The sequence below is a fragment of the Dasypus novemcinctus genome, chromosome 21, assembly GCF_030445035.2.
Source record: "Dasypus novemcinctus isolate mDasNov1 chromosome 21, mDasNov1.1.hap2, whole genome shotgun sequence".
NCBI lineage: Eukaryota > Metazoa > Chordata > Mammalia > Cingulata > Dasypodidae > Dasypus > Dasypus novemcinctus.
In genome coordinates, this window is record NC_080693.1 from 75572480 (window position 1) to 75644568 (window position 72089).

The 72089-nt window shown below is 36.8% G+C and overlaps 1 pseudogene; it reads right to left on the reverse strand.

Annotated features, from left to right (window-relative positions):
- Positions 1–11961: 11961 nt before the first annotated feature.
- LOC131274874 (IQ domain-containing protein F2 pseudogene) lies at positions 11962–38203 on the reverse strand (annotated as a pseudogene).
- Positions 38204–72089: the final 33886 nt, after the last annotated feature.

Consider the following 72089-nt stretch of genomic DNA (forward strand, 5'->3'; position numbering starts at 1 on the left):
GTTTTCATTTGATTCCTCTTTTGACTGAATTGTATACCTTTCCTTATGTTTGTGAGCTATATTTATAATTTCTTTGGTGAAGTGCCTATTCAAACGTTTTCCAAGTTCTCCATTAAGTTGTCTTTGTCCCTTTTTCATATCAAATTAAATGAGTTTTTATATTTTCTATTTACAAATTAATAGTTGCTGTATTATAAGTATCTTCTTGCATTATGTGTATTGCCAGTTCACTGTTTTAGTGGCATCTTTTGATGAGCAAAAATTCTTTACTTTAAAGCAGTCCTTTCAACTTCAAGAAGGTGTCTTTTAGTCAATGCTTATAGTTGTCCCTTGAGTGCTTAAAAATAACATGTATTCTACAGTTGCTCACTGTAATATTTTGTATATTTTTGTTGAATCAGATTTGTTTATCATGTTAAGATCTACCTTATTCTTACTGATATTGTTGTCTTCATCACCTATAAATTACTAAAAGATTTGTGCAATAACTTCTCACTTTCTCTTTTAGCTATGTTTATTTTGGCTTAAGGTATTTTGAAGCCATATCATTTGGTCCATATAAATTGAGAACTGTCATATATTTCTGATGAATTGAAACTTTTATTATTACAAAGTAACTCGTTAACACACAAATGCATTACTAGCTATAAAAATTATTTAGTCTATATTTGCTTTCTTTTGGTATTTATTTGCATATACCCCCTGTCCTTTAATTTTCAAACTTTATGTGTTCTTATAATCGAGGTATATATCTTAAAAACAACATATAATTTGGCTATTTTAATAATCTGGTCTTATTATCTTTGTGGAACATTTAGTCTGTTTACATAGACATAATTAATGATATATCTGAGTTTCAATATAGTGTGTTATTTTTTGCTTTATGTGTTGCCTTTATACATTATATTTGGGCATTCTTGAATCCTGGCGTGAAAATGTCTCTTTAGGGATGTAGTACACAGTTGTCCGTTTTGGGTACTGAATGCAGGCACCACGTCTGCAGGGATACCAGCCACATGACAGACATTTTAGAGTTCTATATTTCGTGTATCGGTTTTCTGGTAGATGAAAGTAAAATTTCTTGTGGAAGAAGGGCCTTTGTCTATTTGATCTAAGATGCAAAAAGGACCAGTGTTTGCTAGCTGAGTAAGGATTTACTTTTACTTCTGCTTTATAGCTAGGGGCATACCAGCCCCAAAGTGCCTTAAGCTAAATTCACATCCTTAATCACCTAGGTATCTAGAAGCTGGATTGCAAAACTCTGTGCGGGCCAACCCTTGGCAGCAATTTCTCAGGGATTTTTTTTTTTTTTTTTTGGCATACCCCTCTGCTCCTCAATAAAGCAGTCTTCTATTCAGGTCTCTGGGGTTTGGGGAAAGGGTGTTAATTGGGACAGACGTCAAAGCTCAGGGCCTCCACAGGGTTCAAAGTCAAATAGCAGAACTTCAATAGGCAACCCCAGAGGCTATACACTCCCATACAGTTTTAAGGAGACATCAACTTGCCCTTTCCCCAACTCCCACACTGCCTTAACTAATGTAGTTTTAAAATAAGTTTTTGTGTCTTATTAGTTGAAGACTTTTAAAAATTATTTTTCATATTGTGTTGTTATTTTTGGTTCTTTGCTTTTTGAATACCTTATTGAATCAGTTTGTCCAGTTCTATGAAGAATCTTGAGATTTTGATTAAAAAATGCAATTGAATCATTCTAGGGAAATTTTCATCTTTACAAAGTTAAGTTTTACTAATTCTCAATTTATTTACCTCTTCTTTATATATTTTTTTCAGTAAAGTTTTATAATTTACTACATAAAGGTCTTACTCATCTTTTGATAAATTGACTATATATTATATATAAATGTTGCTAAGATAAATAATATAACTATTTGTGATTGTTCTCTCATTCTTTGTTTCTATTGTAGGAAATACAATTGAATTGTTCATGTAGACCTTAAGTGCAGCGAATTTGCCAAACTCACTTATTTCTTCTTATAAATATTCTACTCTATCTTTTGCCCCATGTATCTGTGGAAGACAGTTCTAGCATCCTTTCCAAATTTTACATATTGCATTTCTTTTACTTGTCTTACTTGTACTTAAAATGTTGAACAGAAGTAGCTTTGGTGGATTTCCTTTTTTTTTTTTTTTTGTACCAGATTTTAATAGAGAATAACTTGCATTTCACCATTAAATATGATGTTTGATATTACTTTGATGCGTTTCTGTAAATCTGTATGTTTGCTTATCTCTACCCTTGATGATTTAGATCATCAGCTGCTATAGGAGTAATTTTAGAATATCTGATCCAGGCATAATGATTATGTCTCTGATTGTCATTTTCAAGAATCTAACATATTAGAATGTATTTGTCATTTTAAAGAATCTAACATATTAGAATGTATTAGATAGTACTTATTTAAATTAAATATATGATTACAAGACCATTATCAAAGTAAAGTCAAAATAGACTTTTTTCTATTTATTAAAAAGTATTATACACTTAATATTTAAAAGTATGATCCATATAATTTTTAACTATCCAATAATATACTGTCCTTGCCCCAAGCAATTACCCATACATATCTTATTTGCTCTTCTTTCCATTCTGTGGTTGTGTTTAAGGACTATATAGTTGAGGGGAAAGAGTGCATTTTTAACATCTCTAATTTTGAATATTTTACATTTTAGAATTTTCGTCCTGGGATAATAGAGTTGAATGAACATTAACTCTTTCATCCTCTTGTTACCACTACTCCAACAGAATTGCCAATTAAGGAAGTCTTGTATTTTAGTCAATTCAAATTACTATTGTGAGCTCTAAAAAAGCTATAGCTGCATGCCAATTATAAACATATATTATTTTAATTGTAGCTAAGGGAAAAGAGTTAGTGACAGAAATTTGGAGATACAATTTCTCTGTACATTGAAAACAAATAAGTTAAACGGAATATGATTATTTCAGCCATAAAAGCAAACATGTTGCCCTTAGATGTTTGAGCCATGGAATTAGACACAGTTTCTTGCAAGGAGTTTAAATCATAATATTTATTATTTAATAATATTATTTTGACAAACTATTCTTGCATGCATGCAATCAGATTCTTTACCCAGAAGAAAGTACAGGAGTCTTTTTTTTTAGCACTAAAACTACTTTTCCTACTGGGATTCTATAGAAGACAGCATCACATTCATAGCTATTTTTAAGTTGCATATGTAATTAAAGTTGCTATTTTTTTTTCAAAATCAGTAAACTTTGTTTCAGCTTCAAAAAATAAAATAACAGACAAAAGGCAGCATAACAAATTATAGAAGTATTACTTTAAACAATTCTGTCCAGGCATCTTTATCTTAATCCTAAAAACAAACTCAATTGTTTTTCCAGTGTTCACAAAGATGAACAAATGAGCACAGATTAGTTGAATCATATGACCAAAGTCTCCTTGTCAATGAAGAAAATGAAAAAAATATGCTTGATCATATTTACATCTCATAAAATGAAATCACACATTCTTTTTGATCTTTAGCAGTAATATAGTACTTTCTTTGCCTTTGCTACAAAAATATTTGCTGTTAACTATAGTTTATAAGTTACTTATAGTCTATAAATCTGGTTGTATTTTACCCATGTATCACCATATTCTTAACACCTTGTAGTAGAAAAAGCATTCTTGCATTTGTATTTCTAACCACAATCCTCATCTACTACCAAAATCATTGTTATATAGTCCCTATTTATCCTCTAGCTTTCTTTCAATTAACATTAATCTTCCTAGACTACCCCTTTCAGCCACTATCACATTTATAAATCATCAGCATTAGTTATACTCATTATAATGTTACCATCAATGCTATCCATTTCCACATATTTACTTTCAAACTTATTGAACATTCTACACACATTCAGAGTCAGCTCCCCCTTCTCAATCCACGGTCAGTCTCCTAGTAACCTGTACTCTATTTTACTCATCGTATTTAGTTCCTATCAATGACACCATGTAATATTCATCTTTTTGTGTCTGGCTTATTTCACTCAGCATACTAGTCTCAAGGTTCATTGTCATATGCATCCCAAGTTCATTTCTTCTTGCAGCTGAATAGTATTTCATTGTATATATATACTACATTTTGTTCATTCATTCATCAGTTGATGCACACTTAGGTTGTTTCCATCTTTTAGCAACTGCTATTGTTTTTCCAACTACCTTTCACTGAAACTGTGTTCTAGAGCTCAGATTTCAAGGGAAAAATATAAAACTTAGTGATCAAATCAAGTCTTTGATCAAACTACCTTCCCACTGAACTGACATTGTTTTCCCCATATAAGTGCAAGAGTTCTTTTGTCTAGTGGGATTTATATTCTTGATGATTGTTAATCTTTTTTTTCTTTGTTGCTTTTCAGTCAAAATATAAACTAATTTTTTGGACATTTTCCACTATTCTTTCTTTTTTTAGAATATTCAACTAATGGTGGAAGAGTGAAAATTATGTTTAGAAGGTCTAATTGCTAGACAATCTTTGAAATCATACTTTCAAACACCCTGAAATTCTACATTCCTCAGCTCATTCCCTTATTCTTGAACAGTATTTACCCTTTTTAAAGATTCTTTTTGTGACAGCATCTTTATGTATGTTTCTGTTTGCAGAAACTCATATATTTAATGTATAAATTCTACATTGCATATATAAGTAAATATTTTTGTTTAAACATTTCCAAATAAAGATTTTCATGGAGATAAAACAAAAAGGAAATAAATTTGGCTTTCTACCTAATTTATTTTATTACTACTTTATTTTATACCCAGAAACAAGCTTGTTTTCATGGCTAGGATAAAGAAACTGGACACGCAGTTCCTTTCCAGTGGGAATTTGTTCTCATTTATGTGACACCACCCAGATTCCCTCCACCTCTTCCTTGCCACCACCACTATATTCAACTAAAGTGAGCTAAAATATTTGCTGGGTTATGGGAGTAAGGACTTTATTTTTTCAATTTCATATAAAATAAGGGTACACTATTGGTCTTGACCAACAGATTCTAAGGCTCCTTTGTAACCACTAAATGTAGGGAGAAAACCACAAATTCACAAATTACCATTGAAGAGGGGTTGGCCTTGGGTTCTGGCTGCAATGATCCCCTCCCCCTTAATTCAAATAACCTGCATCTGTGTAAATAAACATGTCTAGGTATATGGTAAGGTAATATTTAGCACGAATATGTTTCGTTCAAAATTAGCAGCAAAGAAAAACTTTGTACTTGTAATTACATGAAAAATATCAAGCCATTAGTGTAATTAAGATGTTTCTTCCTTTTCCCTTAAAGGGGTAGAATATGAGCCATCGTTCTTTTACATGGATACCCTCATTCACTGAGTTTCCCGAGCACTAATTTTTGTCTTCCTTCCATGAAGATTTATAATGACACTTTTATTCTAACAAGAAAATAAATTCTAGCATTAGATGTTTATTGGTGATAAAAGCTAACTTTAGAGTAGTGTTTCTCTCAATGGATCTTGGGAGCCAATAGAAAGTTTCTTGCTTAGGAGCTATTACCCAGAAACCTAATAATTAATCTATAAATAGAAAGGAAGCAAATCAGGAAAAATAAAGGCTATGTTATTTGGGTTTAATGAGTGTTTCTCTAGCTTTCCCCTTCATTTTTTCTTGGTTGGTTGTTTTTCTTTCAACTTTCTGCTGTCAAAATTACTTTCTGAAAGCAACACTGAACATTCTAGCTTGAAGGTTCTGTAAGGGAGACAGTAATTCATAGAAGTGTGTTTTGGGGAAGGTGCTTGTGAATTTGGTCTATTCCGTCATCTTCCTTTTGAGTTCACGGAAATAATTCTAACCTTCACATCCACAATATTTCAAAAATGATGGAAATATTTGCTTCAGTTCAACTGTATTTGGGTCATTTCCCCCAAAGAACTCAGAATTCTACTGTCTAGTATGTTTCCCTCCTCATAACAGGCGAAACGGGGAGCACACATTATCAAATTTTTAGTTCAGTTGCTGGAGAAATGTATGAAAAGTCTTCGAAGATAAGAGAGAAAACAATGTGAAACTAGTTTTTGTAGCCTGCATATATTCACCTTCTTCCAGACTCATCTTCTTGGACAACCATTGTGCTCAAAAGCTTTCAATGATTGCTTGCTTCCAACTGTATCTCTTTTTAGAATCATAGTAGATTAGAGTCATGCAAGTCTGTCAAAATCATTTGTTCCACCCCAATAATTTATTGGAAAGAAACTGAGCCCTTGAAAAGTAAAACTTATAGGAAAACCAGGGTTTGTGGCAGAATCAAAACTAAGACTAAATTCTCTTAACTCATAAACTAGCATTCTTTCACACTTGTTAATTTTGTTTGACAATCCATCTCTAGTGTTGTTTTATACACGCCCCTGCTTGTCTTTATAGACCCATCAAAACCTTTAATTCTAATTCTATTTTCTATAAGTCTCACAGTATGAAAATTTTATGATAAAACTGAGCTTCTTAACCACATGCCTGCTGGACATCTTATTCACTTTTACCTGTAGCAGGGTGAACAGCTGTCCCAGTTTTCCCAGGACTGCCCTAGTTTTAGCACCAAAACATTTGCATCCTCAAAAACGCTTCAATTCCAGGCAAACCAGGAAAATTGGCATCCAACCACACACACTACTTCAGTAACTTTGCCATAATATTTTACTTGTCTAGAATTTTCTACCTTACATATCCAAATCTTAATGATTATGAAAGCAAGTGCAAACCTCATTTCCTTCTGGTAACCTTCAATCCTCATTCCCTATGGTTCTCAAATTATGCTTCACACAATTAAACCTTAATTAAAATCTGTCTTGCCTTGCTTGAGAATTATTTGAGACACAGTATCCTTATTTCACAACATAGGCTATAACCTGCTATTGAATATGGTCGGGGAGATAAAAGGAATATGTTCTTGTGAAGCAACTTCTTCACAAGATTGGCATTACGTTAGGTATTTGTCCTAGTTAATCAGCACCATACCTTGGAGGTGGGTGGGTTCTCCAGAGTAACAGTAGCACACAGGATGTGTATGTGTGTGCATGTATGAGAGAGAGAGAGAAAGAAAGAAACATTTATAAATAATTGGCTCACATGATTGTGGGCAAATCTGAATTCACAAGGCAGGCTGGAGGCTGGAAAATCAAGCAAGGGTGATGTTGAGTTCTTGAGTTTCCAATTCCTTAGACTAGTAAATAAAGAAGGAGTAGAGGGTGTAGTCTTGAGGCAGAATTATTACTGATCTATGAAACCCTTAGTTCTTGCTGTTAAGTCTTCCAACTTATCGGATTTGTCTAATGCACAATATGGAGGGAATCTTTAAGGACAGTTTATTGTAGATGCTAATATTATTTACCATACATGTCCACAGCAATAATTAGATCAGTCTTTGACCAAAAAACTGAACATTATAATCTAGCCAAGTTGACCCCTAAAATTAACCATCACAGAGGGTTGTAATTCAGATCCAGGCCTGATTTTCTTCTTCTGCTACACCACACTCATGCTTTGAATTTCTCAGGGATCTTCCAATTAAGTCTACAAACCTATATTAATGATGGCAGGAAAGACTATTTAAAATGAAAGGGTAATAAATTATAAAAAATGTATCTTTTATCTAATTTATGTATAGTTATAGTTCATAAACGTATTCTCATATCCATAAATTAGTGCATTCTCTGTGCCTTCGTGTTCTTTTAGACTTAATAGTATGGCCACAAATATTCCATATTCATGCACATGTTTTTTTAAGAAAATTGTTGCCACCATTATTATTTTTTTTGTCATGGCTTATTCATTATGTCTTTTCCTCTGGCTTTCTTATTTTCTCTTATTTCATTATTAGTATTTCCACTATCCACACAGTAGCTGCTAACCAAGTGTGGCTTTTGAACACTTGAAATGTAATAGATGGGCCAAAGTGAAATATGTTATAAATGTAAACTATACACAAGATTTTGAAGGTGTAATATAAATATGAAATATCTAATTAATTTTTATACTGATTATATTTTGAAATGAAAGTATTTTGTATATAATGGATTGAATAAAATATATTAATAAAGTATTAATAATTCACCTTTTTCTTTTTGCTTTCTTAAAATGTGGTTACCAGGACATTTAAAATTACATATGTGGCTTACATTATATATCTATTGTATAGGACTGATTTAGATGATTTCTAGAGACATCAAAAGAAGGAATTTTTAATCCACTTTCCTTTGAGATTAATATTTTATTAAATACTATAGAATTTCCCCAACAAAATCATGTTTTGACTATTCTATATCAGGTGATGAAATTTATGAATGTCAACACATGTCTCCATACATGATCAGTGAATGGTTTTTCTTCCTTGATAAAATGATTTATGGTGAAAGGCAATTTATGTAGGCCACAGGTTGCAATGTTATGATGTTACAATGTTATAATGTTCCAATATTACAGCATGTTATAATGAGCCCCCAAATTCCAACTTTTTCCCAGGCAAAAGCTTCTAATTTATGTACTAAAGTCATCATTTTTATACCTTGAATACAATATCTACCTTTGCTTATTAAGAGATGTATTTGAAACCAACTCTTTAGGAATATTGTTTTCAGACTGTCATGTCAGAGACAAAAGGATAAATTAATAATGAAAAGAAGTAGTGTTAGTGCTCTAGAAACTTGTTATTCACAGTGTGCTCCAAGGACCAGCAATCAGCATTACTTAGGAACTTGTTAGACTCTCGGCTCCCTCCTAAGAGTATCTAAATCAGATTCTATATCCTAACAAGATCCCTGCAGGTCTAGTACATACATTAAGGTTTGAGTGGCAATGGTCCACAACATTTTGGGATGTATGAAAAGCATTTGTTCTTTTACATGGATCAGACTTGAACCAAGGTGAGTTTAGGTGTCCAGAGAAGCAGAGAACAAGCTGGGATTCCATATGCAAGAACTTTTTTGGGGGAAGGAAGCAGAAGGTACAGAAATTCTCCAGATTTCTGTGTAGATCTTATACCTCTGGAAGGAGATGGGGCAGAATGCAGGATTGAACAGGAAGCATTTCCACTGCAGAGCAGTTTCAAAAAAGTTTCAGACAGGCCCCTGGGGAGTCCTAAAATCAAAGTTTTCTTTTAGAAGAGTCTGGTTACTGGATGGAATGAGTCTGCGTTAGGCACCCCAATCTGTGTTCAGTTATTGGCTGGAATCAGCCCATGTGTAATATGGCTTTGGTACCAAATGCAGTGTTGGATCTAGAGGGACTGTCGATCAACAAATTTCCCTATTGCATGAGGTCAGAAAGATGCATTTTCATGGCTGCCACCCAATGTAAAGCAGAATTTAGCAAACCTAGCAGTGGAGAAAGAGGTCAAGAGAGTTTTAAGCATTAAAAATGAATAGAGGGAAGCAGACTTGGCCCAATGGATAGGGCGACCACCTACCACATGGGAGGTCCAGCGATTCAAACCCCAGGCCTCCTTGACCCGTGTGGAGCTGGCCCATGCACAGTGCAGATGTGTGCAAGGAGTGCTGTGCCACGCAGGATGTCCCCTGTGTAGGGGAGCCCCACCACGTGCAAGGAGTGCGCCCATAAGGAGAGCCGCCAAGCACGGAGAGCTGACGCAGCAAGATGATGCAGCAAAAAGAAACACAGATTCCCTGTGCCGCTGATAAGAATAGAAGCAGTCACAGAAGAACACACAGTGAATTGACACAGAGAGCAGACAACTGGGCGAGGGGCAGAGGGTGGGGGGGGAGAGGGGAGAGAAATAAATAAAAAAATAAAATAAAATAAAATCTAAAAAAATGAATAGAGATGGATAGAGTTGATGGCAACACATTATAGTAAGTAGCAGCTGGTTTATAAATGGGATTGAGGCTGAGAAGGGTAGTCTGGGGAAGTAAATGTCACTTGAAAGAAAGCTATAGAATAATCTAGGGACTGAATTACACAGTGAACCTAGAGGTGGATGAGCATTGTGGTTGAGGATACAAATGCAAGAGTGTCCTGTGAGCTTGAGCATATGTACATCACTATTGCAGTATAGTGGGAATGTGGAGAAGCCTGGGAAAACTACAACTGGTGTGACTGATAGACTGATTAACAGTACTTCTATAATATTCTTGCATCAATGCCAAAGATGTACTGTGTTGATAATGGAGGTGTATGGAAAAATGTGCCAAGTGTACGTTATGGTTGGTGGTAATAGTCTGATGATATTATTCCATAATCTGTAAGAAATGTTCGTCCATGGTGCGGTGTGTTGGTGAAGGAGTATTGTATGGGAATTCTACACATGTGCATGATTGTTCTGTAAGTTCACAACCTCTGTAATAACAATATATTTTTAAAAAATAGAGTCGGTAGGGGGGAAAATACACCAAATGTAAGATAGGGACTAGAGTTAGTAGTAATATTTTGATGATGCTCTTGCATAGTTTGTAACAAATGTTTCACAATGGAGCAATGTGTTGGTGGAGGGGTGATGTATGAGACCCCTGTAAGTTATGCATGTTTATTTTGTAAGTTCACTATTTTTACTATATACTTATTGTTTATGCATATTCATTTATGAATGATATACTTTAATAAAAACATTTTTTAAAAGGAAAAGTAAAAAGTTTTGGAGAGGATGTGGAGAAATTGGAACTCTAGTGCTTTGGGGGATGCAGAATCATGTAGCCACTCTGGAAGGAAATATGGCAGTTCCTCAAGAAGGTAAATATAGAATTACCATATGACCTGGCAATGCCACTTCTAGATATATACCCAAAGAAAGTGAAACAGGGTCTCAAACAGATACCTGCATACCAATGTTCACAGCAACATTATTCACAATAGCCAAAAGGTGGAAAAAACCCAAGTGCCTACTAACAGATGAATGGATAAGCACAAAGTAGTACATATACCACATTTGGCCGTAAGAAGACATGCTGCAACATGAGTGAACCTTGAGAACATTATGCTCAGTGAAAGAAGCAAGGCACATAGGGACAAATATTGTGTGATGTCACTTATTTTAAATGTTAAGAACTAGCAAACTCTCAGAGACTGAAAAGTGGATTAGAGTTACCAGAGGATACAGTGAAGAAGGAAAGGTGAGTTTTTGCTTGTGCGTATAAAGTGTTTGTAAATAAAAACTAATAATAAACAAAACAAAACAAAACAAAACAGAATAGAGAAGCCATTCGACTGATTTTATTTCAGTTTTGTGTGAGAGAAATGACATCAGTAGGGTATCCATCATTTGGAAATAAATGTGCCCACAGGCCACAGGGTGAGGTTTTCATGGCTCATAGGCTGAAGCCACCTCTCCAGGTATCTACAAAAATTATCGAATCCCCTTTTATCATGGAATAAGTGCCACATCCAGCTTGGGCATTCCTACTCCAAGGAACCCAACAGCGTATCTGCTTAGTAGCTGAGGGGGCTTAGAGTTCACTAGTGTACGTAGCTGCCTTTTTTTAAGGAAAATTCACTATTTTCATTATCCCTTTCTTTTAAATTCCTCAGAGGAAATGAGATTTCCTGATTAAAAACAACAAAAAGCATAAACAAACAACAAGAAAAATAACATTGTGCTACAAGGATGGACTTGACTCATTCAAGAACACTAACTCTATTTAGAGTTATAAAATAATTCTTAGGCACGTCAAGATGTTCCTTGACAACAGAGAGCCAGAGGAGGCATTTCCAGAGAATCCCAGATGTAAGGCCCACTCAGCAGCCTCATTAGTGCGTGGCATTTAACATCATTGCTTGGGATTTGGACACATCATATAGGCTCTTTGATTACAGGGCCTCCATCTCTGAAGCAGGAAAACATTCATATTCCCTTTTATCTTACTCTGCACTCTCAAAATCCTCATGAAATCATTGTTAATATTTAGAGTCATAAAATAGGATACTCCAAGGACATTTCAACAAATAAAAGGCAGATTAACAATAGTGTCATATTCACCCATTTAAGAAGCAAGCTGATACATCAATAGAGGGTTACAATGAGAATCAGTAGCATGGAATTTCTGGTTAAAGCTCCATGAGGGGCACTTGGCACCTGCAACTATCTATTATGGATTTTACCTCCCTTGCAGGGGTAATAATGAGCAAAAGCCTTCATTAAGAACTTATTGTGTAACAGGCTGATCAACACTTTACATGCACTATTTTATTCAGTCCTCACAACAGATCTATGACAAGGTACTATAATTTTGTCCATTGTGGATGAATGGATTGGTTGCAGGGTTTAAGAAACTAGCCTAAGGCCAACATTTAGTAACTGGTGGAAGGCATATTAGCCAGAAAGAAGTACTAGATGGTTTTGCCACCTTGAGCACTAGTAAGAATCCTTGGAGCAATTTATTAAATCACAGCTTGGTGGCCAGCATCAGAGGTTTCCTTTTAGTGTTTGGGATTTGGTCTTGTCATCTGATAGGTTCAGAAGGTCCTCAAAAGAATCTGATATAAATGAGAATGTCAGCGCAACTGATCTAATACCTGCAGTTTTTGGAGGCTGTTTTCTCCACCACTGTCATTTTGCAAGAGCTTGACTGCTCTGGGATTGGATTTACTTTTTGAAAGCTTTAGCAATTGATATGGAACGCCTCCCTTTTTGGCAGTGTACTCAGGAGTGTCTGGCTTATATTCTTCTTCCTCTTGGCAGAACTCAGTATTCACATTGTTTCTTACCCTCCCTGTGTGGAGAGATTAATTATTTATTTCTATAGCCTTGGCTTTAGTGATCCTGCTGATAGGACTCATGCCAGAGAATGAGCATGGACCTTCATTCTTGAGTTAGAGGCCTGTGCTGCTCTATAACCTTGCTACTCTAGCTCAGACTTCCATCCAGAGAAAGCCCTTTCCAACAATTTGTATACACTCAATTCAAGCCCCCACTTCCTTTTCCAGTTTGAAGAAAGGATAAAATTCTAATAGCACCTGGTAGGGTAGGGAAGATTAGACATTAAGGGTAAAATACAGAATGAGGGAATGAAATTGGTCACTTCTGGCCTCTCTCCAGCTTCCTTGGCTCTCTTTGAGATTTAGCAGTGCAGCGTGTTTAGATTAATGTATTCTTGGCCTTGTTTCCTGTTCCAAAGAAAATGAAAGGATGTTAGTGGTGTCTGATATCAAATAATTTAACCAGAAAGGTAGGTGAATGAAAGCAAAGAGAAGTCCAGGATCACTTTTCAATCTGAAGTGGAAAAAAAAAAAAAGCGGAAATCACTAGATATCATTCATTTTGATCCAAGGTATGTTGACTAAACACCTAGTAAGGACTTAGAAATGTTCTTGCTATATTGCAAGCTGAGAATAGATGGGTATTAAATGAATTTATTACTGGAGGCATTGTGTAATAGACAAATATGAATGAATGTTGGTGTCTGCCTTTAAGAGTTTAAAGCACTTGTGCGGGGGAGGAGAACTTTTGTGCAATGAGCTACAATTTAAGGTAGAATGTGCCATGGTATAACAGAGGTAGTGGGTGCTGTGAAGTTAAGGCGGGATGATTTGTTTTGATGAGAGGATTTAGATAATAAAAGAGGTGGCTTTTGATACCCAAATTGACTCTCAACAGAAACTTCAGATACATGTTCTGGAGTAATTTAAGGGTCATGATGACAGAGGAGAGGAGAAAAGTACTGCGGCATGTAGATGGGGGTCTCAAGATAGAATGTAGCCTCTCAGGAAACTTTTAAAAACCTGGCACAAAAAGGTCATGGCCTCAACTTTCTGGGATTTTGTCAGGAATTTTTTATAAAGTAACCCTTAGGAGTGAATGTGGTTCAAGCAATTGAGTGCCCACCTCCCAAATGGGAGGTCCTGGGTTCAGTATCTCGTGCCTCTTGAAGAAGACAAACAAACAACAAGCTGACAACAAGCAGACATTGAGCTAAAACAATAAGAAAAAAAAAAAGAGAGAGAAAAATGAGCAATGAACAAAAGATACAATAAAACAATGAGCAGACAATAAGCAAAAAAAATAACTTGAGCAAACAATGATCAGACAATGAGAAAAAAAAAAAAGAGTTATACAACCCCCAGATATTGGTTCCTTTGAGGGCTAAAGAGACCCATGGGAGTTATGGTCATGGCCGATGGGGTTAACTACCAGGGCAGATGGCCCCTCTTTGGAAATGGTGTTTATGTGTGATGAATCTGGACTCAGATGGGATCTCCCTTCATAAGACTTTCATGCTAATGTGCTGGAGGTGCAGTTAATGTTGGGGTTTAAGATATATTTAGGGGATTTGAATCTCTGGACTGACAATGTGATAGCCAGGTCCTGAGCCTCAACAGACTCCAGCACCTACAATCTGATCTATTGGACTTACCACACTCAGCTAAGATGGAGTTGAAGAAGGACAACCACCACACCATGGAGCCTAGAGTGATTACAACTGAAAATGGGAGGATTGCATCCAGCATCCATGTGGAATCTGAGCCTCCTCTTGACATAGAGGTGCAATGGACACAACCAATCCAATGTCCACATAGAAGAGGTGGCATTGGATTGGGAAAAGTGGACATGGTGGACGATGGGTATGGGGAAAGGCAGGAAGAGATGAGAGGTGGAGGCGTCTTTGGGACATGGAGCTGCCCTGGATGGTGCTTCAGAGGTAATCACCGGACATTGTAAATCCTCACAGGGCCCACTGGATGGAATGGAGGAGAGTATGGGCCATGATGTGAACCATTGTCTATGAGGTGCAGAGGTGCCCAAAGATGTACTTACCAAATCCAATGGATGTGTCATGATGATGGGAACGAGTGTTGTTAGGGGGGGGAGAGGGGGGGTGGGGGGGTGGGGTTGAATGGGACCTCACATATATATTTTTAATGTAATATTATTACAAAGTCAATAAAAATTAAAAAAAAAACTACATCAGAATGTAAAAACAAAAAAAAAACAAAAAAACAAAGACAAATATTTTTAGAGTCTCTGAAATATAGATTTTTCTTACAAATATCTCTTGCTTTAATGAAAACATTTTAAGAGAAAAAAAAAAAAAAAGAGTTGAGAGCAGATGTGGTTCAGTAGTTGAGTGCCCACCTCCAGAAGCTGAGTGCCCACTTCCCATGTGGGAGGGCCTGGGTTCAGTTCCCAGTGCCTCCTAGAGAAAAATGAAAACAGACCACAAGCTAACAATGAGAAAGAAAAATAAAAAGTAATCCAAACAAGAGTGCAAAAATTGTGTTTTAATCTAAACTAGGTGTCAGCATTCTGATCCCATGTGTAAATAGGGTCAAATTATTGAGAAAGCAGTTCATAGGCCATGACATTTCAAACTATTTGGATTATTTCCATAATTCTGAAAACATGGAAAGGAGAGAAAAGACAAGCTCAGCATCTTAGAAATGATAGCTGATAAGAATCAAAGAGATGAAAGCCTTTGTCAGGAGTCCTGGGAATAAGACACACTATTGACAATTGTAAGAACACTACAGGAAGATGGAGCAATCTTTATTTCCCAAAACCTGGAAAGGGGGGAAAGATTACTGACTGGTAGATACCTCCTTAGTCTCTTGATGGAAATGCTTGTCCTTTCTATCCTCAAGCAGTTTACTTATACACTTATTTCCAAATTCGAATGAGTCTGTAGTCCACTGATACTCCTACCATATTTATTTCATCTAGTTTCAAAGTAGTCTTCAGTTTCCTGGTTATTTTTAGGAGCACTGAAAAGAAAACTGGTGTAAAAATGGGAACTGGCAATTGATCTGAGTATTGAAGGGTGGAGGAGTTTATACGTGGAGGTGAAGGACTCCCCAGACAGAGGGATCAGCATAGTTGCAGTGGAGAGAATGTGAATGATGTGTTCAGCATTTCAACTTGCCCAGTTTGGCAGAAATACACTGACATGGCAAGTTCTAAAGGGAGGTGACTCTGAAATGTAATGTTGGGGTTAGATAGTAGAGGCCCTAGAACAAGTTTGAGAGAGAAATTTGACTTCTTTTATATCAATAATGAGTTACTTCCAAGGTCTTAAACAGTGAGTGACATGATTAAGTCATGACATAGATGTGTCTGTGAGGGAAAAGGATCACAATGAAGTGATCATTCAGGTAGGATTTGAATAACCCATGTGAGAAGTACTGTGTGTGTATCTGTACTAGGATGGTTGTAATAAAAATGGAGATAGGACATTCTAGAGCAGGGGTTCTTAACCTTTTTTGTGCCATGGACCCCTTTGCCAGTTAAGTGAAAACCACAGACCCCTTCTCAGAATGTAGTGGTAGATAGTTTTTTGACACTCAACATCGGCATGTCTTTAAATTAAATTTTAGGATTATTCTAAATTATGTTTTACAACTTTCCCAAAATTTCAGTATCTGATAACCTAACACTGCTCAACATCTTTTTAAATGGTCATTTGAGGCAAATATTTAGAAATTTGAGTTTTCTAATGGCGTCATAAAACCATCTCTACCATCTTTACCAACCTTTTTGTAGGCAGTTCTCCACTGCACTCAGAACATGCTACTTCAAAATAAAAAGCATACCAATTCTATACTATTCTATGTATTATTTAATAAATATGTCGCACCTACACCAACACAGACCCACAAAAATAATGTTTTTTTTTTTAATTTTCAATTCAAGCTCATGGACCCCCGAAGAGTTTCATGGACTCCTGGTTAATAACCTTTGTTCTAGAGAAGCATCAGAGGTGGAACTCTTTGGTCATGGTGATAAAGCACTGGGAGAAAGGGAAAGTCCAAAATTACTTGGACTTCCAGATGGATTGGTAGAATGATAGAATAAATAATAATATAATTAACCAAGAAAATAAACTTAGGGACAGAGGTATGCTTTTGCTGATTTTTGTTAGCAGGAAAAAAATATGTATTTGATTATGAATATATTAAGTTTACGATGGCAGTAGAAAATCCATACATTAATGTGGAATATGAAAAACTAAAATCTGGATCATAGTAGAAATGCCAGGGTTCAAAATATAATTTGGAAGAGAGCCCAGGAATATTTTATTCACACGAGTAGCTATAACCTCAGGAAGGCAGTGTGGAGGGAAGAGAGGGTAGTTTCAAGAACTGAAACTTAAGTAAAAACATGGTTTTAAGAGTACATTGGAGGAGGAGCCAACTGAAGAGATGAAATTGTTACAGATGGTAAGATATAGACGACAAATCAAAAATAACGTATCATGGAAAATGTAGGAGGAGAATTTCAAGCAGTTTGAAATCTGAATGGGATCAAAACACTGGGCTTTTTATATGTTGGTACCTGTGAAAATGATTTTACATTTTTGTATACTGCAAACAATATTGAAACAGGTTATAAGAATTAAATGCATTCGTTGATGTAAATGTAGAATGTAATTGAATGCCCTAAATATTACCAATATAGAATGTTTGGACTGGTTGTGAACTGGGAAAAGAGCGTGGAGAGTACCATGTTGGAAGTCTTTGTGTCCTCTCAGAGAACAGTTTCTCTAAATTGGTTGAAAAATCCTGGGTATAGCCAGTTAAGAAGCAAGGATACCAGGTGAAAAGTAGAAACAGCAAGTGTGAAATGTTTAGTAATGAAGAGAAGGAAGAAGATGGGTTGCTAGTTTGAGAAAGAAACGAAATGTGCATATGCCGAGCAGAAGTCCAAAACAGACTGAAAATAAAGAGAAAAGACAAAATGTGTGGAAACTAATATGAAGTAGTAGAAAGAGGGAAGGGATTGTGCCTTTTTCAGTTTTGAACAAGAGTAGGGGTGTATGTATTTGAAATAACAACCACCACAACAACAAACAAAAAAAGAACCAGAAAAGGCTGATTGGTTTAAGATACAAAGGAATTGGGAGGTGCAGAGAAGGGACATATGAGAATCTTAAAATGGATGGATTCTATTTTTGCAGTAAATTGAAATGGGAGATTGGAGGGAGTAATGGATGAAATAAATGGAGGCTCCTAGTGATAGCATTTTAAAAATGTTTGTGACTGGGTCACTGCTTGCCCATAGCCAATGAAGTTCAGGGTGATCAGAAGAACTGGAGGCAGGAGGATAAGTTAAATGACTGGAAATTTCCATCATTGTTAAAAACAAATCCAGTGATAGTGAAAAATTGGGAGAGGTGAAAAGAGAGAGGAATGTGATCTAAAGCATTTAGATCAGCATCTGACTTTTTACTTTTTATATTTTCATTTTTTATAGAAATGGTACCAGTCCTTCTATTTTTTAACTTGCATTATTTTTATTTGCTCAAGACTGGCTACTGACCATATAAGTAAATAGCCAACTGGCCTAAGGAAAATCAAGAAGAGAGCTCCAGTACAAAGAGATCTGAGCAAATAAAGCAATGCTAATTAGATTAAATAGTAAGATTAGCTTTTTCTGGGATTTGACTAGAAGAAATGGAGATAATTCTTCAGTTGATTTTAAGGGAATAATGGAACAGGCACACCAAGAGAACTGAGAGGATAGAGAGAAATCCTCCAGGCCATGAGAAGTGATGAACAGTTGGTCTTGATTCCGATGCTTTATAGTTTTTAATCCACATGCATCCTTAAATAAAGCCTATTTTTAAAAGTGGCCTAACTGAGTAGCCAACCTTGTACAACAGGGTAAAAATAAATTCATGAAGAGCAGGGACCACACAAGCTTGATGAGTTCCATGAATGGAGGCTACTCTAGCTGTATTGTGAATTTAGCTCGCCATATGTGTTTGACTCCCATGGGAACTTGAACCCTCTTTCATCACCTCTGCCACAATCTGCTGCAACTTTGAGGCAATATGTTAAGCTTAACATACCTGACCTGAGTTTTGTGTACACAGCAACAATATGGCAAGGGCTTCCTTAAAAGAATTGTTCTCAGACTTTGATGAGTAGCTAGCAAATCTCCTGAATACTCTCCTGAATATTTTTCTCTCACATTACAAACAGTATTAGAAAAGTCCGCAGTTCTTTCAGCATCACACAAATTTAGATTGCTTTAGCTAAAATATGATGTGGGTATATATGCTCCACTGAATAGACACCCCTGGTAAAGCCAATAGGGACCTGGAGCATTTGGTTTTTGCTTGCAAAGTGATACATCTGTAGTATTCCAAAGAGAGGCAAAGGAAAGTAGGGGCTCTCATATTTCTTTTTCTCTTTTTTCTTTGCTCCTTCCTGTTGAATATTGGGAGGAGTGACTGGCCCATGGAATTAAGACACTGAAAGAGGTTAGTAATTTCCATAACAGGATCCAGTGATCAGATTCAAAAGCAAAGTACAACTAATAGGAAAGGATAAGGAATTTGAATGGCTGTCAAGGAGTAGGCTCTGTGAGCAGGGAGATGAGTATTCTGAAGAGCGTTTTTGTTAACCCTCGTGACACGCACAAATACTAGATATTTGAAAGTGAGGAAGTCTTGATGAAATCATTCCAATCCTAATAATGGGTTACAACATGGAAAGGACGAGAATGACATTTTGAAAAAGAAAAAAAATGGGAAATACTATCATTCAGTTATTGGAAGAAATTTTTGGAAGAGCAAAGGGAGTCCTGGGAATAGGCAAGAAGAAAGAATCTGACTCCAGACTCACTGCTGAGTTTCTCTTTTAATGAATAAGTGATGTGTAGAACCATAGTCACAATATTTTCTGAAAATGTGTTAGCTTAATTACTTTACATAAGAGATACCAATAAAGAGTTTGGATGGAAAAATCTATTTGTCCATCTGTCTTTAATATATATCTTAACCCATCTCAGACCCCTTGCTTGTTCTCTTGATCATTCTCCCATGTGTATTTTTTTATGTTTTAGGTAGCAGTATAATGTCCCTAAAGCTTTCGGTGTAGAGGTTTAAAAACATGTGTTACAGAGTCAAGAAAAACGGGGCTCAACTCTCCATCTGTTGCTTGCTATGCTGAGAACTCTGTCAAGTCACTTAAACTTTGAAGCCTCCGGTTCTTCTCCTGTAAATTGAGAGATACAAAGAATACCTTGGAAAGATTAAAATAATATAGGCATACATATGCACATATTCACACATGTACACAAACACAGATATAAACATGCACATATATTTACATAAATACACACAAATGTGCCCAGCTCCAGTAAATGGCAATTAAAAGCTGCCTAGGTTTTCTCAGCACCAGAGGAGGCAGTTTGTTTTCCTTACTTTGATGAGCAATCTCTAGAATCCAAAGTCCTTAGGAGTAGAAAGCCTCAATCTCCCATGACTTTTCTGTTCCCTACTGTTTTAAAGGGTGACTTTGTACCACTGTTTGGGCATTTATCAGAAAGTATCATTTTAGCTTGGAAATAATTGGGTCAAAATCTACTTATCATGATACATGGACATGATAAATGCCTGTGTTTAAAAATGGTTGTTCTTTTTTTTCTTTACTTCAAATTCTTATTTCCCTTGATTTTAGCTGCAGTCCATTTAAGAGAAACACACAAAAGACAAAGCCATAGCTCTGTGACTTTCCTTGAAAAGCACAAAAGAAATGGGGTTTATTTGTCATTCAGGCAAACTCACCTCTTACCTAATATAATAACTAACTAACCTTGATGCATGTAACAATCTTTCCAGCCCTACAGTGTAAAAGAGAATTTCTTATTTCCCAACTAAATCCAGCTCGTTCTTAAATAGGGCACATATTGTTACAGATAAATTATTTTATGACTGTGATTTTGGGATTCCCTCCTAAGTAAAAAATTATGAATCTTGATAGCACTGACTTAGCAAGTGAAATATAATTTATATCCCTTTCTCTTTTAGGTGACTGTCTAAATAGTAGACATGAGTAGATGTACGTGTTGGTGGCTGTTAAACTTAGAGAATATCAGGGCTTCTTTGCAGAGTGCAGTATTTCATTATAATGTAATTTAACCATGGGGAACACTTTAATCTTCATCTGTCCCACCAAAGAAGGTCAGAGATACTTAGATTCCATTGGACAATCTGCATAATGAGGTATGAAAATTGATTATCAGATGAAAGGATTTTTGTAAGGCAGGAGGTGGGAACATAAAAATAGTGTAAGTCATTGTTTTGTTTTTCAAGAGGAAAAATACATCGGCATTGTAATGCAATCTATTTTTAAAAGTTAAAGAAAAAATAGAGGAATATAAAGAAATAATAAATGCTAACTTACAAGTCTTACTACCATATTTAGAAAGGACTTTTTCTAAATTGGCTTTAGGTTTAAAATGATGCCTGTATGTATTGAAATAATAGGATATCAATAGCATTATCTCATAGGATTGTGATGAGGTTAAATGTGATACTGTACATGAGGCTCTTAAAATAGGACTTGGCAAATAAATACAGGTTAGCATTACTTATTATTAATTTTATTTAAAACTCGCCTTTTCCTTCCTGTGTCCCATTTCTCCCTCCTTTTCCAGAAGCAACTGCTGTGGTGAATTTGGTATATAACCTTATAGTCCATGCAAAACTAACTAATACTAATATGCATTTGAGTGTGTTTACATGGGCACACTTAAATTGTGCTTCAATGTTTATATAAATAATGCTGTAATGTTCATTTCTTTCTGTAACTCCCTTATTTCATGCAACATCTTTTTAAAAATTACCCACTCATTATCCAGTTCATTACTTTCAACTGTAGGCTATTCTGTCATAGAAATGTACCATTTGCTTTGATTTGCATTTCCCTGATTGCCAGTAGTATTTGTTTCATAATCTGTGGTTATACAGTCTTGTTTGTTTTGAAATAGTCAAATTTATTCCTTTTTTATTTTATGTTTTTACCTTAATTTCTGTTTGTGTTTTGGTTTAGTTTATGCAATTCCAAAGTTTCTCAGAATTTAGCATGCCTAACAGTCACTTGGAGATATGGTTAAAATTGCAGAATCCTTGGCTGCAATTCTTGAAAATAATGATTTAGGAAGTCTGTGGTGGATCATGGGCTTAAGTTATTTAAAAAGCATCTTATTTGTGTTTCCCATGCAGGTGATCTGCAAATGCCCTTTGGGAGATACCGCAGTATACCATGCTGGAATCACCCTTGATCAAAAGACTAGAAGACTTCCCTACATTGAATCTCTTTCCTTTTGTTATTCTTCCTGGCAGCCTTGTCTGGTGCAGCTGGGAAGCTGGGGAACAGCATGGAGAGAAGAGAAATGTGAAGACCCACTCTGATAATGGCGAGCGATACTATCTTTTCCCAGCCCTTCACAGTTTTCCCCCACACTGGGAGATGTTTAAAGTCTCACCAGCCCAATTCCCCCAGTACCAATCGGTTCATGATACAAGATGAACTGTGGGCAACATTTTTCAAAATCCCTGCCAAGATATATTTCTACTATTTCTTTCATGTCTACCAGTGACTTTTTCTAAACAATTCCTCTGAACAGCTATCATGCAGCAAAAAAGCAGGTAGTGCCCTGAGGGCTTAAGACATAGATTTTAAATGAAAATAACATAAGGAATAAAGAAACGTTGAGATCTATGATGAAAGTTTGGGGCATGAGGAAGGAATCTTTTTTCTTAACTTTAAGGAATTTAAGAGAGATTGGACTTGGGCATTTTTTTCCTTAACCAGATCTATTTCCCTTTTGTATGTATGTGCAATACCAAATGGTTTAATGTTGTGGATTTCTTCTGAATGCCATTAGTAAAGAGGCTTCCTGTCTTAGCCTAGGTAAGCTATTCACCTAATTTAGGAAATAGCTGATCCATGTTTTGAGACAAAGCTCTGTTGTTTAAAGGATCTGAAGATTAGAATGACAACCAAGGGACATTTGACCCAAATCCCAAAAAGCCCTCGGAATGGATTTTCTCTGTTTAGCACATTGCCTTAGTTGAAAACATTAAAACAGAAAAGAAATGTTCGGGAGAAAAACCCCCAATTACCTAGCAGAGGTAGCAGAACTGATATTTTCTTTCCAAAGGCCTTTGTCTGGACCCCTCTGAGGACTACATGAATTAGGTAAGGTGTTTCAGGGAGCTCTCGTAGGAAGTTGACTTAGGTCTGTATTGCTTGCAGAAGCCAGACAGAGGGCCAGAGTCCTGCACACAAATCTTTAGGAAGTGTTGAAAGCTGAGTCATTTCAGATGTGTAAATCCTGTTGCAACAAACAGCACACTTTTGCTTACTTTGGGCAGCTGTAGAAAGAAAAAAAATTAGATGTGAACTAAGTATCAAAGTAGGAGACAGATTGAAATGGATGGAAGAGAATGGTGTGGGGCAGAGAAAGATTTCTTTATGGACTTTTAAGTTGGTCATACTGCCTGCTGCCTCTTATCCATTCCCTACTCTGTGCCTCCCTTTTCACATTCTTTTCCAGAAGGAATCAAGAGGAAAACTTCATGATCACATATGAGCTCAAAGAGTAAATTACGTGATGTTTCATAGAAGAAGTTGTACCCTAAACTCTAGAATAGATATTAGCTTTATTCCAGTAATGGTAAAAAATATTTTAAAAATGAAGAAAGTTTAAAGATATATACCCATTTTTTGTGTGGTTTTCCAAATTGATGTTAAAGATAATGGATGCAAATATTTGGAAAAGTCATTGTGGTTCAAGTGAGCAAATGGAAGGAAGCCTTCCATACAAACAATTTAGTTGTTACTTTTAGCATAGAATCTTAAGGACCTCAAAAATACATGCGTCAGTCTGTCCAAAACATGTAATTTCTGTATACTACCTCACTAACTGATAGAGAATACCTCAGTGATTTTTCCCCATAAGCCCAAAGAGCTGGGATGTCAAGCAAAAAACAAAATTTAGGGCATTTGACTGCAGTCTTACCAGCTCAGACCCTAATGCCACGTGAGGCTGCATGTTTCACCACGCCACTGGACTTCGATAGTAAATATTTGACTGGTAGATCCAGTGAGGATGTGAATGGTAAATATTTTATGAGGGGAAATGGGAAATCCCCTTTGTTCTGTCCTTCCCTTACGTTAAACATATTAATTTATATTAACTGGGAACCAGATCATTCTCTATTTGTCCCTGTCAATAATTAGTCATCATTTTGAATCCTGCTCTGATCTCAAACAGCATGCTCTTTTTAAATGCCAAATTGGGATAAATCTAAAAACAAGTTAATGGAGCATGCAGCACTTAGAAAAATCAGCAAAGCTGGGCGATTTAAAGAGTACGTGGCAAATTTATTCTCTGATAGCAAGGGACATCTACAGACTAATCTCTCCTCCCTCCTAGAAAACTCCATCTTCCTTTATAGGACTTAATAAGTGATCCCAGGCGGCTGATTCCCAGCCTACGCAGCTTTTAGAGTACTTGGTGGAACCTTTCCTCTTCTCCTCTGAGGGGCAACAGCTGGTTCTCATTATGCATCAGATTGTGATACACACCTAAAAGAAAATGGTCAGAATGAATAAAAAGGAGTTCTGCTAATACTGTGATTTCTTCCTAAGGGTGCTGAGGTGAAGATTTCATTCTGTTCTGCAGACCCTGCAAACTTAATCCGTTTCATCATATACACCAGTGAAAATCAGAAGTGTTTTCTTAAGAATCTTTGCTGCTCTTATTTACTCTGGGAGAGGCCCCTTGGTTTTTCTTTTTTCTTCCTCAGGTATAACACTAATGCATTTTATATGTCCTCTAATCTCACTTCCAGTTCTGTCAATATTTGAGCTTATCTTAAAACGAAGAATTGCAAAGGAGGGTTAAAGAAAGTAAATGCTCACTCCGGAAGGCAAATAACAATTATTTTATTAAACATCCAAATCACAAAACACCCCCCTTGAATTAATTCTTAAACAAGGGGGTGCAGCTTCTTGCAACTTCTTCCCCTTGTGATGAACTTACTAAAAATGTTTCAAGTTCCCTGATGTGGGGCTAACTTTCCCGAAATGTATTGTTTTCCTTAAGAATTCAGTGACAAGTAACTGCAAGAGCACTGATCTCTGCATGCATCTCTGCTTTGGGCTTCCTGCTACTGAAGATAAGAAGTGGATAGTAGGAATATATGTATTGGTCCCACGTTGGCCCACTCTGCTTCACTCATGAAACATCCCTGGCAACAGCCGCCTTATAATCAGCTGCTTCCAGATGAGCTAAGCATTTAGCATTGACTTCTGGAGCCTTCATGTGTTTTGCAGACAGGAATACAGAATCAAATTTAGTCCAGGCTTATGGATGCCACAAGGACTGCCATAACACATATTTGTTTTCCCATAAGCTTACACTTTCATAAACTCAGAGGATTGTGTTCTCTTGGTTTCCTACCCTGTAGCTTCAGGTGGGGCTGGTGGGCATTTGCTCTAGCTTGGCTTTCACACTTTCTGAAGGGTGGGAAAACACACCCTCATAGGCATCTGTACATGCAGTTACGTAATATTAAAAACCGAGGGCTCTGGGTGTTTTTCCCATCCGCCTTCCTTCTGGATCTAGCTGGGAAAGTAAGGAGATGGAAATCTTTCTTTAGCATAACACCCTAGTGGATTGTTAATATGTACAGTGCGAAAAGTCAGTTTGTTTGCAGATTCCACACTCTGAGGGCAGATTCCACACTCTGTGGCAGCTTCTTTCTGCCTTTCAGGGTTGGCGGCCCTGACTCCATCCTGCTGGGAAATAATTAACACTGAATGACGAACAACATAGAAATGGCGGCACCAGGTGGGTTGGGGGGAAATACACAAAATGTAAGATATGGCTAAGTATAGCAGCAACATTTTGCCGATGCTTTTTCATAGTTTGTAACAATTGTTTCACAAAAATGTAAGGTGCTGGTGGTGAGATAATGTATAATGATATGCATGTCTTTTTTTAAGTTCACAACTTTTAGTATACTCTTAGTGTTTATGTATGTTTATGTACAAATGATAAACTTCAATTTTAAAAAAGTTTTTAAAAAAGGAGAAAAATGGCAGGACCTAGAGAGTTGGGAGAAAAAGGAGAGAAGGAAAGAAGGAAGGAAGGGAGGGAAGGAAAGAAGAGTACATAGGGGAACCAAATAATGAAAAAGGGAGGTGGGGACAGCTTGCTCAGGGCACTATCAAAGGAATAACCATCTGGGTACTCCCAAAAGTTAAGTACTAAGATCTTGAATTTGTATAGAAATTAAAAGAGTCAAAGGAGTGCTGTCCAATAGAACTTTCGCAATGAGGCAAAATATCCTATAATTTGCACAATCAACATGGTGCTCATTAGCATCATGTACCTAATGAGCACTTAAAATGCGGTTAAAGCAACTGAGGAACTGCAATTTTTGGGTGGAACCGAGTTTTCAATTTTATTAATTTCAATTAATTTGAATAGCCGCATTTGGCTAATGGCATCTATATTGGACTGTGCAGAAATAAAAGAACCACCCACAGTGTTTCATCGCCCTTTGTGAAAACCTTTAGCAGGTTGGTATCAAGGACAAAAACCCCAAATAAAATACAATTTCATGCAAAATTATAGATTCTATCCAAGTGTTTGGCTAATATAAAGAATATTTAGGATGCCATCTCCCCTCTGGTCTACAGTAATTCTGTGTATTCTAATAAATGTTTGTATCCAAACAAAACAGTCACAGAACTATGCTAATAGGGGGAATAGCAAGTAAAGGTTTTGGAATCAGACAGAATTGACTTTTTATCTTAATTACTCCACATTCTGGTTCTCGGACCTTGGGCAAGATACTTAAACTATCTGATCCTTAGCTTCATCACTTGCCAAAAGGGAAGGAAAATTGTCCAATTCATTGGAGTGTTATGATGATTAAATTAAGTGAGTTTCTCAAGCTTTACTATAGGTGTTTTTTCAATCACTACTTTAGCTTCATTGTAGGATTATTTTTAAAAATTAACGATAATAAATTAATCAATTCATTGTAACATATCTTGTATTAGATTTGCTATAGCAAAGAAACCTCAAGGTATGGCGGCTTAATGAAGAAAGATGTTTATTTCTCTCTCACACTACTGTTGAGAGGCAAGCCGTTCAAGTTGATGGGGGTGGTTTTAGTGCATAAGGTAATTCATATACTTCAGTTTCTTCCAACTTGTTCTTCCACTATCCGCCAGGGCAGCAGTAGCCAACTGTGGCCCATAGCTCAAATCTAGCCCATGATTTATCTGTTTTTTAAATAAAAATTACTTGGAACCCAGCCATGCCCTCTGTCTATATATGGTATATGGCCACTTCCATGCTACCAAGGTAGAGCTGAGAATTTCAGAGACCTTCTGGCCCACAAGGCCTAAAATATTTACTATCTGGCCTTGTATAGAAAACATTTGCCAACTTCTGTCCTAGAGTATTGTCCTCATCTGCTTTGACCAACAGAGGCAGAATTTGCACACATCATATCTTCTTCCATTCCATTCATCTCTCCATTCATTCAACAAATATTTGAACACCACTTGTGCCAGCCACAACATTAGCTGCTAGGAACATCTTCCATCAGTGAAAATGTAGTCATGTGGCAACCTGTGAAAACCAGAAGTTTTAACTGAGGCTGCATGCCTTGCCTTAATGTTCCTAATGCTAACTTTCCACTTGGCAACTGCAGAATGTTACCTTGCACTGGGATGGTATGATTAAATAAAGAAAAGAGGATAGATAGCCCTGGAGAAGAATCATAATGAAAGTGAAGCATCAAAAATAATATTTTCACATGACTAAGATTCTATAGTAGAAATTGGATTTCCTAATTCACTTAATAAATGTTTTTCAAGCTTCTGCTATATGTCAGGCCTTGGGAACATAGTGCTGAAAAAGCCACGTGGTCCCCATGAAGGTTGAATTCCATCATTCTACTTGACAGCTTGAAATGATAGCATGTGACCCCATGTTCTTTCTAAGTGGAGTTTACATTATACAGAGAGGACCACTGCCCCTTCTCCTACTTGGCAGTATCCTATTGAGCAAGAAATTAGTTTTATATAGAGACAAACTTGCTTTAGTTTTCATCAGCTTCTTTTGTCTTACATCAACACTGTGCATCTGTTCTTTCAAAATTGGGAACAAAATTCTACATCCAGCAATTAAGTGCTTTCCCGTAAAGAAGTTAATAGTATAGAAACAATACAAAGAATTTACTATATCAGAGAGTTCTAGCTTGGCAGAGAAGTATTCCATTGAATTGAATGCACATGGTTATCAAGCACATGGTTATTGACCATGTATTTATTTATTTTATTTTATTTTTATTTATTTCTCTCCCCTTTCCCCGTCCCATCCCAGTTGTCTGTTCTCTGTGTCTATCTGCTGTGTGTTCTTCTTCATTCACTTCTGTTGTTGTCAGCGGCATGGGAATCTGTGTTTCTTTTTGTTGCGTCATCTTGCTGTGTCAGTTCTCCGTGTGTGCAGTGCCGTTCCTGCGTAGGCTGTACTTTCTTTTGTGCTGGGCGGCTCTCCTTACAGGGCACACTCCTTGCGCGTGGGGCTCCCCTATGCGGGGGACACCCCTGTGTGGCAGGGCACTCCTTGCGCACATCAGCACTGCACATGGGCCAGCTCCACATGGGTCAAGGAGGTCCGGGATTTGAACCGCAGACCTCCCATACGGTAGACGGACGCCCTAACCACTGGGCCAAGTCCACTTCCCTTGACCATGTATTTTGTGACTAATATTGTTAATTCATACAGAGACAAAATGCAAAATTTATATTCATTTTTATTTTTTAAAATTATACTTTATTCTGACTTCAAAAGATAAAATGGAAAAGAGGAAGGCGGGAGAGCATCTGTTCACTTATTCATCAACAAGTATCTATTAAACATGTACGAAGTGCCCAGCTCTGTGCTAGGTGCTGGGAGAAAATAGTGAGCCAAAGGGACAAGGCTTTTCCACTGATGACGTTTACACTAAAGGCAAATAGTTCAAAACAAGGAAATAGAGCACATGGTGACAGACTGAATCAAAACTGTGAAGCAGTTTAATTTAATTGTCCCAAGGTTTTTAATCCTAATTTTGGGGGAAAGTGTTCCTTTATAGAAATGGAGGAATTGGGAAAAGAAGCTATTACAGTAAGAAATATGCTCCTTGGAGTTTTGGCAAGAACGGGTTGTAGCTGATATGAGTGGATGTTGCATTTTAGGATAAACTCTGGACAAATGGAAAAGGGAGACAAGGGCACAGGTTGGCTGAAGGCCTAGAGGAACTGATTCATATGCAAGTCAGAATAATAGTTGAAGACTTGAGAGTGAATGAATGCTTCTAGAAAGTGAGCCTGTACAGAGGGGAGGGCTGAGAGTAACACTTTTAACTTTGAGACAGATAAGAGGCAGACAAAAAAAAGTGATTAAAATAAAGACAGAAGGAACAGCAAAAGCAGAAAGAGTAGAAATGAATTAGGATACCAGAGAGTTGGAAACCCAGTAAGAAGAATTTCAAGGATGAGCTCAAAGGTAACAGGGAGGCCAGTCACCATTAAGATTAGAAATAAGCTTTCAAGTAAATCCGACTTAAGATTTTTGAGAGCAGAATAAGGGAGATGATGAGAAAAGGAAGGGCGATTTTAGAGTGCTTGGTAGTGAGTAGGTAGGTAAAATGTAGAGACAGCCATAATTGCCAGCAAAGGAAGAACAGAAATTAAACAGTAGCCCAGAAAAATATTAGGTTGTAATTAAAGGATTAATATAAAAGACCTGAATAAAATAGGTTACAGAAAAAAAACAGCAGTAGAAATCCTTGCAGAACAATGATTGAACATTATAGGAAAACAGTAGATAATCCTATAAACGAGATCTTAGGAAAGAGAAGGAGGAATGAGTCCAGCGAAGTTTTAATAATTGGGAATAACATGTGGCATTTCAAGTCATTTTATTCTAAAAACGCTCACCTAGATCTATTCAAGTACAGTTTTTAACTCAACAGGTTTTACTTCATTTAAAATTTTTAGGTTCTGAGAATGGAAGGAGGTCTGCTTTCATCCCATTAGGCACTGAAATTACATTACCAGGGTAAAAATCTCCAGGCTATGTAAATGTGCTTATCCATATTTTCCCCAGGTGGCCATCTAAACCCTTCAGTATTATTTTTCCACCAGGTGGCAATGCCTTCTTACTATTGAAGAGAAGAAAACTTAACATGAAGAAAAGAGTGAATAATCTGGATTTCTGAAAGGACATTCTTAACAACTGTCTTTGTTTAGAAAGTTGACATTTTCATTACAGTTGCCTCCTGGAAAATCCATTAAAGATTTCCAAACTGATGATTCTATACAATCTGTGTAGAAACTTAAGGGAAAGTGACAAAGGGTTTTATAGCAAAAGAATCTAATGTCTTAAATCCAAATGAGTTTTTCTGGAAAGAAGAGAAAAAAGGGTTTTTCATAATCAGAAATTTGGGGAACATTGGAAAAATATTAGAAACTATGAACTATTCTCAAGCAAGAAAGTTTGAGTGAAATAATTGATTAAGAAAGATCACAAATTAGAGAGCAAGGGGGAAAAATTCAAGGATACGTAGATATTCTTAAATTAGTATATTAGTCATCCAAAGGAGTACTGATGCAAAATACCAGAAATTGGTTGGTTTTTATAAAGGGTATTTATTTGGGGTAGGAACTTACAGATACCAGGCCATAAAGCAGAAGTTACTTCCCTCACCAAAGTCTATTTGGATCAAGATGGCTGCCGACATCAGCTCGGGTTCAGGCTTCCTGGGTTCCTACGTTCCTGGGACTTGCTTTTCTCTGAGTTCAAGGTTCCTTTCTTCCAGGGGCTGACTTCTCTTTCCTCTGTGAGCTTACTTCCCATGGCTCCAGTTTAAGTCTTCAGAATCAAACTCCAACATCAAAACTCCAACATCAGAAATCCTCAACTCTGTTCTTTGCCATGCCTTTTATCTGTGAATCCCCACCCACCAAGGGGTGGAGACTCAACACTCTAATCATAACTCAATCATGCCCAGGTGCAGATCAGATTACAAACCTAATCCAATATCTATTTTTGGAACGCATAACCATATCAAACTGCTACAATTAGTAATTAGTAATTATTTGTTGAATGGATCAAAAGAGGGGGAAAAAGGAATCCTGGTAAAATACAGGATTCTAAGCTCTAGTCCTTTAGAAATTTTATAGAGTGAGAGGAGTTTTGTTTTTTTTTTTTAAATCAAGTATAGAGCATAAAGTTGTACAGGGGCCAGCAAACTAGTGTCCACAGGTCAAATCTGGCCCACTGTCTGCTTTTTCAAATAAAGTTTTTATTGACATAGCCATATCCTTTTATTCTATGATTGTTTCCCTGTGCGACAACAGTAGAATTGTGTACTTGTGACAGAGACCATCTTGCTCTCAAAGTGTAAGATACTCACTATCTGCCCTGTTCAGTAAAAGTTTGCCGACCTTGGAAGTAATGTTTAAGGGCAAGGGTTTGGGGACCAGACAAATGTGGAGCTCATCCCCAGTTCTACTACTTTTTAGCTGTTTGACCTTGAACAAATGCTGAGGATTACAACTGGTCTTGCTGTTAAAACATTCAGTACACTGCTGATACTGTAGAAATCAGATGACCCATCACTGTCTGTCTTGCTCTAACAAAATGAGAAGCTGATGTGATTTCCTACATCTCCACAACCCCTGCCACTCTCAAACATCAAAACCGAAATCCTTGGTCATTTATAGATTTGTGGCTGAGAACAAATTTGCCTCCTTTTAATTTTGTTCTGGCAAGCCTGCTTTCTGCAAATAATTCCTGTTTCCTCTATCTTTCAGTATAATTGAACTGCTGCTGATGGTACTTAGCAGTTAATAAATGCCTAGTGTGCTAGTGATTGTCCTGAGCTGATACTCTTCACAGTCCCTGACCAAAGGCCTGTGTCCTGAATCTTGCAAAATACAATGGAAACATGAAGGGTAGGATGGAGATGGGATATGGTTTGGGATGTTACCCAAAGTGCTTCTGACCCTGGACAACCAAAGTCTGAATCTAGCTCACAGAACATATAAAGATGATTTTGATCATTCTCATTCTAGTTTTTAACTAATCCAGTGTTTGGCTATCATTAAGGCCTCTGGCAAACACTTACAGGAAAAGTGTCTAAATTGTAATGTGTGAATCACTGGAAATGGGAACTATATCAAAATGAGGGAATTAACATCATTAAAGGTGTGGTAGCTTAATTTACTGTGCCAGCACAGAATGATCAGGGCTGGCATTAAACTCCCAGCTAGTGCAAACCCACCCAAACTTGGCAGGATTAATGACCCCAACCAACCCAGACTCTTGGCTTTCTCTCCCGGTTACATGTGCTTAAATTATTAAAAATTGGATTTGGACTGTAGGCGTTCCTTGTCTTCTAGAATGGGACTGTGTTGTATGAACACAGTGAAGACAGAGAATAAAGACCATTTTGCTCATGGGATGGTGTGGTGGATATGTCCCAGTGAGAAAAACTGCCTTCCAAGTCCCAGGGTATTTGGGGAAACGGGGGAGCAACATCAGCAACAAGGAGAATTTAGGTGCAGACTCTGTGGACAAATATTTCTAAGAATGTATTTAGGTCCCTGCCTATTGTTAGAAATGTAAACAGGTCCCTGGAGGAACATAGCTGATGGCCGCGTGGGACTACCCCAGGACCATTGTAAACACACAGGACATGACTCAGAGACAATGGGTAGTGCGCAGAACATGGCAGAGACCCACCCACTGACACACAGACCTTAATGGCAAAATGAGGTGTATGTGGGAATGGAGGGCCATGTGAGAACACAGTGTGTTTGCTACTTTCTATGAGGATCAAGGATTGTCCTGGTAACAGAAGGGGAAAGCCGTACCTGTTTCAAATCACTTCAATGTGTCTCAATCCTACTTTGCTCATGATTTACACATCTGGATTTATTAAAAAGATATTTATTTAGGGTCCTAGGTAGAAGATGAAGGTGACTGTCCCTGCCCTTATAGAACTTGCCTTTTGGTACAGGATATAGGCTTCTGTACAAATAGTCATAGTAGCATTTGAATAATGGCAAACATAAGTAAGAGGTAGTGTACTAGGTAACTTGATGAAGGAGTCAAGGCAATAGCAAAGCTTTACCAAAATAGAGATGCTGGGCCTGAGCCATGAAGGATATTAGCAATAGGAAAACACAATGTTTCACCCTGGCTCTAAGTCCTCCATTGTGTTTTCCAAGAATAGAACTGAAAATTTACTTTTAAAAAACTAAGGACAGATATTCTTTTCTCCTTTTCTTTAACACCACATTGTATTAGTCCTTTTGAATTTCTTTTTTTCTCTGAAACTCAGATGAAGCAAGTGGAAGCTTGGATAAAAATGTTCAAGGAAAATAGGGTATCTAATGTTTCATTACGCATGAATTATTTATTTGAAAAGTTCTGTCTGTTAGTGGTAAATGGACAAGTGGAAGCATTGTGTGATCCTTTTGATCACAGTCATCTCGTGGTTGAATTTAGGGACTAGCCAACCTGGCATCCTTAAATTAGGGGACTAGCACACTTGACATCCCAAGTGTGCAGACCTTGGAATTGGGGAAAGGCCACCACATTTGCTGAGAAGAAAGGGCATTAATTGATTTTCAGGACTTGGAGTTGTCCTGAATGATATTGCAGGGACAGATACAGGACATTTTATATCCTGCCATAACCCACCGAATGAACTGGGAAAGAATGTAAACTACAATGTAAACCATAATCCCATGCTGTGTAGCAGTGCTCCAAAATGTATTCATCAATTGCAATGAATGTACCACACTAACGAAAGTTGTTGATGTGGGAAAAATGGGGGGTGTGGGGAGTGGGGCATATGGGAACCTCCTATATTTTTTAATGTAACACTCTGTGTGATCTATGTATCTTTTAAAAATAAATTACAAATATCTTTTAAAAAGTTATAATTGCACTTTTTTTCTTAATGTGTTTTTCGTTGTTCGTGTTTCATTATAAAATTGATATGGTCAAATTAATTGAAGCGTCTATAGCAACCAAGTGCCATTTTGTGATGTTTCACAAAACACAGCTGGGCTAAATAATATTTGTTAACATTAAAAATCTAGAATAGATCTGTAAAGGTTCTTTTTTAGGTAATCAATTCAAAAAAAGTACTTTTGAGCACCTACAATGTGCCAGGCAGAAGGGAAAGAATTATGAGCAAGAGAAACACAAACCCATGCTCACTTCATCTACTGGAAGAAACGGGTATTTTATCATCTCTGTAATGAAGAAAGAAGCCAAAAAGATTTCCCACTAAGAATTTATTATAAATGGAAGAACATTAGATCACATGAAAAGTGGGAATATGGCCGAGATAGAAAGCGTAGAAGGAATACCCAATTAGCAGAGAATTGGCTTACATTTTATTGGCAGGGTGACTTTTTCATGACATTTTACAATAGTTCACAGGCTTTGGCGCTGTCAGAGGATTCACACCAAAGTACCTGCATTTTAAGGGGGAAAATTGTACTAGTAAATTTAGGGGGAAAAGCTAAAAAAATCCCTCAAATGTAAAATTGGGAAAAGAAAAAGATAAAATGTTTTTTTTCTTTAATGACTACTAAATGAGTAATGAAAAAGTCTAACTCTGGAATACAAAAGTTTTTTGCTTTTTTTTCCCCCACCGTCGCAGAGAATCAGAGATTCTAACTTCAGTTACTGGGAACCTACTTTCCCTCCCCTCCATTCACTTTCACTTTCCTTTAGTTTCCTTCCCTTTCCTATTGAACCTCTACCCTGAACTCTTTTTCACTGGGTACAGCAGAAAACGCTTCCTATGTTTACTCTTGGTGGTGGTAAGCATTTTCTCTGATAATATTTGTGGAGAAATTGAAAGCAGAAAAATCTGTGAGTCCAAGTATGAAAGCTATGTCTGGAGTTCACTCTTAGTAGGTTTTCTACAGTGTTATGTATAGAAAAACGTTGCCCTTTTCCAACTCCTATATTCAAAGGGTAAGATATCAGATATTACAGATATCTAAAAATAGTTTAAAAGTCTCACATAGTCTACAGTCCTGAAGAAGGTCAAAGATTTGTTATAAAGTGGTACTTAGAAACATTTCTAAAAACATACTAATACTAAAAGTGTACTACAAGTACAATATTTAGATTCCATAGACTTTTTTTATATCCTCACCCCTTGTGGCTTTTTGCATGCTGTCTGCTCTGTGTCCATTTGCTGTGCGTTCTTCTGTGTCTGTATTTATTTTATTTCCCCTCCCTCCTCGTGGCTTGCTTGTCGTCTGCTCTGTGTCCATTCCCTGCGCACTCTTCTGTGTTTCTGCTTGTCTCCGTTTTTGGTGTGTCACCTTGCTGAATTGGCTCTCCACAGTGCCCACAAGCACTGGGCAGTGCTCTGCAGCATGCAAGAGAACCTGCCTTCACAAGGAGGCCCCGGGATGCTAACCCAGGGCCTCCCATATGGTAGACAGGAGCCCAACTGATTGAGCCACAGCCGCTTCCTGTAGATTCCATAGACTTTTATCTTCATATATTAGTCATTTAAGGTTCATACTGGTATACATTAATAAAATATAGATAAAAGACCACTGTTTTGTTTATTTTCCTTTTCATGTTTTCACTGGGGAAACTTTATGGCAATTGAAAATACTCAAAATATCAACCAATAATAATTTATGTTTTGAATTTCTTTATGGTTATCCATGGGGGAAATGAAAGTCTTTACCAAATTTTCTCAGGGAACCTCTAAAATTTTCAGTGGGAGGAATGCCAGGCCTTTATATCCTATATGGATTATAATAAAAGTTGTATTTATTGAATGTATTCCAGTTATTGTCTTGAGTGATCTACATATATTATTCCAATATTCAAGAACAGGCCACGGAATTGTTCAGAATGAGAACCTGGGGCAAGAGGCAGTTAAATAACTTGTACAAGTTCCTCCGGCTCGTTAATGCTGGAGCCTGAATCCCAGCCCAGGCAGCTTGGTTCCCATTCATTTAAATACAACAACATGCTATAGAAATTAGTCAACACAAGTTGACAGTGACAGCATGACCTAGGTAATTTATTTTAATTTTTTGCCTTTTTTCTTAGTACAGGAGTAAAATATCTTCAGTACAAACACCTGGAAAACTGGAGAAAATTGCATGGCTTCACACAGCTTACCAAAACTGCTAGTGAATTCTTGACTCAGAGACCCTCCCTTGTAACATTTTAGGCTGCTATAATTGCTAAATTCTTTTCATACATATATATTACTTATATTGTCCATACTATATTAGAGCATTTGTCATTTAGTAATACATTTTCAACATACTCTCATGACCCTAAATATTCTTTTAAATCAAGGGCCTGCAAACTATGGTCCACAGATCAAAAGTGATCTGTCATTGCTTTTCTAAATAAAGTTTTATTGCAACACAGCCATGCTTATTTGTTTGCTTGTTTCTGGCTGCTTTCACTAGCTATAATGGCAGAGTAGAGAGAATTATGAGCTACAGAGCCCCAAATATTTACTATCTGCCCTTTAGAAAAAAGATTTGCCAATTCCTGATCTGCCTTATGAATTCTAACAACAATTTTAATATGTTCATAACAAAATTCCACAATGGCCTTTAAATGAATAGCTGTGTGGTATATTGTTTGCAGTTTCCATGGAGTAACAAGACATTCATTGCTTTGAGAAAAATAATTGGGCCTGTATTTCCTATGACCAAATTAAAAACATATTAAAATAGTTATTTATGGTGGGCTTTGTAAATTACCAATGTATGAGGCAATCATGTCAGCTTACTGTAAATTAGGTCTATCTTCTAATCTGTAAAGTCAGATGCGGAGATGAGAAGATCAGGACCATCCCAGCCAACAGATCTTCAGTCATCTGTTCACAATTCAATCATTATTTTCTCATTTCAACTATCTCTAACTGCATCATCTTCAGGTAATTGTCCTTTCAATATTCCCTTTTCTCTCTACCTATTTCTCTTTCTTCTCCATAGGAATATTCCCCAAGAAGATGCCTACAAGATGCCTCAGTCCCTTGGCCTGCTTTCTTTTTGTTGATGTTTTGTTTTTGCTTTTTTTTTTTTTTTGAGGAGAACATAAAAGTTTTATTAGAGGTGGGAAGTAAGGAGGTGATGGGGGCATCTTGGCTAAGGATAAACTTATAAACAATGCAGACAAGAAAAGGAGTGGGATTAATATTGGAGGAAGCACTGTTTGTCACGCAGCCCTTTGGGAGAGGGGTTCTGTTGAGGGAATTATGGCAACAGAGTTGAGGTATCCTGAACTTCTGTTTTCTACTAGTGCCCAGGGCCATCACTCACCCATCAGCATCCCCAGCCTCACCCACCACTAAGGCCAGCCTTCCCCCTTTAGCTGTGGCTGTAGTGCACGGCTCCCAGAAGAGTCAGCCAAATTTTGGCATTCACTCCAGGTGCTTACCAAAGAGGAAACTGAGGCATTTCAGATCCCAGCTGACCTTGGACCCCAGGCTAACAGGGAGGAACCTCAGAGTCCATTCTTACATGAGAGGTGTCCAGAGAGGTGCAGCACGCCCATCTTGCAGGTGAGAACACAGAATGGAGAACACAGAATGGGGCCAGGACTGGGAACTTGGACCCCTGGCTCTGCCACATATCAGAGTAGACCAGGGCATCAGTTTCTGCTTTGAGTGACTTGCACATGGCCATTGCCAGTCCAGAGTAAGGTCTATGGGCAAAGGGGGCAAACTTCACTGAGGTTCTTTTCTAAGGAATAAAGAAAATAGCAATGCCTAAGTCCCAGGATTCCTCAGAGATGGGGGAGTCCACGAGACACACCAGGCCAGGTTAGATCTTTACTGGGGACAGAAGACACCAGCCTTTAGAAGTTGGCGATCTCAATGTGGAACTGCAAGTGAGTGGTCGTGACCACACAGTGGCCCCGGAGGAAAGCACAGGACTGGCAGGTGTGGCCTTTCCAGTGGCGCTGAATGACGTAGATGGCATTGAGCACCTGGCAGTATCGCCAGTGGATGCGCCACATACGGACCAAAGACTGTAGCTTGACCACCGCCCTCTCTCTCTCCACGTAGGCAATCAGGGCTGCCCGCCTCTTCTTCTCCAGCTGCCTCGCCAGCACCAGCCTCCACCAGCACTGAATGACCCAGGCCCTGAGCGTCGCGTGCAGCAGTGTCCTCCGCACCAGGGTGCCGCGCCACCAGGCCTGGATCGCCTCAGCCGCCTGGGTCTTTTTGTCAAGAAGGTCCTGCTTTGCAATAAGCGCCTGCAGCCTCTGCCTCTCTATCACTATGAGTTCTATTTCTGGACCAAAGTTACAGCAGTTGCCCATGGCTTGGGCTCGGCGGCGCCGGTGTTCACACCCCTCGGGTTGCTGGTGCCCCGGGCCTGGCGGGCGCAGGCGGCTGGAGCAGGAGACGGCAGTGACGTCACAAGGGTCGCTGTGACCAGGCACCCGGCTGCCTTCTCGGGGCGCGAAGCTGGCACCCCCGCCCACTTCGCCCCTGCCTGGGAGGGCCGGGGGTCGGCCGTGCACCCTCGGCCCGCGGGCGGGCGTCGTGCGCGAGCAGGAGCTCCGCGCGACCCACGCCCGGGACCGCCGGGCCCTGGGCCGCGGGGCCAAGCCGGTGCCGCGGGGCGCCGAGGGCGGGGGCCTCCCGCGGCGCTGGCTCGGCGGCTGCCGGGCTCCCCGGCCCTCTGTGTCCCGGTCCGCTCTCCCCGGGGGACCTCAGCCAAGCTTTAGCCCCTGCCTCCTGGCGCCATGGCGTCCTGTCCTTCTGGGCCTGTTAGCTGGCGCGGAGCTCGACAGAACACGTTCCTTCCAACAAAACAGGCCCTGCATCCTGCATCCGACTCTCAACAAGGACACAGGGTGGGATGGTGGCCCCTCCCCACGGTAGACCCTTCTGGGGAGGCAGAGGCCCGCCGACTTTGGGGCACAGGAGAGGTGGTAGGACAAGGGTGGGGCAGAGGGAAGACGCCTGACACCGGCGGAGGGCAGGTCGTTGCCATGTGCCAGGTGGGATTGGGGAGCTCCGGGGACTCGGGCGACCTGTCGGGGGGTTCTGGGATGAGGAGTGCCCTAAACAAGCCTAAATGAACAGGGGCAACCACCAGGGGTTGCAGGGTCCCCATGCGCGGCCTGCTCCCCTCTCCCTGTCCCGCTGCGGTGGCCGCCAGCCCTGCTCCTGTCTTCTCTCTTGCTCTGTCGCGTTCCTTGGGGTCCTGGCCTGCTGTCGTGTGCTCTCTCTCGGTTACAAATAGAAAACGCCTGTGCATTTTCCCATCTCATTCATTAACTCCTCAAGCCTTCTCTCCTGGCTCCTGACAGCATTCTCTGCAGAATTTTTCACTACAGAGTGCATGATTTTTATGTAGTGCGAGAGCCATTAAAACGAATATGTAGAGAAAGAAGAAGAAGGAAAAAAAAGCTGAAGAAACAAGGAGTTTCTTTCCAAAAAATGCTCCATGGTGGCTCCAAATGGGCTCCTGCTCGGAAATGCTGAAATCTTGCATAGGAACCTTCAGTGGCGAAGGAAAACAGGCCACCCTTATTAGAAATTTTCTACAGCTAAAGATGTAACATCATAGCTAAATTCAGTCGGAGACAGGTTGAGCAACAAAAACCAGGAGCCAAGGCAGTCTAGTCGGCTCTGAAATTTGATTCAGGCACCAGATTATGAATAGATTTAACTAGTTCGCCAAATGAAAATGTAGATTTTGGCACCGTCTGAATTTTTTTTTTGCGGGGGAGGGTGTATTCTATATGTGGAGTCTCAGTACACACTGAGGGGATATGAAAAAGAGCTTTTTATATTATATAACTGCTCAGTGCATGTTAAGGGGGGGAACCAATTAACCCTATAAATACCAAACAATTCAACCTCTTTCATACCTAAAGCTTCAGACTTCTCCTGCTTACCTTGCTTTATAATGCAAGTTTTTCCATAATTCAAAATGACACAGAAGCAACAACCAATAGGCAAGTAGCTACCCATGTCAACTTGCTATTAAATTGCTTACATCTGGTCCACTCTCTTTCAGTAGGAGCAGTGATATGACAAGAGGTTCAAATCCCACAGCAGGTAAGTAGCACATTGTCAGTAAGGATATGGAAATCAATTTCAATTGTCCTGAGGTTTCTCAGATTCCTTTCCCTTTCCTGGTGAGGGTGGCAAAGTGTGCCACATACACAGTGAACTTCAATTTCCTTTTGTTTCCTTAGCATTGCCCCTCTGAGCACTATTATTCCAGGCTGTGTGATGATCAACAAAGATTAAAATAAATGAAAATAAATGATGTTGCAGAAGGAAACCCTTTCTACTCAAAATTGCAACTTGTGTCTCCTGACTCTCCAGGAGCTTGCATCCTTTGTTTTAATAAATGTTTCTAAATTATGGTCCATTAGAACAAACTCTCCCAACTCCAAAAATGCTAGCTACGTTGAAAAATTGTTCTAATGCTATTCAAGGCACAGAATAAAAATGCAATAAAAACATGCTGCCTTGATTTGATTCACACTGGATTTGTTACTAGGAACTTCAGAAGAAACTTTTGATAATTCTCCTTTACCTACAACATGGCATATCAGAAGGACTGAAACACGAGTATTTAAACAGACGTGCTTGCTTGTGTATGCCTTTACCCCTAGATTGGAGTTATTATGATAATTCTAACTTAATAGTCTAACTATTAGTCTGTGTGTGATGAGAAAACTGTAAGCTCCTGTAGCTTTACAGGTAGGTTCTGTGACTTTAAATGTGTAGGAGACCCTGGTTTAAGTGTCAAATTCTGTCTCCATCACTTTATAACTGCATGACCTGATTAGGTTTCCTAATCTTTCTAAAACTTAGATTTCTCTTCACACCATTAAACTAAAATACTTCTCTAATACTATTTTAAAACATAGATTTAAAAACATAATAGGTATTATGGGAAAATGTTCCACTTGAACCACATTCAATGAGTATAGACCATGTGCATGGAACCAAGGGGGGAATCTAATAAATGGCAAATGTTTTTTAATCAAAAAGAAATGACTATCCAAAGACAAGCACACAGTTATAGGCATTTCTGAGTAAGTCGAGACTATCCAGTACAAAGAAAGAGAATGGGGAAGGAAAAGTGATTTTCTGTTGTGCCTTCTGGGTATAGGGAAAAAAAAATTAAGTTGTTTTAACTTTTAATTCAGTTTCTCTTTTGTGGAGAGAACTTTACACCAGACGGTAGTGAAGACTTGCTTAGTATTCATTGTAAAATATAACCAAGCTGTATCAGTATGTCTACATAAATTATAAATATCTACTTATATAATGTGTTGTGATAGATGGATCATTGTTTTCTCAATCCAGGCAATAAACCAGATTACAACAGCTTTTTACTATGTAATTAGTTCCTTGGTAGGCAGAGTTTAAAGTACTATATAGGTATAGGTTGAAAGTGAATTATCGTACAGGAGAGTGCTAGCGTTGGGAAAGTCTACATAGTTTATCTAACCCTACTATCTACTTTGGCAAGAGAGAAATCAGTACCACAGAGATAAAATCCTGTGCCCAAAATAAGAAACTCAGGCAAATGTGAGGAACCCTGTCTTCAAATTTTTGTCCCATTGCTCTTATAAACTAAATTCCAAACTACTCCAAATTCTTATCTATACTATCAGACATCTTAATAAAATACTTTCTCTCTTGAAATTCAGGAATATTTTAAAATATATAATCTGTCTCTTGGTTTGGATTTACTTAAAACATTTACAAAGCTTACAACCTCGTGGATTCTCCTGTGTTTTTGTCAAATTTAGGTTTTCTTGATTAAAACAATATTAATAAACTAAACGAAAAGGTATTTTAAAACACAAGTTCATAAGGATATATGTGTAAATAAGGATACTGGTAGCATAGGCTTTTGGGGAAGGTGGAGGCAAAAAAAGGGGAGAGGTAAGAGGATAACACTGCTAATACTTTATATAGCACTGATATGTTACTCTTGGTAGAGATAATTTTATGGCTTGCTTAAATTGAAGTACAAACTATTAAGTAATATTTTAATGGAAACAATTTTGAGTAACAATACTTTGCAAAATTAATATTGGGAAGGAAATAAATATCTTTCTAAATGAATGTGTCTTGGTTGATGAAATAAGGAAGCTAACAATATAATATCAAATTCTTGAACATGATTCTTCTAAGATTTGTATGGTGCCTCCAAATGATGGGGCGAGGGGGATGGGAGGTTGGAGAAAATCTCAGGGGCCTAGTAGAATGTTGAAAGTTTTCCCAAAGAAAGAAATTTATATGGCAGCTGCCTCTCAGGCATGTATAGTAATTTTGGCTGTGTGTGTGTGTGTGTGTGTATGCACATGTTCAGATACAAAATTCTGAATAGGAAGCATTTAAGATACAATAGAATTTAAAACCAGTTTGGCTTGGGAGATATTCAAAAGCTGATTGACATTTTAGTGGACTTGAGATGTAAGAACTTTGCTATAAAGGAAGCTAACGTTTTAAGAGAGCTGAAGAGTTCTTTCTTTTATATAAAGTGATCACTCAGAAGGAACCTGGGGACTTGTATTTTATAAAGAGTGTGTTTACCTTTGACCAGTATTAGGTTAATAAAAACCAAAAATTTGAATCTATTTCCTAACTTCAAATGAAATGTGGGAATGGAGAATATATATGGCATTTCAAATACAGTTCAGCCTGTTAATACAGCTTTTATTTTAATATCTTAGGGGGACCATATTTCTCTTCATTCTTCATATCTTAAAATAAGACTAACAGGAAGTTTCATTTTTCAAAGCAAGAGAGCTATAATGGTGTTGATTATATTATGCTAACTGTTTAAGAGGCTTCTTAACTTCTTCTTAGGATATAAATAGGTTGGTGTTATTTAAACCATTAGTTTTTGTTTTGAAGGGAAGTGCTGGTTGTCCTGATCAAAAATGCATATCTCTTATTCATAGCCACTCTATATAATATCTGTAAGAAAGGACTCATAATGAGTCATCTATTCATTTCCCATGATTCAGTTAATAAGGAGACCTCATCCCCAGCATCGTACTTGGCCTTCTATGTGACTTCAATACTTTTTACTTTACTTGCAATGTATACACACGAAGGAAGCAGAAGATTTATGCCTTCAAAAGAAACTACCAATGTTTTGCCTATTGGATACAATGCAATAACATTATGTAGAATCAAGGGATGGTTTTGTAAAATACACTGAGGTGGGTATTTCACACATATATGTTTTTAAATACCACAGTTCTATAGACCACATGTGTACAGATAGAAAAACAAACTTGAACCCTCTAGAGGTATATTTTGATTACAGATGTCAGTTACTTGTGGTTGAATTTCGCTCTGATTCCGTTCAGGTATGTGATCTGGGAAGTAATAAAAAGGTAGATATTTAAAAGGAAAATACAATAAAGAAAGTGTTAAGGAATAGCCTAACATATGTATATTCTCTGTTAGGAGAGACATATTTTGATCAAAAGGGTCTAAGTGTTTTGGGTATTTCATTAGCAGAGAAAATATACAGGTCTTTCTTACTTGCTTTCACTAGTGATACCATTGAGATTTCAGTCCAAACATCATTGCCACCTAATGGGCATTAGGGGGTTCTGACCAGAGCACCAGCCAGGAAGACAGTGTTACAGCAGCATTTCAATTGTTTCATTTCCTACAAGTATGTCACTACATTAATTTTGACAGAACAAATAAGAAATGGAAAGAGAAACCAATCTAGAAATAGAAAAGGATATAGTCATGTCTTTCTCTTATCTATTAATTTCCCAGATTTCTATAAGAGCTAAAAACAAGCCTGGGAAAAAAAGTGAAATTATCCTTTGCCTCCTGTTGTTGGGTTGAGTGGAAACACTGGATATAAACTAATTTGTTAAAAGAAGGAACATGGAATGTTTAACAAGTAATGGTACATAATTTTGACATAGTTAAACTACAGAATTAATGCAGCATGCATTTTTACTGGGTGAGTGTGAGTATGGTTATTATCTGTATATATGGTGTATGTTTCTAAAAAATACATCCAAATGCATGCATCATACATGCACAGCCATTTTCCTTCCAAATACTTAGAAAAGAAAGAACTAAAAGTAATGGAATTGAATGTTCATTTTGTGCTTTTTTCCTACTATTTTGTTCTTAGTAAATTTATGATCAAATTCTCCCAAATAAAATTTAAATGAAAACAAACTAATGAAAAAGAAAGCTGGGAAACAGACTTGGCCCAGTGGTTAGGGCATCCGTCTATCATATGGGAGGTCCGCGGTTCAAACCCCGGGCCTTCTTGACCCGTGTGGAGCTGGCCCGCGCAGTGCTGATGCGCGCAAGGAGTGCCGTGCCACGCAGGTTCAGCCTGCCCAGGAATGGCGCCACACACAAGGAGACCTGACACAACAAGATGACGCAACAAAAAAAACAGATTGCTGTGCCGCTGACAACAATGGAAGTGGACAAAAGAACACGCAGCAAATAGACACAGAACAGACAACTGGGGCAGGGGGAGAAGGAGAGAAATAAATCTTTAAAAAAAATAAAAAATAATAGAAAGCTAAGGGTAGTGGGTAGCTAATTTTAATTGATAAATAATGTATTAATAATATAATTATAGTTATATAAAAGGAAATTATAGATACATTCTATTATTTCCAAAACTACCTATGTGAGATAAGTAATCATTTGACAGAATTTAAAACTAATTATTTTAAAAGAAAAATCATCAAACTAAAAATGGAAGCTATTTCCTTAACACAATAAAGGACACAGTTTCAAAATGTAGTTATCAAAATTAAAGAGCATGTCTACTAAAACTGGCAAAGTAGATTTGGACAGAAATATCACCAGTCTTGTTAAAAATTATTGTGGAACAAAAAAGTATATAAAATAGCCCATAACTTATGAACAGTAATTAATTTCTTTCATAATTTGAGAAACGCATCCTGATACTATTTCTTAATTTCAAATTTGTGAAAAATAAAAGATTCTGTTTGTAACACTGTGGGTAATATGCACCTTCATTGCTAGAGGAAATGCAATCTGGTGTAAACCTTTTAGAGGGGAATTTTGCAATACCAGTCAAATATATATATGCATTTGCCTTTTGTCCCAGGAACCCTGGTTCTGCTAATTTATCTTGCAAATACAACTTTCAGACCACAGACTACTGATGCATAAATTTATTTGTGAAGCATTGTAACTGTAAAATATCAGAAGCAAATCAAATGGAAAGTGATTAAATCAATCCTCAGTGGAGTACTATGCAGCTATAAAAAGGAAGATTTCTATGAATGAATACAGAGTGATTTCAAGGATATGTTTTTAAGTGAATAAATGACTAAAAGTTTCAATCATACACTCCATGTAAGAAAGAAAGGGTGATAAGGAAATACACATGTATCTTATTTGTACAAAAGGAAATATAGGAAGGTTAAACCAGAAACTATTGAGATCGATTAGTTAAAGAGGGTGAGGTGGCAGAAAGGACAAACTGGAACTGGGTATTAGAGGTGAGAAGGAAGTGGTGTTTCTCTGAGCATACCTTTTTGTGTGTATATATATATATACAACAAGATACCAAAATAATGAACCAGATTTTTTTAGAAGAATCCCAAATGGAAAACATACAGTAACAGATGAACCTAACTTCATTTCTAATGAATAATATAACCACACTGAATGGAGTGAGGAGGAAAAGAACTAGTATAGGTAACTTGGTAAAGAGTATTTTACTAGATACCTATTCTGTAAAGCTAAAGAAAAAGGATGTCTACAATAATATTGTATTCTAGTTAGTAAGTACGTTAACAATGCTGAAGTTATTTTTTGTATATACTAGAATTGAGAAATTAAGTCAAAGTATTGTACAAAATGAAAGCCAGGTTTCATACTATTGGAAAAAGGAGGAATAAGTAAGGAAAGTGGGAAGGCTAGAATGAACTTGGTGGTGTTGTACTGGAATTAGAGGTGTAAGCATTGTTTTAAGAATATTTGCAAATAGACAAATATAAGAGCCAAAGTAGAATGTGTGTGTGTGTGTGTGTGCATGCACTTACATTAATTTTGTTTGTCTATTCACTGAGAGTGCCTCAAAATAATTATACCCCAGTAACAATGAACACACCCACTGCTCAGATCTTGGTTTATAAATCTCGTGTCCAAATAAAGGGAACCAAGTCTTCTTGGGGAAGGGGATGGAGCAGAGCAAGTATAAGATGAGCCAGGAAGATCCTGTAAAGCCAGAAAATAAGGAAATATTCAGATGTTGGGGGCATATCAGAGGACCCAAGCGTCAATAGGAAGGACTCCCAATGGCCAAATATGGGTCAATTTGAGTAACAAAAATAAATAGTAATAACTTCTAGTCCATTCCAAAAAAGATATCCATGAGCCCAAACGGATATAAATAAATAATTGAATAAATAACTGGGGTGGGGGGGAGCTCTTCATTAACATCTAATTCCAATTAATAAATGTAGAAAGACTTCTGGAAATATAAAATGGGCATTTAGCAAATGCCACTTTGACAATTATTATAGGCAAGAATCATCAATAGATGCTAACATTAGTAGGAAAAGTATGATGAGAAATAGAAGATTTGCCTCTTCTCAAATTATTTATCCATGACACACTTGGTATTTATAAAGGGAAATAGACTAACTTTTCAGTGGAGGAATCTGACAAACTCAGCCAAGTAATCAAAGTTAACATCACTGATGATAAGAAATATAGACATTATGTACTTCCTGATATGGGACAATCAGAAAGGCCCAACATCACTTCTATGGTATTCTTGTCAAAAATGCATAACTTCTTTCTAATCATGAGAAAATATTATACAAACCCAAAGAGGAGCACTCTATAATAGAAGTGACCACTTCTCAAAAGTGTCAAGATCATCACAAAAGGCAAAGGAAGACTGAGGAGTAGATCCAGATTGAAGGAGAATAAGAAAAAATGATTAAATGCAATATGTGATCCTGAGTTGGATCCTGGCCCAGAAAAAGGACGTTAGTGGGATGATTCCTATTTGAATAAGGCCTGTAGATTAATTCACTTAATTATATCAATACTATCTTAATTTCCTGGTTTTGACCATTGTAATATGGGATACCATTTGGGTACAAGAACATTTGGAGAAGCTAGGTGGTGGCCATTTGGAATTTTTTGAAATATCTTTGCAACTTTTTCTGTAAATTTAATTATTTAAAAACAAATTTAAAAGAGCTGTGGAAATTTTAATCCATGCAATAACTTCTAAAATGAAAATATTTTAGTCGAGATGCTTATGATTATCTACTTGGGAATAGAATCAATTTTAAACTCTCAGTTTTAGTAATAGAGTTCAAAAAGTTTATTGGATGCAACTCAATAACTCAAAACCCAATAGGTTTCCAATATAGTACTACTCAGAAAATATTAAAAAATCGTAATTCACCGTTTTAAGATTTCATCATAAAATAATACAGTGATATTGATCCAATATAATTTATTAAACATTATACTTAAGGTTGAATGCTGGCTAGTTTCTAGTCTAGTTTTTAGGATTAACTTTTGTAGGAACAACTTATTGTCTTGAGAATAAGTTTAATGTCATAGAATCATTGGTGTGAATATCTTTATAAGTTTTGACTATCTGCCAATAATGGATAATGATTCCAATACACACGCAAACACACCCATCCACAAAACACATTTAAGATAGAGTTTTATGTGTAGGTAGTTATATATATCTGTTTATGTGCATGTTTGTGTATATACACTTACATATAAATAAAAGTTATATGCATAGTTATAAATACATGTGTGTATGTATATCATTTACCAACTGTATAAATGTGAATCTTGCAGTCTTGCAAAGTCTGTCTCAAGGTTAATTTTATTTGCATTTTTATTTTTTGCCTCTGGATACATATTGGTTATAAAGAAGAAGGTTGAAGTAACTTTTCTTTTTGGCAAGTGGAAGGAGGTTAGGGGGTCATCTGTGACTTTTAGCACTAACTAAATTTGTTTGAAAATCAGCCTATAAGTTTACAGTTCCTTGCTTTTTAGACTTTTTTACTCTGGATTGAATCAGCTCATCTGTGATTAACTCCCTCCCTCTGTGCTAAATCTAAGTAACAACAGCAACAACAACAAAGCCCTCACCACCATCTCCCCTGTTTGATGGACAAGAAGGCATGCTCTACCCTGCAATCAAATGCAAGGTAGTGGCCAGAAACATTTTTCCATGTGCTTCTCAAGTCCATTGGGGCATTATTTTAATCCAGAAATTATCTCACTAACCTGGAGGCCAGTGGATTTCACACTGGGTGAGACTTCAGCACAGAGAATCCACATGCTGTTTTTGATATTCATTAATCATCTGGCTAATTTGTTTTAACACAGGAGTGCTGACAGCAAACGAATGTTATTACAGCAATGGTGACTGCATAATCCAGACTATTATGGCATTAACATGTACGAAGTTGGCAGGCCCATGCTCAGATATGGTCAATGTTGTCTTTTAGTCTAATTGCAAATATATCTATTTTTAATTCACATCTGCTGTAATCATTGAGTGGGCTAATGGGGCCAATGGGATAAATTGGATTTTGACTTTTTTTCTCATCCAGATCATTTAGACCTATAGATATATGGAAACCATGAGAGTTAGGAAACTGATAATGTATGGAATTTATTTTAATATTATGCATTTTAAAATGAAAGTCAACTTTACTGTACAATATGCCGTGAATTATAGTATGAATATAGATATCTTGAATCAAATGGCCATGAAGTAAACCCAAAGCAGTAAAAGCTATGTCTATTGTGAAAATAAACGCTTTTATGAATTACAATTTTAGAATTACATAAGCACGTATTATTGTTACGTTTGGAGGTATTTAATGTAGATATAAGCACTGACTTTTCAAATATCTCTTCCTCACTTTATATTACTCTCTGCAGGAGATCATCTTTATCATGTCAAAAAGTGCTACTTAAATAGGTTAAATAATTTATCTGAAGTCTTTTAACTTCAGTTATTGTTTGCTAGTACCCAGAGTCAGGTCTATCCATTAACCAACATTTCTTCCTTCCAGTATATATATGAAAGCTTCTCAGTTTTAATAAAATTATGAGCTGAACCTGGTATCCATAACTCAGAGATAAAAGTCTTATTCCTTCTTCCTTCAAAAATATATTCATATACATCCCTGACTTTTGTCCCCTTCTCAGTGTTTTTAAAAAATAAAAAGACCCTCCAGGAAAAGAGATAATTCAATTCTCCCCCGTTCTAATTTTCTGAGTCATGATCAAGTAGCATTTAACAAAGTATTTCTTTACTTTATTCACTGAAATATAGACTGAGATCCATAATGCCTTTAAAAGATTGAGAGACATAAAATACGAGGGAAAATCAAGCTGTTTGAAAAGACTCTTGTTCACTGCACTAAACTTTCACCCAGTAGGGTGATCAAGGAAATAAATGGTTCTCTCCTTGAAATGTTTACACTGTTATCTACAGTCTTTTGAACAGTAGCAGAGCTGTGGGTCTCTTGATTTGCTCACTCATTCTGTTATTAAAGAAATTCTCAACTTTTTCCACTGGGAACTATTTTTCTGTCCACACTCTTTTCCTAGGGCCCCATCCCCAGTTAATCAGGATAAACAACGGAATGTTGAAAGTGTGTCTATTCTTCCTTCCCATATGTGGCTGTTCAATTATCTCTCAAAGCTATGCCTAACAAAAGCAATTAGACTTTACAGTCAATTCCCTTATTAAATGCTGGCCATCTGAATGATGGAAGCCTGAAAAGTGAAGTGTGTGTCTCTAACATGCAACCTATGAATATAAAAATAAAAAATAATATAGAAATGATATATATACAAGACATACCTCTATATAACATGGAGAGAGAGGATACTTTTTTCCTTGTAGTCAACAAACATTTTTAGTTATCATGTAGAAATATTTTGACAAAATAGTGATATTGGAAAAATATATCAACTCCTTAGATTAGAAATGCAACTAAAAATGCTTATAAGTAAATATCAAGCAAAACCAGACACCTTACAAATTAACCAATTTTTAAGGTGTCTTTTTGTTAAAATATTTTACTTGAAAAGGTGTTACAACATTGGAACTCAGAGCTATCTCTTCTAAAGGGAGGAAAAAGGATTTCCATTGTGTTTACAAGGGATACTGATTGAGCTTAACCAAAAAGTTGCTTACGATGTATTTCTTTCAGAACCTGAATGCAAACATTAGGTCCTTGTATCTAGTTTTATACAAACACATTCTTAATTCAATTCACTGTTTTTATCTGAAGTTCAAGTCCCTATTACTTACTTATTTTGCATTCTTATTTTCACTAAACTTGCACTTACTATAAATGCAAAACATTGCATAAATAATTTCTTAAAAGTGATTTAAAAATAAAAGCATTTGTAATAACATTGCCTGAGTTTGCACTGGTTGACGATACCACCATCTTCTAGCATAATGAAAATGCTCAAGCATTATAAACATAAAAGTACTGCTTGATTGTAATTTATTTCTTCTTTATGTAGGCATACCTAAGTTTTACTTTTCCTGTTATGTGAGATAGAGTTTGTGCCAGATAATTTGATAATAATTATTAAATAGAGAAAATAATTATTTTAAGGTATATTTTGGGAGATGCAATTAGCATCTTATCTGGGAATTTGAGTATTATTATTATTTAATTTACTATGTAAACATGTAATTCAGTACATTTATGTAATTTGTTTAAGCAAATCACTCTTAAGAAAATAAACAGAATATGTGCTTTTGTCTGGAACCAGACGAAGCCATCCTCAGGGCAATTCCTGTGTAGTTACTTCCTTTCTCACATCTCTGGCCTTGAAAAGGAAGCTATTCTAAAACTCAGAGCACCATTCCCTCAAAGCAAATCATGAATCAAAAGGTGAAAGGACAGGTTCCTATTTTAATATTTGAAAATAAGCTTATTTGAAAATCTTCTGTAATGGTAACATTTGGTGTGTGTAGCAAGACATTAGGAAAGACGAGAAATAGTTTTTGAAAGCAAGATGTTTTGATCTGTTTAGAAAAATTATTTCCATACATTTAAAGGAGTTTTCTTCAGAGTAAAACATATTTTGGTCATTTTATGCATCTGTTTTAAATTTTAAGTATAACCAGAATATCAGAACTAACATTTTAGCTTGTTTTTAAAAAGTATAAATGGGTGTAAAGACTGATTTTTGAAATTATTGCTAACATTTAACATGATGATGCTCAGATTTCACTCCTGCTGATTTGCATTCAGAATGAACTTCCTATTGCTCTTATATCTTATAATAACATCTAGAAAAAAAATTGTTCACTGATACAATAAATTTGTTTAGTTTTTACTAAAAACAGACAGGCATTTTATTATTTTCAGTTAAAATATGAGAAAGCTGAAGCAAAAAAAAAGTCACATAACCCACTATAGTTCCACATAAATAGTGGGCAGGGGTTTTATGCAACATCATAGCTGCAGCGCCAAAAACTGCTAAATCAGTTCTCTAAATTCAAATAATTTTGGTTTAATTTCTCAGGAACAGGGCTCAAGCAAAATATATATTACATAACTAAGATCCTGAATACCCAGCAAAATCATGTCTTTCCCTGCTGACTGTATTTTCTAAGCCAATTGGTTATTCAGATATTAGTGTCTTTCTTGGTAACCTAAATTTAGTTTCATTTCCAACAAAAGTAAATACTTTTTTTATCATATTTTAAGTAATTGTAATTTTATTTTATAACATTATAACTTAATAGTATGTATAATTTCTAAATAATCTTTCCAAATTTATGCCATTTTTCTACTATAGTAAATAGTAAATATACATAAATTTCTACTTCTCCTAGATCTAAGTAAAATAAAAATAAATAACTAATAAAATAAATCAACGTGATGAAATATCAGTTTCAAATCTACTTCCTCTGCAGTATCCATAGTCTATTATATTAATAGAGCTATGTTCCTAAAAATGATTTATTTTTCATTTATAATACCAAATTTCACATTTAATAAAGCACCATAAAAGGCATATATAGCATATTTATCATATGGTATATATAAATGTATACATGTTTAAGGGTCACATTAACTTTCTTGAAACTACAATAAAAAAATAGTAAGTTTGAAGTTGGCTACCAGGTTTTTGCAAAGAAATTTTGCAGATTATTTAGATTTGGCAATCTTACAAAACAAGATGCACCTTAGCTCACACCCCACTAAATATGCTGGTGAGTGAAATTCAAGCATAGGCAAAGCTTAGGCATACTTAATTTAGGAACATAATCTACTTTGTAAATAGATAATGTGTGTTTTTCCTGCACAAGTTGGCTGTTTGTCTTGAGCTTATACATACATTAAATGGGCCCCTACACTCTCTGCTTAGAGATGTTTCTATTCTCTTTTTTTTCCATGACTTATGCAAAATACAAAAGGATTAGAATAAAAACTGACCTCAAATGATACTCAAGGTCAGTATTTACAACATTTAGTGATCTTCAACACATTTATAATCAAGTTGAATTTTTAAATAATTGTCACCCAAGAATGATAACTCCAATCAAAGGAAAAAAGGAGAAATACGAGAGATTTCTTGTAATTTATTTCCAGCTGGACTGAGAAATAAAAAAGAAGAAAAGAAAAGGAAATCTCCCATGGGAGCATGGTCTCATGGCATTTCTAACTTGATTTCCAGGCCAGAGCACTTCTGATGGATATTCAAACTTTGAATGCCTATGCAAATCAAACTTATGAACCTTTGGAGAGCCATCCTTCATTAGGCTTGACTTACAATGGGGAATAAGCAAAAAGAACAGATGGGTTACTAAGGCAAAAGGTCTCCATGCAAATCATATCGACAAAGACCAAAACCAAGGAAAGGATATCTATAGTAGATACACGATGCTTCAGACCTCCAAATCAAACGGCTTCTCAATGATTTATTATAGGTGCCAGTAGATTTTTTAAAGAAGTAGTTAGAATTTTTTCATAGCTCTGAACGTAAAGTAAACACAGTTCCTAGGTGAAGAGCAAAGCACACTCTCTTATAGCAGTAACGCAAATTTCAGGGTCAATTTGGGGGATAAGTATAAATGTCATTTAAATTGCAGGAGCCTGGGTAGAGGTAAGGAATTAAAGTTCAAACTCACTAAGGATAAAGGTCAAAATGAGAACCAGAGGAGCGAGATCCAAAGAGCACATGTGTAAGATTCTGAGTGATAAAAGTTAAGGCCTGTGCAAGCACTTGCCATGAGCTCTGTTGCCAAGTTTACTAGTCCTGAAACAAATGCAAGTAGAAGCTTCCATTTACCAGTCATTTGTAGAAGGCATAAGGCCAATCTTGTTTCCTTTCCACCAGGTATTGTTCACAGCAAGCATTAAGACATGCTAATTCATCAAGAGAAAACTGTATCACAAAATTGCAAATAAAATGTAAGAAGAAAAATCCCACAGATAATTCCTCTGATAGCACAAATAGATTTAAACCTATTCTTTCATCTTTCAAGGTGGATTTTGTTGGATCTGCGTCAAAGGACTTAAAATTTTCACTTATTATAAAACTGGTTCAACAGATGTCCTATTTTTGAGTCTTTCTACATTTTTTTCTTCTCATTTTACAAATTAGTCATTTGACAAAAGACACCTATAAGTTCTGTATTCTACGTGAAGGAACAAAGAATAATTTCTGAGATTTTCCCCCAAGCTCGCATAGCAACCAGTAAAATAGAAAAAAAAAATGAGTCTAGAAAGAGTATTGTGGCCGTTTCTTTGTCACACTGAATTCATTTCTCTTCCTTAGTAGCTTTCTTCATTCCTTCCTTTTTCTTTCTTGTTTCCCCCCTTTCTCCTTTCCCTCTTCCATCTTCCTCTCTCTCTCCCATCCTTCCTTCTTCCCTCTATGTTTCTATTTCTTTCATTAAAAAGAAAAGTTATTTTAGAAAATTACCACTAAAATCAAATTGCAAAGTTAAACACAGGAGTTCTGTCTTCCTCGTCAGCTTCCTTGTCACTGAGTAAATGGTTTATTTATTAGGACATAAAAAACTGAAATGGGAAGTGACATTTTTTTCAAACATTGTCAATATGATTATTTGACCTTCTAGATAGGGGAAGGAATAAAAGGGAAGGATTCTTTCTAAGGTTTTTCTTCTCTTGTGTCTGATACCAAGTGTAGCTAATTGTCAGCCGCCTTATGAAATTCTAAACCCATTCCATGATCCTTTAGTTAGAAGCAGACTTTGGACGAAAATGACTCAAGCAAATTTTCCTTCTTCCCTCTTCCCCTTTCCCTCCCCTGTTTTTGGTTGTTTTCCCTCCATCCATTGTATGACGTCCAAGATTTCACATGGAAACACCCCCTGGCTTATTTCTCATTACAGGTTAAGACTGACTTTAATTTTGTTATTTTTCCCCCCTTATATGTTGCCCATCCTATTAAAACGATTAAGCTTTTCTTTTGAAGAGTTACCTGAGGTAAAAATCTAATTGGCACATTGGCCACTGAAAAACGATGCCAAAGGCAGGCGTGATGCCAGCTGAGCTGAGGCAGGGCAAGCCGTCCTAGCAAGGGGCTTGATTTCATGCCATGATTTCAGATACCATGCGCGCAGCTCTAATGATAAAGCTTCTGTGGTTGGTAAGCATTTGAAAATACAACTGTGTTTCCTCAATCGAGAGGAACTAACCAACATTAAATATCACATTTATGTGCATAACAGTCATATATCAAATGTCAAGCTGTAACAAAGGTTCTTGCAAGGGAGACGTGTAATGCCTGTTTTAGCTGAGCTGGAAGTTTTGTGCTGCCTTTTGTTCATTATTGGAAGCTCCAGTATTGCCAGCACGAGTTACAAAACCGTCCATTTAATGGTTTAAATGAAATTATGTTTTACAAACTGGGTTTTCAATGTGGAAATATGATGCATACAATCGTGTTTAAGTAAAGGACATAGGAAAAGATTTAAATAGCAGTTTCACATTTTTTTCCTTAGCAAAAAAAAAAAAATGGCATTTTACAATCAATGGTATGTTATGTCTGAAATCTGCCAGTGATTTTTTAAAAAAAAGGTTGTTTTTAACCAGTCTGCAATGAATGTATATCCTACGAAAAATTTTAAATTAAAAAACAAAAACAAAAAACACTTCATTCAACACAGGTTAAGGATGAAAAGAGCTACTAGAATAGAGACCAAATTAAAGAGGGGATTTTTCTCTGTACATTTTCGCCCTTTAAAAAAATCCATGTCAGACAGCAACAGAGAGAATCCTGGTAAATCATTCTTTGCAGTGCCACATTTAGTCAATCAGGCCCAACTTCTCATTGTTCCTACTAGAGAAGGGTAACATACGGGCTAATAGAAGCATCAGGAACCGTGAATCAGAACTGATTCCAAGGGCCGTGATTACACGGTTACTTATACTTTTGATCTTTCAGCACATGATCCATTTGGATTTGATCTCTTTTCTTTGGACTCAGATACATCCGATATCATTTGGACATTAAAGGACATTTTCTTTCGAGTAAGAATGGTAAAGTGTCCAATTGCTAGCGACTAACTGTGAATTTGATAAGAGAAACATGGAATCATCATTCAAGAAAGAGCTTCCTGTGGCCACAGACCTACCACCCATATGAAAGTTATTATTATACAATGCAGTCCTTGAACTTAATTCTTAGGTGCCCATGTGTTTAGAAGGCACACTGTCTTTTAATGTCATATGTTGTGAAAATGCCTCCTTTTGTCCAGTCTATTTTTTTTCTTGCTGCAACCTGTTGTTCATGTGTGTGTGTTTGTGCATGTGTATGGGTATGATTGTATGAATGGGTAAGTGTGTGCGGGGTAGCCTATTTGTTTTGTCTTTTTTCTTTCATAGCATTAAAAAAAAGAAACATATCTTTGGAGTACAGCAGCTCTATATTTAAATTCCAGTTTCATACCTCACTAATTGTGCCCTCATGGGGAACTGAATTAAGCCCTGAGAATCTTACTTAGTTTTTTCTTATTAAATAAAATCAGGATAAATTATACAATGAGTGATATGAAAAACAATGTCTTAAACATAGCTCTTCCTATGTTCCATTCTTCTGTGATGAGGAGACTTCTAGTTATTTAGTACCCTTATAATTTCAATTAAGGTGTTAAACAAAGTGTAAGAAAAAATGTGCCATGGGACATTGGCCAACCAAACCTTTAGTCATATCAATAAAATCTCACCAGCAGCCATGAGGTAAGTGTAAATCTCCTTAGTTCGTGTCTTGTGTTGGATTTCACATATTTTGTGTTTCTTGGAAGTGTATATTCAGAGATACCTACACTGATAGGTAAAGAACTGGGGTCAACAAGTGTTCTGCACCGAGCAATTTTTGCTTCAGCAGCTTGGACAGGCTCTTCTTTTAACAAGCTCTCTAGTTTAATATCAGGCTGATACTCTGCCATTGTGGACATTTTACAAGACAATTTCAGCACAAATACTCATCCACTGATGAAAGGATTTTTTTAATTGTTGTATTGCAATGGAATACTATTCAACAATAAAAAAAGGAATGTAATACTGATATATGTAATATTAATAGCATGGATGAGCCCCAGAATCATTGTATTAAGTCAGATACAAAACTGTTTAATGCATGATTCCATTTAAATGTCATATCCAGAAAATGCAAATCTGTAGAGACAGAAAGTGGATTAGTAATTGCCTGGAGCTGGTGGGGGTAGAAATGGAGAGTGATTGCAAATCAGCACCAGGGATTTTATGGAAATGTTCTAAAATTGGATTGTGTTGATGCTTGTAAAACTTTGTAAATTTACTAAAAATGGTTGAAGTGTGTACTCAAAACTAGTGAATTTTAGGATACATAAATTGTACTGCTATAAAACTTTTAAAGAACAACAGCAACAATTTCATATTTGCTATTTTCCCCCAGGTTAATGGCAATGAAAGAAAATATTATCTTATTTAGTATCATTACCCTTAACATTTTTGCTGTGGAAAATCCAGGAAAACCTGTAAACGGTCATGAGGAAATCACTAGTGCTTAGAACATTATGAGTGATGTCAGATTTGTTCAAAACCTGGTGATGGAATACTCTTGCACAACCACACAACTTTGCCTATTATTGGAACAAGTGATGGCAACCTGGAGAAGAGAGATTCACAAGGCTTCAAGCCTCAGTTTTGGGGGGCTTCTATGAAAATTATCACATTGTTTCTTATGTTTAACTATCTGTCTAAAATGTTGGTTCGACAAAATAACCATAAGGAGAGAGTCATGGAGGATTATTTATTTATTTGTGTTTGCAGTGCCCTCTCTGCACTGTCAGATGTTATACAGATTAAGAAGAAGGGAGGGGAAAGTTCTGCTCGAGGGAAAACAAAACTAAGGCCAAGTTTTCTTTCTGTCATTACTTTATCCCTCCTCCTTTTTTTTTCCCCTAGTCCCATATTGCGACTTTGACAAATGACAATGCAAAAAGAGAATTTATGTTGGGTCTCGGAGCATTAGCACATTATCACAAGCAAAGCAGAGCCCTGGGCCTCCACCACTGGGGAGCAATTGAAAGAGTCTTTGAATGTGATGCATGGGTCAAGACCAGTTTCTGAAGAAGTGAGGATGCTGTTGTGCTGGGACAAGTCTGGATGAAGCCCTTAGAGAGCCAGGTGAAGACACTGAGGGTTGGATGAGGAGCATTTAGCCAGAAAGCTCTTTCTGGAAAGGAAAGAGGAACCGGGGAGCTCCCTGAAGACCTCCGTGTTGAATGATTTAAAGCTACCTGTAGGAAACGCCTTGTACTTTATTGCTTTCTTGTCTCCCTCCTATTCAGGGGCATTGAGGTGGGGGGAGAGGGGAAGAAGCACAACCCAGACTTTTCCCTTCCTTCGACTCTGGTCAGAATTCTCCCGGAAGTTTCAGTAGGAAATTTTCCCCATTGCCTTTCCTATAAATCTCTCCACTTTAACAAGACAGTCTGTGCATGGGGTTCCAGATTAGACAACAGCGGACAAAAGAGAATTTCACTTTTTGAAAAATGTTCAGTCATAGGCACACCATCCTTTAAAAGGTATGCATGCTTAGCTTATAACTCGGGGCTCAAATATTGGAGCACAGTAGTCATGAGGCAATTTCAGGGGAAAACAAATACAAATTTGTGGACTGAAATACGTGCAGGGCCTAGACATTAACCCATTGCTTGAATTATTGGGAAATTGGACAAAATAATTTTGACCAAGTATTAAAAATGAGAGTTATATCGGAGGGTCACAAAGAGCTGAACGTGATTATTCTGGATATTGTATGTCTAGCTGGGAACTTAATATTCATAGTATCCCCTGAATAACAAATAAGTGAGGCTGGAAAACTATTGAATGACAGTGATGTAACAGAGTTCATGATATGACTTCCTGGAGACCATCGGTGCCTGAGAGATTCACACTAATAAGACCAGTGTTTCTCAACTTGGCATTATTGACATTTTGGGCTAAATAATTCTTTGTTGTGGGGGACAGGCCTGTGCATTGAAGGTTATTCAGTATCCTTGGTCTTTACCCACTAGATGCCAGTAGTACTCCCCCAGCTGTGACAACCAAAAAAATGTCTCCAGACATTCGCTAAATCGCCCCTATGGGGCAAAAGAGCCTCCAGTTGAGAAGCACTAATTTAGATCAAACAGCATATCCACTCTGCCCTCCGGTTTCTATATTGCTTTCATATGTGTCAGCTTTCCCAGTGAATGTAAGGTGAAGATACCTGGTACCTTGAAGAATGACTTTCTGTGGACATTATTCGTTTAGCAGTAAAGCCTACGTAATTATTTTGACCAAAATTCATGTGCCTACTGGATTTTGGGCATTGCAATTCTATTCATGAGGACCTGGCATCCAGTCATCTTTGTCAGCTCTTCTGGACCTGCATTGTGTGGGGTATCTCTTCACACAATAGTAAGAATTACAATCACTACTAAATGCTTTCTACGTGCCAAGGTACTTAGCTGAGGGCTTTGCCTGCATTATGCTTTTTAATCTCACAAAAGCAATTAGATGTACGTAACTATTACAACACCCATTTTATTGATGAGACTTAGTAAACTTGCCAAGGCCATGCAATGATGGATGAATCTGGGATTACCCAGGTTAAAGAAGGCATTATTAAGAAGGCTGACTGCACAAATTCACATACCTTTCATGCTATAAGACAATCTCCCGGAACGATGGGCTACTTTCCCAGCGTGAAAAGAGAATATGCTCCCTATAATTTCTGGGAACATTTGAGATTATCTTCTCATCTGAAGTTGCCTAAGACAATCTGTAGTCTTTTCACATTTCTTTCATTACTGCACATTCTCTGCTTGTTTCTATTTTCTCTTGTAGTTCCCCAGGAACGTAGACTAAAGCAAGGGTACTCTATCAATGTGATTTGTGGCACAGTGTGATCTGGCAATGCCTGGAGGCATTTTTGATGGTCACATCTAAACAATTGTTACTGGTATCTAGTAGGTGGGGGCCAAAGTTGCTGCTAAACTTCTTACGATACATGGGATAGTCCCACACAACAAAGAATTATCCAGCCCAAAATGTCAATAGTGCTGATGTTGGAAAACCCACAACTAAATGAAGACAATCAGTTTTAAGTAGTAAGCAAGGTTCCCTGCTATAACTTCCTTGGAAACAGAAGTTCTCATAAAATAATTGGTATATGCCATTAATATTGATTGTCTAGTGATGTCTAATTAAGCACACCACTGGCCACTTCTCTTGGATTCTGAACTGATTGAGAAATAGACTCAGCTATCAGCTAGAGCTCCAAATATTAGGTTAAAACTGGATTGCAGAATTCAGCCTAAACAGGAAGCCAACATAAATTTCCTGTATCTTTCCCTGTGAACTTAACTCATTCATAGAAAAAGAGCGAATAGAGAAGAGAACTCCCGGAGTGACCTTAGGACTTTTAATCCATGGAGTAAAGAAGAGTGAATATAGCCTTCAGGCAGAGAAGGAGCTAGAACTCACACAATGCAGTGATCCTTGTCAGCTCACCAATCAACACAGTCATCTCTTCTCCCAAGAGTGAGAAAAGGGCTATGAAAGTCCAGTACATGTGAGAGGGGGGAAATTTTTGTTAAACGTTATGAGCATACGGAGAGGGGATCCCCTTTAGTCCAAAAGTCGTATTTTAAGAAACAAGGGCTTCACTATGCCAAAGGGGATGGTAAGGAAAAGTCCATTGTTACAGCATCATTCATAATTGGAAGAGATTTAGTTACATATTTCTTGTAGAATCATCATGCTGGTGGTAGGATGGATGAAGATTTGTGTGGATGAGGCTGGAGATAGAAGCATTTATTAGATGTTTTGATGGTATAAGTAAGAAATGAGCTAAGCAATAGATGAGAAATAGAGAAGAGAAGGTATCTATGGGAGTGATTCTATTTGGAAGGAATTTAGAAGAAATTGTTTAGAGAGAACTGCCAGGTTTCTAGGTTCTAGCTCTGGGGTCCTAGCAGATGATGCAGTTTATTTAGCAAACACTTAAGTAGCCTTTTCTATGTGCCAGGCACTATGGCAAGCAATTTATAAATATTAAACCAGTTAATCATAATAGCAGTTTCTATGAAGTAGGTATTATCATTTTCATCCTTTATATTTAAGAAAACTGAGATACATGGAGATCACATCACTTGTCAAAATTAGTATTAGCAAATGGGGAATTTCAGATTCAAATCCACACAGTGGGGCTCCAACTCATGATCTTACTACTACTGCCCCCATGGATACGTTTTCTTAGGCATTTAATACTTTTAGTTTTCTGTGGACTATAAGACTTTCCTCAACCAACTCAAAATGGTGTTACACAAAGAAAATATGAGACAGGAGGTTCTGTAAAGCTTGCAGTTAATTTAAAAAAATATTGCAGGAAAAGACATTCTAGGAAATACTCATTTAGAATGGACTCAAGAAATGTAATAGACCATAGGGACACATTTCTACCTCAATCATAGTAGTTACAACCAAGAATAACAATAATAATTTTGTGATCTGTTTGTTTATGGTAAAGGTCTAATTCTACCTAATAGACCAAGGCTGGGCAGGAGAGCAAAGTATGTAAATGTATTTTATGCTTTTCTAGATCCATTTCAGAATCCTTGCTGGGCACAGAAACCTATAGTTGTTAATATCTGCCATTTCTTCACCAACACCCAACACTCACACACACACACAGAGTGTTTCTCATCTATATCTATGTCTCCCATCTCCATCTCCATCTTGATGTGTACTTCTATCCTTGACCCTTCAACTTCCCAACTCTGAGTTTCTTCCAGTTACTACATCATCTTTTCCCTAATCAGACCATCTTGCCCCTGTCTTGTTATATTCCTTAAGTGTTCTTCTTTCCCCAGATTTAACTATCCTGATTTGGAAATCCATGCTAGTACATTAACATAATTATTGTGTTACCTCATCAACTTTTGATGACAACACCTGAACATAAATGTGGAAATTTCAGGACCGTGTAGCACAGTGGAGAGGATGATTTCTGTAAGAAATGCCCTGAAGAAATAAAACCACTCCAAAAGTAAGTCCTAACAGAAATATATTACCAGACCCCAATTTACTAATTTTCCAACATGAATAATTTCTTTAATTATAGAAACATGGAAAAGAATAGATGCCAAGGACCTTAGAGAACATTTTAAAAATTGTACATTAGTCATAGGTGTCGATCGGTAAAAGTGTTGGTTGACTCTGTGACTATGCAGGCTGAATGGAGGTCTAATGATCTGATGAGAGTGCTTATCATTTTATCAACAAGTGAGCAATTGGCCAAGGCAGAATACATTACGACAGATGGCTAAGTCTGACAACACAAGTTACAACACTGTTATAGAAGAGGAGACATACATCCCTATTAAACTTGATACTCTGTGACTTATCAAGTTATGTCTTTTGTCATTATCTATATATCTACACTTATCTCTTTAACTCTCTGTACTTGCTTTTGATTTTTTCTATGTGTGATTTTGAAGATGCAGAATACTAATGTGTGTGTGTGTGTGTGTGTAAAGGTACTTATTCAGGTAGAGAGATGACCATCTGTATTATCACTGCTTTTGCTCAAGTAGCATAGTGAAATAGTGAAGTTTTAATTGGAAAGTTTTCTCTCTACTGGAGAATTTTTAAAATTAATAGTTTATACTGATAAACATTCATGTGTGGGACGCTGAGATATTTCTAGAGATAGCTGACTCATCTAACATCTCAGAAGATTTGGATAAAAAGTAGATCAATATTTGGGGAATGTACATTTGTGATTGTGGACTGTTGTGTTAGGGTGAAATAATGCGGTTTGTCATCAATCTCTCTGTGTGGCATACAAGGGCTGACTTGTTGAAATTTTGTAGGCTTTTATTTATAGAGAAAACACAGACCCTGTGCTGCTCAAAGTCCTATCAGTCCCCACATTCAAAGGAATCACATCTAAAAATGAAACTGCTTAAATTATAACCTCAGGGATAATCTAATCCATAAGGAGACCAAAATTACTTTGCTCCTGTAAATATGAACAAAACCCAATGAATTTAATTATTTGCAAGTTATTCATGAATATTTTGATCCTGGCTCAAGGCTAGAGTTGGAAAAGAGACAATCACTGACTGTTGCCAATCAGAGTTTCATGGGAGAAAATATGGAATATTTCAGCGTCAGGATAACACCCCATATTTCCAGGTTATGTTAAAATAAAAGAGGTGTTGCTAGAGACAAGTGAACCTTGGGTGGAAATAGAAATGAAAGCAGACCCTCTGAGAAAGAAATGGGATATGGACTGTTGCTGGAAAGAAATTATTGCAATGATGTGTGTTGTTCAGTTATAGAACTCAGATTGTAAGTTACGCTTTGTGAGAAACATATGGCCACGTGCTAAACATCCATATGCCATAGTTAATAACATTGAATTTCACTGATATACCTTGTACTAACTTGTACTACTGATCTTACTTAATGGTTGGAAAATACATAAATACAGAACTGTATGTATATATATATAATATTGCATTTGCATGCCCACGCGCCAGTTCATCTGTCGGGTTCAAGTGTTTCACATGTTCTCAGTGCTTTCTATGGATGACTTCGGCCAAAATTATGGAAAGACCATAGCTAACATATCTATTATTGTTTTTTTCTGATTATCCAGGCCTCAGATGAAAAAGACAGAGTGTAGTGGGAAGATACTAGGATTTCACAGCCATATGGATATTGGCTTTAATTATGTCATTTCTACCTTTTAGTTTTGCCATGTTGAGTAAGTAATTTAATCTCTCTGATCATCAATGCAATGGAAATAATACAGTCCACCACTTATGGTTATTGGAAGGGTAAAAAATAATTGATATTAAGAATTTAGTATGATCTTACATACATAGTACAAGTTTAAAAAATAGTTGTGTTTTTTCCCCCTCTAATTAAACTTTGTTACCATCAAAAATAGCAGACAAATGCAAAGTTTCAGTACAGAGAGGCTATTCTGTGGATAGTTCAGCATGTGCATATATGCTGCAAGCCTTCTGTTGTCTTTCCACCAATATCCAGATTTTAATAAAACCACACAGACTGAAAATAAATTCAGGAATCTATTTTTGAGGAATGTGCCATTTTTGAATCAAACTTTTAAAAATTCTTTCTAATATCAAGTTTAGGATGAAAGAACAAAATATAATTGAAATTTGAGGAGGATGAAACAAGGACAAATTTGTCAATACAATATAGTGAAACAATGTACTGATGCTGCTTAGTCATAAGTACAGAAATGACACACTATCATTATTACTAGGGAATCTCTACACCAAATATGTCAAAATTTGGCCCATAATTTCCCAGCTGTTGATTTCCATGGGCTGATCAATTCAGTTAAAATGATATATTTTGTGCTTTTAAGTAGATAAGGTTTTTAGACAGTTCTATGCTAAATGTATATACACCTATTATTTATTCACAGATATTCATTGAATGCCTCACTGGGCTTGACACTATGTTAATCTCTGAACATATAGTAGTGAATACATCAGAAAAATTCATTTCTTAGTGGATTTTACATTCCAGTGAAGGGAGAGAGGTACAAAACTAGTAATTATACAAATAAACAAGACCATTGCAGATAATGATGTATCAAGAAAAAGAAATAATAAAACTAAGGTAATAGGATTTAGAGTGACTGAGAGTGGTGGGTGAGGGAGAGATAGGGGCTTGAGAAGGGCTATTTGAAGTCAGATATTCAGGAAAGATCTCTCTGTGAAGGTGATACTTCTAAGATTTTATTAATGCTGAATCCAGTGAGGATTCCAGAGACGTGAGTTCCAGTCAGAGAAAACAGAAAGCACGAAGACCCTGAGTCTGGAATAAGTTTAGCATATTTAAGAAAAAGAAAGGTGACCAGTGTGGCTAGAACATAGTTGACAAGAGGAGCAGAATGCCATGAAGTTGCAAAGGGAATTGAGGACTAGATCCTAGATGCCTTTTAGGGTCATGGGAAGGGATTTGGGCTTATACCTAAATGCAACATGGCGCCATTGGGAAGTTTTAAGCAAGGGAGTGAAATGAGAATGAGAATGACCTGTTGGGGTCCAAGAGTCGAACAAGCTAGATAAATTTTCACACTGTTATAGTCATTCTGAAAGAGAAAATGGTGTTTGCAATCAGGCAGGAAGCACTGCAAATGGAGTCAAATCACAGTATTTGGTATATATTTTAGATATAGAGCTAACAGAATTGAACGTGGGGAATGAGAGGGGAGGAGGAATCAAGAATTATAAAATGGTGTAAATTGATGCCATCTTGTTCAATAGTGTATCCTGGCAGTGCTTGACACATATTGGTAAGCATGCAAAACATGCTCACTCTAACTACCAAATGATAAGCTCTCTTTCCTTAAGTGATTTATCGGGATTACTTCGTCTCATTTTCACAACTTCATGGGGTATATTCTATCACTGTCTAATTTTTATAGGGAAAGAAACTAAAGAGATTTATTAAGTAATAAGCCCAAAGTTGAACAACCAGGAAATAGTAGTGCTAGGAAACAAACCAGAGGTTATTTGTCTGACTGCTTCAGATCTGGTGTGCTTATTTAGTATTTCTAGAAACAATGAGTAAATGCAAGCCATTAACATCTTTTGCAGAAGTTATGTACATGGAGTTCCCATTCAGTGGTAGTCTTTTTGCATAAATATTTTATCCTTGCTTTCTGGTTTAATGATGACAATGATAATAGCTAACATTTGTTATATGGCTCCCATGTGTCAAGTACTGTAGTAGACATTTTACATTTAGCAACTTAATTTAATTCTAACACAATATCGGTGAGATAATGCAATAACTATGGCTATTTTATGAGTGAAACTTAAAAGACAACATAGGAGAGCAGGCAGTCATTCTAAAGTGATTAACTCTGGTACATTTGAAACATATTTTTAATTCAGGCTTTTGATTCCAATGCCATTGATATTAGCCCAGAGGTTATTGGAATGTCCATGTTTATATGAAGATTGTCAACATCATTAGTCATTATGGAAATGGAAATTAAAACATCAATGAGATATTATTATACACCATTAGAATGGCTAAATTTAAGAAGACTGACAATATCAACTGGTGGCAAAGATATAGAGCTACTAGAATTTCCATGCAGTGCCGGTAGAAATTAAACATGGTACAATTATTTTAGAAAACCATTATCAGATTCTAACAAATCCAAATACACACCTACTCAATGATCCAGTAATTCTACTCCTAAGAGTATATCCAAGAGGGATACAGATATTTTATGGCAGGTATTTTGACTCACATAACAATTGAGTCCTTACCTAGATACCAGGCAGTGTGCTAGGAAATTTACAGATGTTATCTCTTCTTATACAGTACTACACATTTGGTAATGATCCCATTAGGGTGATGATATACCCTAGTGTTCCTTCACCTATTTACATAGCTATACATATTCTTACATGACTATTAATAGTACCCCTTTATACTCTCAAAGCTTTTCAGTTTGGCTACAAATTATTTGGTGGTCCAAATTTGAATCCATATCTTCCTGCTACAAGCTTATGTTCAAAATTTTGGTGTCAAATAGTATGTTAAAACTTTACCTCATCCCTGATTCTCTCTCTGCTAAGTGATGAGGTACAACTAAGAATTAAAATGCAGTGAAATGTTTTCCACACAATTTTAGGAATCCAATATCTGTATTTGCTTGAAGGCATATATAGATAGGACTCAGTGAATATTTGTTGAATAAATTAATCAATGAATTAGTTTCATTTCATAAAGGGAGTAATGCATTGTAAATCATCTATCCCATTAAAAAACAACTATACAAACAAATACATAATATGGAAGTTAGAGGGATGGATGAACGGTAGGGTATTTTAGATGAGTTGTCCAGAAAGGGCTTTTCTAACAAGGTTCGAGCTAAAACTAACTCGTAATAAAGAGTCAGCCATTTGAAGCACTTGAGGGGCAGCATTCCAAATAGAGGAGACAGCAAATAAAAAAGCCCTGAGGAGAGAATACCCTTCTTTGAGGAAAAGAAAGAAGACCAGTGTATTTTCTTATGGCTCCTAAGAAGGGGCGCAGGACCATGTAAGGCATAATTTAGAATGTTCATCTGAATTAATTTAAATTTCAAGCATTGACCTTTTGGAATACCACTTCCAAAATGCCACCCCTCCCCACCCCTCCATCCCCTTTGTTTACAGCTCTTACTACAACTTAGCATTATATTGCTTAGCCATTTGTTCTTTTGCCTTTTCCCCCCACTGTACTAGGACATCTATTAGCATGTAATTTTCTTTTGTTTATTCTCTATCCTCTGAGCCCAGAAGAGGGCATGGCACATGGAAGATGCCCCAAGATCTACTGCATAGAGTTCTAGTCTTATTTGCATAGTTGCCATGTGGAAAATAAATAGAAAAAGAGAGTGAAAAAGAGAAGACCAGTTGGGGGTCTCTTTTAGTAACTGAGTTAGAAGTTATAGTTGCTTAGATTAGATTGATGGCAACATAAATGGTGAGCCATGTCTAGATTTAGGTTATATTTTAGAACAAGTAACAACCGGATTTGCTGTTGATATTATGGGTATGAGAGAAAGATGAAATAAGTATCACTCCTAGGGAAGCGGATTAGGTCAGTGGTTAGGGCGTCCGTCTACCACATGGAAGGTCCGCAGTTCAAACCCAGGGCCTCCTTGACCCGTGTGGAGCTGGCCCATGTGCAGTGCTGATGCGCGCAAGGAGTGTCCTGCCATGCAGGGGTGTCCCCCGCGTGGGGGAGCCCACGTGCAAGGAGTGCACCCCATAAGGAGAGCCGCTCAGTACAAAAGTGCAGCCTGCCCAAGAATGGTGCCACCCACACGGAGAGCTGACACAACAAGATGACTCAACAAAAAGAAACACAGATTCCCGTGCCACTGACAACAACAGAAGCAGACAAAGATGACAACACAGCAAATAGACACAGAACAGACAACCGAGGTGGGGGGGAAGGGGAGAGAAATAAATAAATAATAAATAAATATTTTTAAAAAAGTATCGCTCCTAGGTTTTAGGTGTGACAATTAACAGACATAAGGAAGAAGGAATCCTATCTATGAGAGCTTTTCATTCTTCAAGACTAGTAGTGTTCTATTTAGATTACTAAACAAATTCATATAATCTTGCATAGGCGAAGAAAAAAAGTGCTATTTGGCTTTGAGAATCTAAACTTAGATTTAAAATTATTCTCTGCCTGGCATCTCAACTTTTAGTCATGAAAGCAGGAGCTTTATCCTTCATATCAGATGTGTCATTTTTGGCGCATTATTTTAGAGTTTTTTAATGTTACATCCAAGAGACATAGTTTTATCTAACAAACTCCATTGTGTGTTGTTCTGACTTTTCCATCTTTTGATAAACATATATACATTTCCTCAGTTTCTGTCTTCATCTTTAGTAAGTTAAGGGGAAAGTTTAAAAAAAAATTTTTTTATCACTATAGAAATAAAGGAAATCAGAATGTTTGGAAAAATACTTCTGTGAGATGGAAAAAGACATATTTTATCTGGGATATTTCAATGCAGATAGAACAGCCAAGTCTCATTTCTACTAGTCTTTTGGTTAATTCTTTACTATAACTATAACCATAGCCCTAACTATCCTATATTAAAACTGGTGTTATTTTTTAACTGTAGGTTGATAGACCCTCATTTGAGGATGGTATATTAACTAGGTTTAAAGTGAATAAGCTATGGTACATAATGTGTATACCTTTTGGACTTTTCAACAAAGGCTGAGTCCAAGTCCTACCCAGCTATCTAGGTTAAAAATGATTTTAGAAATGTCACACGTGATTATAATACCTAATTAAATAATCGAATTTAATCATATCTACCTTTTAGGGTTGTTGTTAGGAACAAATGAATTTTAAAGGTAAAGTATTTAGAATAGTATATGAGAAACATCAAAACAATATATGTATTAGCTCTTAATAATAATTTTACCAATACTACCTCTGACTATTTATTTATCGTACACTTGTTCCAGACAATATCCTACACACTTTATGAGCCTTAAGAAAATTAGTTGCCCTAAGAATCCTCTGTTGTATGAACTACCATTCTTCCTCATTTAAAAATAGGGGAAAGAGGCTTCAAGAATGTTACTAACTTGTCCAAGGTCAATGGCTAATAAGTAAGAATTTGTTCCTCATTTTTGCTCTATCAGGAAGAATAAGATCACTGAGATATTGAGACACCAGCAAATCAATTTTGGTGAAGAAAATCTTTGGAGAATTTCAAGAAATGGAGAGATTTTATCTTATGGAATTATCCTGGTGGCAGGTATGAACATGCAGAGTATGCCATGAAGGAGAAAGAACAAAGAAGTGAATAGATAGTTCAAAGATCAGAAAAGGAAGATATAAAAGCAAGGATGTGGAGGGACTGAAGATTAGATTCTACTTACTTTGAACTTTGATCTTTACCAAAAAATCAGGCAACACTTATTTACAGAGAAAATGCCCTCCTGTTTTTGTTTTTTTTTTTTTTTTCCTTCGGTAGAAAAGTCATCATTTGGGTGTGCTTCTCATAAGAAGAGACCAAAATTACCAATGTAATGTATTTATACATTTTCTCTTTGCAAAGAAAAGCTAATTAAATACTGAACAATTATTTATCTATTTTGTTTTCTCAAAATCTCCACATACTCTGCTTTTCAAAGTAGAAATCCTTTTTGTAAAGATTCTCAGAGCTTATTCCAATAAATGTGTTCTTTTCCTTGAAGCAAATGCTTGCATTATTTTGTAAACCATTAAGAAGGTGATGAGATCATTTATTCTTGCTGTACTTTAAAGACGTCTTAATAAGAGAGTTGCTCTTTTTTTTTCTTGTTTGCCTGTCGGTTTTTCCACCACTGTTGAATCAGCAGCAGCCTCCAAATGACATGATGCTAAATCAGAACATTTTTTCTTTCCAATTTGAAAGAAAAAAGCAACCTTCACCTCAGCACCAAATGAAGGCAGTTTATGCTGGTTTTGGAAAAGGAATTAACTCAGGAGAGAAAAATAACAAACTTGGGCTTGAGGTCTTTCCTATATATTGAAAAGGCCAGTATGGAAAGGAAATGCAGAAAAACAAACAGAAGGTGCCCAGGTTTCTTTATCATACCTGGAGAAGGATATGCTAAAATCTACACAGCCATGCCCTGGCGCCAGGACTTGATTTTTTTTTCTTTTAAAATGGTACCCACTGCTCTATAAAATGATCTATTGGGACTTCAAAGCTGTGGCAATTGCATGTGGCACAGGATGTACGCAATTAATTATGTGATGTTTAAATGACAGGGTGTAGGAAAAATAGGGGAGAAGAAGAAAAAGTTGAAAAAAAAGAAAAAAGAAAAAAAATTCAAAGTAAACTGAAAGACCTGGTTGTCTGCTTGCCAAGAACCGGTAGCAGATAAGGCCTGCAGTTGCTGTGGAAACTCAGGCCTTCAGGAGCCAGAATCCAATTTCAGAAACCACAAAATCAACATAAACGTGTGCAAAAATAAAAAGGTTTGTTTGGCAAGTAATAAGGAGAAGGCTACCAATGTATAAAGCACATGAACCAAGGTGACCTCAGCCAACTGAAGCCGTAGTGATGATGATGTCCACGGCAGATTTGGCACCTACAAAATGAACGGTAACAAGACACAGTCCACGCTATTTTCTGTTATCAGGTAATTGCTACCTTTTTGAAATATTAACCATCCACCACCTATTCCCATGCCTCACCTCCAAAAATAAAACACCATCCCTCATGAGAGCAGCATTAGAGAGCGGGATTTAAACCCAATAAGTCAGGAAACAGACAGCTTGACTTTTCCTTAGATCATGAATTATATGCTATATCATCTAGGAAAAAGAAAAAAATTAAGGAAAAATAGATTCCATATACACTCTTCTCTATTGTTTCTGCAATATCTGCAAGGAACAACTAAATTCTAAAGCAAGAAGCTACCTTCACATGTGAACTCTTAATATTAGATCCCTTAATGTAACTCTGAAAGATTGATTTAATTTATTAATTTTTGAATAAAGGAGTACCAACTAAAATAAAACCCTTTGATGGATTATGGTAGGTTGAATCATGTTCTCAGTCTCAGCAAAAGATATGTTTAAACTTTAATCTATGTTCGTTTAGGTGCGAACCCTTTTGTAAAAGACCCTTGAGGATACCTTACCAGTTAAACGAATTCTGTGGATTTATTTTTGATCAAGATCTTGAAGATCACATTCAGATGTGGACATAATGAATCAAGTTGGGCCTTAATTCATCCTGTTGGAGACAGGAAATTTGGATGCAGTTGAGACGCTAGAAAATACAGAAGCCAGAAATTAGTTATCCATATTAGGAGATCAAGGATAACCAGGTAATGGAGGACTGCCATCACCAGAACACTGCCAACTCAGGGAGAAAGCATGCCTTAGTGACATCTTGATTTTGGACTTCTAGCCCTTGAAACCTTGAACCAATAAATCCCTGTTGCTTATGGCAACCCGCTGTGTGGCATTTGTCATAGAGGTTCTGGCAAACTAACACATAGGTGATAAACTTAATCCAAACTTATACACCCAGAAATTATGTATATATGTGAAATAATTATGTCTTTCCTTCATATCCTTTAGAGGGAGAAAGGGTCTCCCAGAATCAGTTCATAATTAGTTGATTGATCATTTGTCTGGATAAAACCATAAAACTATTTTGCCTAGCACTAAACCTAAAGGATTTTCAATATAAATTTCAGTGAATTCAGGTGCTCGGGATCATATAGAAAATGTTCCAGTAACTTAGTTCTGAAAATAAGATGTAAAATTTTTCCTGGAAGGAAAAAAAACACATTTGTATTTTAGAGAGAAAATGTGTGAAGATGGAAACTGATCCAAATACATAGATATGCCAAAGATATACTGAGTCACTGTAGAAACATGTCCGTCTTTAATTCTCTCTAGATCCTAAGTTTTTGTTCCTCAAATTGGGTTTGAAAATTAAAATACATACTATTCTATTTCCTGGAAAGAACCCAAAGTGTCTGTTGTCTGTTTAGCAAACTCTTCCACCTCTATGGCAGACTCTGCTAAGTGTGCCTCACATCTTTTCCTTTATTTAACCTGGGCCCACCGCTAAGCCATGTCTACTTGTGACTGAGTTGTGGCCAATGCAGTGTTGCAGAAGTGGTGAACACCACTTTCCAGACTGGCCCCTTTCATGATCCTCCATGCTCTATTTGATTGCCCTTTTGACAATTAGAACAGGAGATGCAATGGAAGCCCTCATGTTCTTAGGAGATCTCCGCGTATCGTGATGGAGAAAATCTGGATCTCAAGCAAACTGGCTCTAGAGACTACTCTTTTAGGGCCTACACCATAAGATATTGTGAGAATAAAAAATGGAGTTTGCCCTTGTTTTAATTTTCTCCCTCAGGACAAATGGAAATTTCTCTTTCTACTATGAAACACACACAATCACATTGATCTGGATATATGATGTTTTCCGAGGTCTAAATTTTAAGAGGGAACGTACTGTTAAAGTTACTGACTGCAATCCTGGGCAATGTTTTCAACTGTGTTGTTACAGAATATACAGAAACAAAACCCATTTAGAGAACAAACAAAAAGAAACAATGAATCATTATTTGAGCTCATGAGGCATGGTTTTTCAATGAAATTTTCATCTTTC